Genomic DNA, 60948 nt, shown 5'->3' with positions numbered 1-60948 from the left:
TTCTGTACAATTTTAATTTTGTGTATGATTTCTTTCTAAAAAGATATTACAGTTTCTAATAAATTATTGCTTGAGTATAGAAACACTGTTGAATTCTGTATTTTATTGGGATGTTAAATTTTGTCCAGCAACCTGGCTGATCTCTCTGAATAACTCTTGAAAACATACCTATGGAATCTCTTGGGTTTTCTATATAAATAATCGTACCATCCGCCAAAAAAAAAAAAAAAAGTCAGAGACTTTGTTTCCTTTCTTTTTTTTGTCCAAGGTTTAGGGTGAAAATACGAAAGTACAGCAGCAAGAGTCAAAAGTTTCCATGTGGTGTTGTGAAATTCATCCCAACTGTGGGCTGAGTGGCCTGCAGTTTGAACAGATAGAAAAAACTGAAGAGCTTCAGCACTTCCGTAGTGTCAGAATGTACAGTACTTCAGTGATCTCTGGAGCCAGGGCCCCAGACCTCAGTCATGTAATTATCTCTCTCTCTCTCCTGCAGCCTGATGGAGATACCTTTCACGGGAAGTCGTTGCCCTGGCACTTCTATTACTTCTCAGTGATGACCTCAGCTACCTTCTTTATGGTTTTGGTGAGACTGGGGCCCATGTTGGCAAGTTCTTGGGAAGACAGTGAAATTCTGTTTATCTCCTAATCCTCTAGAAGAGATGGCTTCTAAACCTGACCTCTCCTAGCTCTCAGGCTGTGCTAGTGGGCTGACCCTGGGCAGCGATTGCCTTGCGCTGTCAGTTATAAATAAATAAAAGCCCCCTTACTTCCTCAAGAGTTTTACAGGTTATAAAGCACTTTCACTTCCATTATCTCATCAATCCTCTTGCCCCCACTTTACAGAAAGGAAGTGTCTGGGTAGGACTTGGCTCCAAGTCCAGAGATCCAGCGGTGCAATTACTGTGCTGTGGGACCTCAGACAGACCCTCTCATTCTGTATCTCCTCTGTAAGCTGAAATGTTTGGCCAGGGGTGGCCTCTGGCCTTCTCAGACTCAAGATTGATAGCTTTGGGCTGTCAGGAGGCTCAAGGGACCCCTTTGAAGACAATGTCACAGATAAAAGGCCGAGTGGGGGAGGCGTGTTATGGGTACACTTAGGTCCTCAGGCTGGTTCCCCCAAAAGTCGTGGGGGTGGGTAAAAATGGAGTTGTCCTTTTAAGTCCGAGGAATGAGAGATGATGGGGAAGGTAGGAAAGAGGGCATTGTGTCCAGTCCCCTGCCTCCCCGCGGGCCCTCCTCCCTGTCTTGGTGTTTTGGGAGAACATCCTCTGGACCCGGAAGGGGAGGACAGGAGGCTGTGGGTCCCCTCTAGCCGCCGCGCTCAGCAAGCGCCTCTGACGTGTATCCCTAGCCCGGGGCGGGGCGCTCTGTTGAGATTCCGACTGGCCACCCAGCTCCAGCCCAATATTGCGCAGGCGCAGGTCCGGGCTGGAACAGACGAATGCGCCCTCTCGTGGCAGAATGGGAGATCGCACCCTTTGTTTTGCTGGGGGCAGAGAAGAGGATGCGGGAGAAAAAGATGTGGGTGGAGTCTAGGAGGCGGATGCGACGGTGGGATCACAGTGACGATAATCCCTTTCCTTTGTCCCTCATGACATCTAAACCTCCGTTTTAGATGCAGATGAAGAAAATATGGCTCAGAGATCAAGAGACAGATTCATAGAGACGGAAGTGGAATGAGAGAATTGGGGAGATGATATTCAATTAATCATTTATTCAGCAAACATTGATGGAGATGGGGACAGACAGGGACAAAGGACCAAAGGGATTAAACTGAGACATGGAATGGCCGATATAGGGCGGAAAGCTGGGGAAACAGGTGCGGATGGCAAAGCTGCAAGGACAGAAAATCAACTAGCTGAAGTCAGTGTCCGCGCAGCAGGAGTAAAGCGGAAGCTTGGGAATCTGGACTGGGCTTTTGTAGACACGGCTGAGAGACTGAGAACTGACCTTCCCGTTTCCCGAGGTGGATGCTCCAGCTGAATAGGACAAATCACAAGCTCAAGATGGGCTCCTGTGATCACCTTTGAAATGGTTTGCCAGAGAAAGTGGAACCTACAGCTGATCAAGAATCTCAACCCAACTACAATTTGTGAGACATAACAACCTACAGGAAATACAATTTACAAGAAGTACAGTGGTCAGAGGAATATGTTAAAGAACACAGTAGAGGTGCAATCAGCAAAATCCAGACTACACAACAAATGACCTGGTTACCCCAAGGGAAACCAGAGAGAGAGAGAGAATGGTAGTTGAAGGGGGAACCCATAGATAGATTAAGAGATTTCGGAGAAGCTTATCAGTGTATATATATACATGCAATGTATACATCTTATTTGGATCCTGATTCAAACAAATACTTTGTAAAAAGAAAAGACATGTGTGAAAAATTAGAAATTTGAACTCTATAGATCTGATATTAAGGAATTAACCTTACATAAAATGTGTGATTAGGTATATTCATTGCAGTTATTTTTAAAAATATACACATTTTATTAAAGTATAGTTGACTTACAGTTTCAGGTGCTCAGCAAGGTGACTCAGTTATACAATTTATATTATACAGTTATAAAATGTATATTATTTTTTAAATTATTTTCCATCACAGGTTATTATTAGATATTGACTATAATTCCCTGTGCTATACAGTAAATCTCTGTTTCTAGTTGCATATCTATTTTTTAATTAGAAATCTAGCATTCTATTCATATAAGTCAAACAAGTGGAATTGAAATGTCATAATATTTTTAGCTAGGCAAAAATTAATAAGTTTTCTAAAAAAAAAAAAAATATATATATATATATATAAGCTTTTCTACGACACTTGTGATGGCCCACACTGTCTCTGGAGTGTGCTTCTCTCTGTATCTGAAAAAATCCACTTCTTACCTGTCACTTTGTCTCTCACTGAATTCTTTCTGCGATGACTCATTAGGTCTTGAAACCAAGTATCCTGGGTTTTGGCTGGGTTTGGGTCCCAGCCACGGGGGTTCAAGTCCCAAGCAGGTTTTTGGCTGGGTTCTGCCTGCAATGCAGGAACTACGGGAGACACAGTTTCGATCCCTGGGTCAGGAAGATTCCCCTGGAGGTGGGCATGGCAACCCACTGCAGTATTCTTGCCTGGAAAATCCCATGGACAGAGAGCCTGTCCTGGGCTACAGGACAGGGGGGTCTCAAAGAGTCGGACACAACTGAGGACTTGGAAGTGCAGACATACACATGTTTTCATCCACCCAGCCAGTCTATGCCTTTTAATTGGTGTGTTTAATCTATTTATATTTAAGGTTACCGATGTGTATGATCCTATTACCATTTCTTACTAGTTTTGGGGTTATTTTCTGTAGGTCTTTTCCTACTCTTGTGTTTCCTGCCTAGAGAAGTTCCTTTAGCATTTGTTGTAAAGCTGATTTGGTGGTGCTGAATTCTCTTAACTTTTGCTTTTCTGGAAAGCTTTCGATTTCTCCATCAAATCTGAAGGAGAGTCTTGCTGGGTAGAGTATTCTTGCTTGTAGTTTCTTCCCTTTCATCACTTTAAATATGTCATGCCATTGCCTTCTGGCTTGTAGAGTTTCTGCTGAGAAATCAGCTGATAGCCTGATGGGAGTTCCCTTGTACGTTATTTGTCATTTTTCCTTTGTTGCTTTTAATATTTTATCTGTCTTTAATTTTTGTCAGTTTGATTACTGTGTGTCTCGGTGTGTTCCTCCTTGGGTTTATCCTTCTTGGGACTCTCTGTGCTTCCTGGATTTGGTTGACTACTTCCTTTCTCCTGCTTGGGAAGTTTTCAGCTATTATCTCTTCAAATATTTTCTCAAGTCCTTTCTTTTTCTCTTCTTTTTCTATGATCCCTATAATGTGAATGCATTTAATGTTGTCCCAGAGCTCTCTTAGGCTGTCTTCACTTCTTTTCATTCTTTTTTCTATATTCTGTCCTATGGCAGTGATTTCCACCATTCTGCCCTCCAGGTCATTTATTGTTCTTCTCTTTCAGTTATTCTGCTGTTGATTCCGTCTAGTGTATTATTCATCTCTGTTTGCTTGTTCTTTCATTCTTCTAGGTCTTTGGTAAACATTTCTTGCATCTTCTCAATCTTTGCTTTCATTTTTTTCCCAAGATCCTGAATCATCTTCTCTATCTCTAGTCTGAATTGTTTTTCTGGAAGGTTGCCTGTCTCCACTTCATTTAGTTGTTTTTCTGGGATTTTATCTTGTCCCTTCATCTAGGACATAACTTTCTGCTTTTTCATTGTGATGAACTTTCTGCAACATGGTTTGTTTTAGCTGTGGGGAGACTGTGCTTCTTGTTTCTTCTGTCTGCCCTCTGACGATGAGGCTGCTTGTGTAAGCTTCCCGATGGGAGGGGCTGGCAGTGGGAAAAACTGCTCTGGTGGGCAGGGTCTTGCCCAGTAAAGCTTTAATCCAATTATCCGCTGATGGGTGGGGTTGCACTCCCTGCCTGGTAGTTGTTTGGCCTGAGGTGACCTAGCTCTGGGGTCTGTGGGCTCTATGATCGGGTTAATGGCAAACCCAAGAGGGTTTACGCCAAGAGGGACCGTCCAGTGCCCCCGTCCCTGTGTGAGCCCCTGCCAACCCACGCCTCCACAGGAGGCCTTCCAACACTAGCAGGTAATTTTGGTTCAGGCTCCTGTGGGGTCACTGCTCCTCTTCTGTGGATCTCAGTGCATGCAAAATTTTGTTTGTGCCCTCCGAAACGAGTCTCTGTTTCCCTCAGTCCTCTGGAAGGCCTGTAATCCAATCCCACTGGCCCTCAAGGCCCAATTCCCTGGAGATTCCCAGTCCCTTTGTCGGATCCCCAGGCCGGGAAACCTAACATGGGGTCCAGAACCTTCACAGTAGCGCAAGAACTTCTTTCGTATTATTGTTCTCCAATCTGTGGGTCACCCACCTGGCGGGTATGGGATTTGCTTTGATCGTGACTGTGCCCTTCCTACCACCTTGCTGTGGCTTCTTCTTTGTCTTTGTGTGTGAGTTATCTTCTTTCGGGTTCCAGCGGCCTCCTGTCAATGGTTGTTCAACAGCTGGTTGCTCTTGCAGGAGGAGATGAGCGCACATCCTTCTACTCTGCCATCTTGAACTGGATGCACGGCTATGTTTTTAAAAAGTCATTATCTTTCAAAAATTCCTCTTGAAAAATCAACAGAAGAAATTCATTGGGAAGCATATACATGAAATGAGATCGGCTGTGCATTGATCATGGTTGAAGCTCGGTGATAGATATAAGGAGGTTCATTATATTATTCTGGATACTTTAGTTTTATTTAAAATTTTCCAAAATGGGTTTAAAGATCTTGTGATCGTCCTCACTACCTCTAGGCCTCAAAGGACAGAGGTGCTGAGAACTATAGCGGCAGATTGCAATCTAGACAGCCCTGAGGTGGGGAGGTCCTCTGTGGGCCAGTGGAGACTTTCAGGGCACTTTCACCTGACTCCTGGCCCAGTTCCTGGTTCCCCTGGTTTTGGGAAAAGAGAGAAGGATTAATAAGAAAGGCTAGCCTCAGTGAGCCTGGTGGCACTGGGTTCAGGCAATGCCACCTTAAGACAACTGAGGGTATGATTGGGTGGCTCTAAAAATAGTAGGAGAAGCTGCAGCCAGGAAGGGAGGGAATCACATGTTGCCACTGAGGGGCTGAGGCCTGGGCAACTAGCCAGGTTCTGGCACCTCTGCCTGCTCCCCCAGAGCTCTCTGACTTTCTCCTGCCTCTTTTCTTCCTCTTGCCCTTCACATTTGAGAAGGCAGAGGAGTACCAAAGTGGCTCTGAAACATACCCTGCCTGGTCTGACAGCCTGAGCGGACACTCATTTTGGAATCTGTGGCTATCCCGGGACAGGTGGGATGGTCACGTGGGAGAGGTGGAATGGACCAGGCTGGGTAAGCTGCCCATCGGTCACCTCGGTCTGCGGGCCAACACCCCCCCCTCAGGCTAATCCAGGGAAGATCCCAGATGTCCTTGCCTGGGGCATCTGCTTGGGGGTTCGGTGGCAACCCCCTCTGTCTCAGAAAGAAGCCTCACACAGGTCCAGGGATGCAAAGATCATAAGATCCCATTCTACCCTCAACGCTGTGTGGCTGGGTTGTACACAGGGACAAAGGGCACTCCGCTCAGCCTGGGGCAGGATGGAGGACAGAAAGGCCTCAGAGAGGAGAGGGTGCCTGTGCTGAGTCTTGAAAGGTGAGTGGAAGTTTGCTGGTAGGATGAGGGCAGAAAGGGAACTCAGGCAGAGGGAACAGCTTACACAGAGGGGTACAGACAGAGTGGGAGTGGGGCAGAAGCCTGTGGTGGTGTGTGTGTGTGTGTGTGTGTGTGTGTGTGGTGGGGGCAGTGAAGAGAGGCGGCGGTTCTAGAAAGCATGGCCAGGTACAGGCAGGGCCTGAAGGCCATCAGCAGCTGGGGAGCTCAGGGCAATGGGAGTCATTAGGGTTTTAAGAGGGAATCAAGGCAGTTAAGGTTGGTGATCTAGAAAATACACTCTGGGCCCTGGAAGGGGATGGTTGGAGGGATCTTGTCATGTGGAGACTGGGTCCACCCCAGATTTAGCGCCTGCTCTGGGTGGGGATGGGGAGGGCCCTGTTGGCTGAATCCGGGCCCAGCTGCTCTGGGACACCTGCCCGTGCCTCTCCCCGCCTCCTCCCCGCTCCTGTCTCTGCCACTCACAGGCAGGGCCAGGCCTGGGCAGCCATGGCAGCAGCGCTAATCTGGATCTCTCTCCTTGTGGGTAAGTTGGGGTCTTCTTCAGGGCAGAGGCCCAGGTTGAGGGGGTGAGAAGTTCCTTAGGGAAGGGGTTGGTCGTTGGGGTGAGGCAGGGGCCAGAAGGACTTTGGGGTATAAACTCTACAGCCAGTGGGGCTCTAGGAAACTGGGGCTGGGAGCTGAGGTGTGTGTGGAGGGTGCTGGGAACTCTGAGGGGTGGGGTGTCAGGCTGGGCCTTAACCACACAGTTCCAGAGCGCTGGGGCCCTTTAATGAACTGGCGGGGCTGGCTTCTTTCTGGGTCCAGGCTAAATTTGGCCCTGGGAAGGTGTAAGGGCTGCTGGGGCAGAGCTTCTCCCTGGGCCTCCAGGCTCAGGCTTCCCTTTGCTCAGCTCCTAGTGGACTCTGGTGTGGACCCTATTCCCCCTGCATTTTAGGAGAGGCCCTAGAGTGGCTACCTGCCTCCTCCAAGGGGTCCTTCCCTCTCCCTCCCTTCTTCCCTTCCTCTCTAGCCTTCCAGATAGTCAGCTTGGAATTCTTTTCCAAGTGCCCTGACACCCCCCCCACACACACACACCCCTCTCAGCCAGACATTAATCCTCGCCCATTGACTCTCACTGGGGGCCTAAAATGAGGAGTGAGGAGCTTCCATGAATCCAAACCAAACCAAGGTCTGGGTCTCATCACAGATGACAGTGTGTGGCACCGTCAGGGTCCCACCCGCCCTTCCCGGGAGCCAGCAGAGCTGTCCTCCTCTCACACATTTCTCTGGTCCCTCAGGGCCACCGAGGACTGGGTGGAAAGGGCACCTTATTCCCCGGCTGGGGCTGAGGCTGGGCCGCTGTGTTTGGGGTCGTGGTTCCCCACAGGTCTCCTGGAAGGGCTGGGGGGCACCGAGGCCCAGCAGACCACCCTGCACCCACTTGTGGGCCGCGTCTTTGTACACACCCTGGACCACGAAAGCTTCCTGCACCGTCCTGAGCACGTCTTCCGTGAGAGGGGCCTGAGGGGCACTGGGGTGGGCTGGGGGGGTGCCTGGCCCAGGGCTGGGGAAGGCTGCTGTCATGTTTCCAATCCCCTCTCCTCTCTTCTGCCAGCTGTCCCAGCCCCCGTCCCTATCACCTACCACGCCCACCTCCAGGGACACCCAGACCTGCCTCGGTGGCTCCGCTATACCCAGCGCAGCCCCTACCAGCCTGGCTTTCTCTATGGCACCGCCACCCCAGAAGATCGTGGACGCCAGATCATCGAGGTACCAGCAGGGGCCCCAGTTGGCTGCAATGCACGCGGCAGGGACCCAGTGTTCACGCATTTACCTGAATCACGAGCCTCTGATTTGGTGTGCTCCCTCAGTCTTCTCTCGCCAGGCCCAGCTGCACCACGTTCCTCTCCTAACCCAGCCTCTCAGCCCCCTACCCCACTCTCCAGGTCACGGCCTACAATCGGGACAGCTTCGACACCACACAGCAGACGCTGGTGCTGTTGATTGGGGACCCAGAAGGTATCACCAGCCCTGTCCCATCCCTACCCCACCATGCCAGTCTTGGGGGAATCTCCCCTGGAAGGGGTTGGAGAAGCAACTAGTGAGGGGCAGGGCACCCTGAAAACACTGGAGGTGTGTTCTCGGTTGCTCTGCTGACAGGCGAGTAGTTGAGGCTCTGGGTGCCGGGGAAGGGTGTTTGAGGCCTGTGATATATGAGGGATTAGGTAGAAGGAAGGGAGCTGGGGGGTTATGGGGAGGAAGGATCCATGCAGGGCTGGGAGCTGGGTACAGTCTGAGGTGCCCACCTGGCCCTCCCAGGTCCCCTGCTGCCATACCAGGCTGAGTTCCTGGTGTGCAGCCATGATGTGGAGGAAGTGCTGCCCTCGACACCTGCCAGCCGTTTCCTCACAGCCTTGGGGGGGCTCTGGGAGCCAGGGGAACTCCAGCTGCTCAACATCACCTCTGCCTTGGACCGCGGAGGCCGAGTCCCCCTTCCTATTGAGGGCCGCAAAGAAGGGTAGGTATGCAGCCCAGGAGGGCTTCCTGGAGGAGGGAGCAGCTTGCGTTTTGTCTAGGTGGTGGGCATAGAACATGGGTCTCCCTAACTTCCAAGTGGGGCTTTATCCATTGTCTTGCATGCTCACCATGCCCGTCTTTACCTCCCAGCATCATGTCACTGTCCAGTTCCTTCTGGTCATTCCATCTTCCTCTTGCCTTTCCAGGGTCCAAACCCTAGTTACCCTGAACTTTGCACTTCCTGGTGCCCATAAGGACACGGAAGATCTATCCATTAAAGGATATTGCCGGGAGGACAAGGTCCCCAGAAGACTGGGGTGCTCTGTATACTCTCACCATAATCCCAGATCTCAGGGTGGCCATAACCCCCAAATCTCCAGTGCTCAGTGACACCCTCAATTATCTAATAGTGGTTTCTATCTGGGCCCAGGGTATACATCAAGGTGGGCTCTGCTTCACCCTTCTCCACCTGCCTGAAGATGGTGGCATCCCCCGACAGCCACGCTCGCTGTGCCCAGGGCCAGCCTCCACTACTGTCCTGCTATGACACCTTGGCACCTCACTTCCGGGTTGACTGGTGCAATGTGTCGCTGGTGAGGAGGGCTCTGGGAGTGGGGGCGGGACAGGGCTCCCATCACGGTCTCCTCCATCCTCACCTTCCTATCCCATCTCTGTTACTCCAATTATCTCTACTCTCTCCCTCTGTCTCACACACACACACACCTGATGTCCTACACACACACACACACACACACACACACACCCTGATGTCCTACCTTCTCCCACAAGAGGGCAATAGAGTCCATAATCCAGACAAAGGGATCTCCAGCTCCTGGAGCCCCAGCTGTGCCCAACTCAACAGCTACAACAGTCACTCCCCCAGAGTGGTGCCAAACTTCTTTCTCCACCTAAGGTTTCTGTATGACAGCTCTGTTTGCTTTACTTTCCTCTAAGGTGTCACTTAGCAAATTACCTTGGAACATGGAATAGATAGCTCACCCCCATGTTATAAACCAAAGATGCTCACTTCTGCTCTTTGGGATATGGAGCTGAGGTGTCTAGGGTCCCTAGAGGTCCTGTTCCCAGGGCTAGGAACCCTTCCTGTGACTTGACCAATAGCACAGCCAGAAACTGGCAATCAATATTCTTGTGCACTTGCTGTGGGTAAGGCATTATGCAATCCATGTGTTTTATCCTCGCAATAGTGGTACCAGGAGACAGGTACCACTATTAGCATCCCAATTTTACAGATGAGGAAATCGAGGCACCTAGAGGTAAATCATCACAGCACAGAAGTTTCCTGAGACAGGATTCAAACCTGAGGACTGTACTCTAACCACTGTATGGTCCTGCCTCTCCTAGAATTTTGTTCCTGGTTTATAGACCAGTGCTTGTCCCGTTTGATCACATGAGCTGGGAGAGGCAAGGCGGGAGGAATCCCTGAAGTTTCATGGAGTAGAACTTCTGCTCTGTGCCCTGGGGGGGTCTCTGTGTCTAGCCATCCGCTCCTGGATCAACCCTTGGCTTCCTGAGCAGGTGGACAAGTCAGTGCCAGAGCCTGCAGACGAGGCATCTGCTCCAGGTGATGGGATCCTGGAGCACGACCCATTCTTCTGCCCACCCACCGAGGCCACTGCCCGAGACTTCCTGACCGACGCACTCGTCACCCTCCTGGTGCCCCTTCTGGTGGCCCTGCTGCTGACCCTGCTGCTGGCCTACATTATGTGCTGCCGGCGGGAGGGACGGTGAGTATGGGGGCAGAGGGCAGGGAGGGCACCAGGGCTGGTGCTCACACTGTAGACTCCTTGTGGCATTTGTGCTGCCTGGGGACCCAGATCCCTCTGAGAGTGGAATCCTCAGCCAGGAAAAGAGCAGGGGTCCCTTGCGTGGCCTGCACCAAGAGGAGGGTTGTGGACAGTAGCTAATCCCCTCCCTTGTTTTTCCACAGGCTGAAGAGAGACCTGGCCACCTCTGAGTGAGTAGGGGAAGTCTGGGGGCTGGGTGGGAGCCCCCCTGGACTATTAAGCTGGACCCTCCAACCTCCATGGGCAGCAGACAAATCCCAGATGTTGGGGCCACACTTAGTCTGTGCTCTCCAATCCTGGGTTGGCTGGGGGCTGGGTCCCACCTATCCTGACTTGGCTTTCTCATTTTCTGGTCTCCATGGAAGAGTCTAATGTGGGACAGGGGAGGGGATCTAGCCAGGCTTTAGGGATCTGCTGCCACCTTCAGGGAAAGGGTTTGAGAAGCAACTTACAAGGCTTCAGTGTGTGCACCAGTGCACACACACACACACACACACACACAACCACACTTCACTGTGAGTCAGACACTTAGGTTCCAGGCTCTGCTCTGCTGCATAATTACTGTGATGGGCTCAGTTTCTTCACCTACAAGATAATGCGGTTGGACTAGCTAATATCTGGATGCTTTCAATTTCTCCAGCTCTTCCCAAATTTTATCCTTATTTGACCAGGTTTCCCCCACCCCTGGCCTTACCTTTCCTGTGTGCCCCCAGACCTCTTCCTCTCCCACTCCGTTGAACCCCAAAGATTCTAGGAGGCAGGTGTGAAATAAGTTAGGCTCCTTTTATTCTCATGGCACTGAGCCTGTGGCAGGCCTGGCACCCCTGCCTGCTTGCCCAACCTTCCTGGTTAACTGTGGCGGCATTTGGCCGCCCTGCGAACCCCCCTGATAGGTCGCTTATGCCCTGGTTTGGAGCCCATGAGCAACCGGCGCTGCCCAGGCCGGCGCGACCCAGGCCGGCGTGGCCCAGACTGCTGTCGCCGCTGACGCAGTCTCTTGGCCTTGAGCTTAAACTTGGAGGCATGATTCTTGCCCATGAGGAAGGAGCCTCTGGCCCCCTTGCCTGTCACCTGCTTGAGCATGCCCTTGTCCACCAGCCCCTTGAGCACTCGCTTGAAGCGCCAGGCGTTGCGGGTCATGTCGTAGCCCCTGGTGGCAACAGCCTTCTTCAGGGAGGCCAGGGATACGCGGTTGCCTGCCCCCTTGTCTGCCACGAATCCCAGGATCACTTTGGATATGTTGGGCTTCCGGTGGGGATTGGGGCTGGTGCGGCGCCGAGTCTCACTTTTGCTTGGGAGTCCAGATGAGCTGGCCTGTTGGCCTGCACCCAGGGCAGTGTTGGAGGCCAAGGGCCCAGATGGGGGTGGCAGCGAAGTGTCTTTCTGCATCTCTTCCCGGGGTGGGTGAAGGGAACTGGGTGCAAGGACCTCCAGGATGGCGGCTGGCACTCTCTCCTGGGTTGCTCCTCAGTGGGGGAGATGCACCCCAGTTCCTGGTTCCCTCAGAGGCTTCCTGTAGGGCTCTGGCCCGAGCCTTGCCCTGGGTGGCCAGAAAGAGGACTGAGGATGATCACCTACGCTGGCCTTGGCAGACTTGTGCCTGAGATGCAGGGGGTGGTAAGGTTATCTCTGTAGTGACCTCATGGGGACATTGTGAGGCCACCAGAATCCTGTGAGGGTCACAGTGGGCCCATTGTCCCCCTAGGTGGGCCAGATGGGAGATACCCAGCATGTGGGCATCTGACATGCCAGGTAGCCTGGGAAGAAGGGCTATGGGTCTGAGTGAGTCAGGTGGATGGGCCCATGTGGTGTCTATATGCTCACCAGCTGACTTTAGGGTGCCCAAGACCCCAGTTTTAAACCCACCATTTTGACCCCACCATCTCAATTCATTGGGTTGAAGAACACAAAACTTTTTAGAATCAGTATTATACCTACATTTTTGAATTTTTATGGGGAATACATTTCCCAGCGTGAACAGAAATGTAATTCCTTGATCTATCTAACTCAATTTAATTCCTTGATCAACTTTTTTTTAACAAAGTAATAAAAAGGATTTCCTTCTTTTCTGTTTTCATGTTTATTTGGTAGAATTTTTTCCCTATTGGGAACAGTGATTTTCTATGTAAGTTTTGGATATTTCTCCTCAATTTTTTTTTTGGCCTGTGCCAAATTTGACCAATTTGATCTTCTGCCATTGAGAATATTCTCTTCTGACCAATATTCTCTTCTGACCAGTTACTTTCCACCATGTCCAGCTTTCCTGGGTCAGTTTTCAAGCTCTGCTGGTGTCAAGAAAATATGCTTCCTCCATCAATTTTGAGTCAATAACCAATTTTACCATGTGTGTGTGATATTAACCCTTGCTGGTGTGGATTTTGTGTTGATTTATTTCTACAAAGTCCAATTTTATTCATTTTTCTTTTTGCTTGTTCAAGGATATTGAAATTATCCAAAATAGTGAATCCGCTGCCTGTTTTTTTACCTGCATCCGATTTTATTGGTCAGAACATCCTCCAGCCCAACGACCCTCTCCTGTGAGCTGTGTGCCAAAGGCAGGGCTCAAGGGGCTGTGTGTATGTGTGTGTGTGTGTGTGTGTGTATGTGTGTGAATGCCGGCCTGTTCATTTTTTCTGCCCAAGTGCTGATGTGGAAAGATTGTGGGGGAGGGCACTGTGGCTCTGACTTCTGCTCCTGCTCTGGAAAACACATCCCTGGACCATTTTTCCACCTGTGTGTGTTGCCAGAGTAATGAGACCCAGGTGTGGGGCTAGGGGTAGAGGGGCCCATCAACCAAGGCCTCCCCACCATGATCATTACCTGCCTGGCTGCCTCCACTTCCATACTCTTCTTGCCCCCTTCTCGTCTCAGCCTCCCTTTGCCTGGGAATGGAAAATTGTGCTTTGGACCACTCTGGTTGCCAAATTCCAGACTCAATAGCTCATTTTGACCCTCCCCTTGCCTTAAGAGGGTGGCTCCACCTCCTTCCACTGGCCAGAAAGTGCTCGGTTCTCTCCTCCCTGGGGAGGAGAGTGGCCCGTTCAGCAGGAAACTAGAAAATCTTTCCTTTAGTCTTATCTCTCAGACTCCAGCCAGAGTCTGTGTCCACTACTTGAGATGGGGATATTGATGGGAAGCATTTCCCCCTCCCGGATTTGATCAGTAATCCAGCGGTAAGAAGGATGGCTTCCATCCTGCCTGGGGCCCCCACCCCTTTAAGAAAACCAGTTCTTATTGTCTGTCTGACCCAGCAACCAGGGAATCTGTGAAAAGCCCACGAGTGTGGATGGGTTCAGGCCAAAGGGCTTGGAAATGTCCTTCTACTGGAGGCCAAGTTCATCAGTGGACCTGCTATAATAATACCAGTGATAATAATAGCAACAGAAGACTCCCTATAATAATGGCTATCTTTGGCTGCATGCTGACCAGTAGATGTAAATGTTTTTCTTGCATTAATTCATACAACAGCTTTACTACAGTTGAGGAAATGGTGGCAGAGAGGTCAAATAACTCACACAGGGTAACACAACCGGTAAGCGGAGGAACTCACATTCAGGCCCAAAGCAAGTCCTCATGCTTAACCACTGTGCTACCCTATTTCTCAAAATGAATTAGAGTTGTTCCTGGACAGCAGAAAACAAGCCCATGAGAATGTCAGATGAGAAGGAGGCTCAGCCTTCCTAGAGGAAACTGGATCTAAAGCTCAGGAGGGACTTGCTAATGGGTGTGGCGGTCAATTCCTTCAGCTCCTCCTAGGGTTTCTAGCCCGGTGAGGGTGGAGTCTGGTTCCAGCCTCAAGGAGACGCGGTATGAAACGCAGACAGGAAGTAAGACTTAGCGTCTGAGCTAAGCAATGTTGGCGGCAGTGTGGGGCAGGGTGGGAGAGGGTCAAGGTGGAGGGTCCAAAACATAAGCAGTCAAAGTCCACCAGGAAAAGAGCTTGGGCAAAAGCTAGGAAAAGGTAGAGGAGGTAGGTTTGCCAGACTAAAATGAGGATGATGGGGAAGGGAGAGAGTGTTAGAAACGGCAACTGATTGCTGGAAGGGACCCTGGGGATCATCAGAATATAAAAACCATATGCTGCTGCATCACTTCAGTTGTGTCCGACTCTGTGCGACCCCACAGACGGCAGCCCACCAGGCTCCCCCGTCCCTGGGATTCTCCAGGCAAGAATACTGGAGTGGGTTGCCATTTCCTTCTCCAATGAATGAAAGTGAAAAGTGAAAGTGAAGCCACTCAGTCGTGTCCGACTCTTCACGACCCCATGGACTGCAGCCTACCAGGCTCCTCCGCCCATGAGAGGCAAGAGTCCTCTACTACTAGGCAAAACTGAGAACTTATCACTTTAGTCTTTTATAATTAGTGTAAATCAGTTCCCACCATGACATACTTACTATAGATAAAAATTAATCAAGTTTTAAAAATCTGAAGATACAAAAAAAGAATATCAGCACTTTTAGCCAAATATGAGAGTATAGGCAACAGAGGACTCCTTTTCAGGGACAAAGAAAACCTTTGTTTCAAATGGTAATTCAAAAAAGCAACTCATCATCCCCAAATAGTATGGAATAAAAACATATAAAGTTCAAGAATTTCATGAAAGCATCACCCTAGGAAAACCATACCTACTTATCAGAGAGGAGGGAATGGAGGAGGAATCTTGTGAAACTGATTCTACTAAACCACAAGAGAATTGCTATAGTTGCTATGGTCAAAAAGATAGAAAATATCAAATGTTGTGGTGGATATAGAAAAACAAGAACCCTCATACATTGCTGGTGGGAAAACAAGATGGTGCAGCTATTTTGAAAAATAGTTTGAGCCTAGCAAACAGTGGCCTCTGAAAATACACGCCACTATGTGTGTCTATTCATGTCTTAGTATCTCAGGAACTCACCATGTGCCAGGCACTTTTCTGAACACCCAACCTGTATTTTCTCACTTAAACTCCATAGCAATCCTAGGAAGTAGGTGCTTTAATTATCCTCATTTTACAGTTGAGGAAACTGAAGCAGAGTGGTTAAGCAACTTGCAAAGGATACACAGGTTTGAACCCAGGACGTCTGCACCCAGAGCCTATGCCTCAGTCACTGGATACTGAGCTGGCACTGAAGAGCTTCCTGTGTGTCCTCCTCCACCCATTGTGTATGTGTCTCCCTCCTGCGCCCCTAGCATCCAGATGGTCCACCACTGCACCATCCGTGGGAACACGGAGGAGCTGCGACAGATGGCATCTAGCCGAGAGGTGCCCAGGCCACTCTCGACCCTGCCTATGTTCAACGTGCACACAGGCGAGCGGGTGCCCCCGCAAGTGGACAGCGCTCAGGTGCCCCTCATACTGGACCAGCACTGAGGGCCGGCCCAGGTGGGTCCAGTTGGGCAGTGCCAGCCTCTTTCTGGGAATAACGTGGCTTCCATCTCAAGGCTGTCGTGGGGGGTAGGGGGATGGGAAGGGGCACACAGACCTGTCTGCCCCCCAGGGTAGCGGTGGGAAGGTGTTCAGCAGAGCCAGGGATGTCGCCCCCAGTGCCAAGCACTCGAGTCCGGCGGTCAGGGTGGGGAAAGCGGGAGAACTGGGGCCTGGTTCTCACAGACTCCCACCCTCTCTTCTCTTTGCTGCTCCCGTTCCAGCCTGGCTTTGTTCTCCCTTCTCTCCCCACTCACAGAGCAGCCATGACTATGACCACACCCTTCTTCCTGACTCCAGTTCTCGGCCCTCTGGACCCCAAGCTTGAAGGATGGCGTGGTGTGAGGGTGTCTGGGATCAGGACCCCCAGAATAAACACCTGCTGCTCTGCTCATCGGTTGCTGTGCTTTTGTCTCTGAAGCCTCCTTCCCAGCCCTCACCGCTTCTGCTTCCCTTTCTGCCTTGTGGACGCCCTCAGAGGTAGCCTGGGGCTGCTGCCTGACCTTGGGACTTTTGGCATTTTTACATTTCTCAAATTCTCTGTAAGCAAGAGGGAAGGACCTGCATATGCAGCCTTAATATTGATCCTCACATGAACCCAATAGTGAGGGACAATTGGATCATTATCCCCATTTAACAGATCAGGAGAGAGAGAGAGTGACTTACCCAAGGTCACAGAGCAGGCAAGTGGCGGAGCTTGGATTCAGATCTGTTGTGTCCACCTCTACCCTGCCTTTTGGAGGGCTGAGAGGTTCTGGAAGCAGGAGATCTGGGCTCTCACCCATTCAGATCCCCTGGGGGGAGGCCCCTTTGTAAGTCATAACCTAGATATGGAGAGGGGGTTAGGGTGCAGGACTCTTAATGCCCTGGATCAGTGACCCCTCTCGGTGGGCTCCTCAGGGACAGGGTCGAGGTCCACAGGACACTGCACAGCTTGGAGCCCTTGTTGAGCTTGATGTCACCGCTTAGCTTGGTCCCCATGTGAGCCCTGGAGAGCATGGCTGACCAGGAAGCAGCCACAGCTTGTTCTTCCCAGGTGGCTGTAACCAAAGCAGGCCAGGTCCTCTCCTGCCCTGCCACCAGAGCCATACCCAGTCTCCCCTTGGGAGAGCAGGTCAGAGATAGCCCCAGAGGGGACCCAGTTAAAGAGGGGAGGGAGGAGCAGGGACTTCTGGCTCAGGCCCCTGACCAAAGGGGCAGCTCCGAGACAATCCAGACAAGGGGAGGCTCTGCCACTCTGAGGCCTCTATACCCCTTTCTGAGCTCCTCACACTAGGCCTGGGCCCCATCTACTATCCTGGAGCTGATGCTCAATCAGCCCTTCGGTGTGTGTGTGTATGTGTATATGTATGTATGTGTGTATGTATGTTATATGTGTGCATGTGTGTGTGTGTGTGTGTGTGGAGAGGGCAGGTGGGGGGGAACGCACGGGATTTTTCTCTTACCTGGAGGCGAGAGCCCAGCCTGGGGCTGAGGGGAAGCTGAACCAGCTGAGGCAGCTCCCAATCCAATAGTGGTGCCCCCAGGGCCACTGAGGAGGGCTGTTTCTGAACACTGCATCCCACTTTTCAGAAATGTATAGGCAAAGGGGTCATGGGGGCCCCAAGTTGCTCCTAGACTCCCCTCTCCTTCCTCTCACTTCCCAGAATCCCCACCTCGAAAAAATATCCTGAATTCATTCACTTCTCACAGCTTCCACGATGCCTTTCCCAGGCCAGCTCCAGGATCTGGCTCCTGGACCCCCACAGCAGCCTTCTCCCTGCCTCCTCCCTGCCCCTTTTGTCTTACCTCCAGTACCAGTCAGGCCGGTTCTTTAAAAGGAAAAATCAAGGAGGCTCGCCCCTCTGCTGTCAACTCTTCATTGCCTTCCCGTGACAGCAAGTGGGAAACCCAACGTCTTGGCCAGGCCATGTATGCCTCTGACCCCATCATCCTAGCTCCCCATGCTTGACTGCTCCAGCCACAAGGCCTCCTAACACACCCCTGTTTCAGTGCCCTAGCCCCTGCTCTTCCCTCTGCTGGGACCCCCAGTCTCCCATGTCCACAAAACTTTCCCTTGGTGCACTCATTTTGGCCTCTGCGCAAATGGCAGGTCTCTAGAGAGGCATTTCCCCTGCTCAGAGAGCGCTCTCCACCCCTGGCTCCAGGCCCATAGGATGTGCCCTGTATGAGCACCTTGTTGGGGTCAGCTTTGGCCCTGGGGTAAGCTCCAGGAGGGCAAGATTCTGTGCTCCCCCAGGCGCAGTGCCGGCACACAGCAGGCGCTGGGAAAGTCGTGGGAAAGAATGTGTGAAGGGAAGCCATCAGGTCCTGGCCGCTCAGAGTTCTTGAGTAGGTTGCTCCTCCTCTCTGGGCAAAGAGGGCGAGATGAGCAAGGCCACTGCTAGAGCTTTTATCATTATCTTGTGGGTGCCCCCCTTCCCTGCTGGCCACCCCACACCCGTTGGTTAGTTAATCCCAGAAGCATCCATGGAGGCAGGAAGAGGCCCTAAGCCTCTTGAATATATGTGCTCAGTAAACTCAAGGGCTCTTTAGGTAACAACCCCCAATCACGTGGACTCTGGCTTTTCATTAGCAATTTCCTCCTTTCCCTGGGGCCCCTCATCTGGCTGAAACCCGGAGCTGCACAGAATCTGCTCAGATTGGAGGCTCTGCGCAGTCAGCCTGCGGTCTGGGATGGTTCCTCCTTGCTCCCTGTCAGCTCTCCACCCCCAAGAGGAGGAGGCTGCCCTCTCACCCTGGACCCATGCGCTTTTCCTGTTCCGCCCGGATGGAGAGTCTGAGACCAGCCCCATACTTCCCTCTGCCTTGGGACCTTGGCAGTGCCTCCCTCTCAGCTCAGCTACCAGGAGCACATGGGAGCCTGGCTGCTGGCCGAGGAGGAAGTGGCCCAGACACGACTGGGGGGATAGCGTGACTGCGGAGGACAGCGAGCTGTGCCTGGACGCAGATGTACGCAAGCCCCACTGCCCTGGCACTCAGCACCCCTTTACACATGCTCAGAGGGCAAGATTCCACCTGGCAGTCACACCTCAGCCCCTCACCACCAAGGACAAATAGCTGCTCCTCCCTGAGATTCCATCTCACTCCCTCCCTCATCTCCTCCAGCGCCACACCCACACTGCCCGCAGGACCCCATGTCTCCACCTTCACCCCAAACACAGCTCTCACGCATGACCTGACTCTAGGCGGTTCCTCACCACTTCTCAAGCTGGTAAGAGGACCTTCTGCCAGCCGTGAGGACCCAGGAACCCCTAAGCTGACCTCAGCCCCTGCACGCACACTTCCTCCTTATTCTAGAGACATGTTCATACGCACACATGCATGCTCACATGGATATGCCCGTTTTACAGTGACTCCCTTGGTGTATCTGCTGGGATTTGGAGCCAGAGTGAGCAGGGTTCCCATCACAGCTCAGTTTACTCACAGACATTAACCATAACTGACCTGGGGGCTTTTGTGAGAGTTTGGGAGAACTCGGCAAGTGCCTGGCATCTGGCAGCTCCCAAGAATGAAAACTTTACTACATACAAGTACTCACATGATCACCCCAGAACCAGGGGTCTGTGAGGTCTCCTTGTCCCCTAAGACCCGAAATGGTTCCATTTCCATTCTATGAAGAGTTCAAGCAGTGAATCGGGGAGGAGCCTGAAATTTGCCTGCTCCCAGGCTCTGCCCTGCTGTCCGTCCAATCCCGCTCTGTCTGCTAAGGCAGCTGCTGGCCACCTGTGGCCACTGAGCACTTGAAATGTGGCTTCCAAACTGAAATATGCTGCAGATGGACTCATGAAATGATAATATCTGGGGATATACTGGGTTAAATAAAATATCTTATTAAAATTAACATTCCCTGTTTCTTTTTATATGTTTAATAACAGCTGCTAGAAAATGAAAATTACATGAAAATTACATGGCTCACGTTTTACGGTCTTACCTGTCTCTCAAGTCCAGATTGACCCAAACCTAAACTGGAACTCAGCCACTTTCCAGAACACCTGCTCCCTCCAGGCCTCTGTGTGAATCAGTTTTCGGAAGCCTCGAGGAGAGGGAGCGGTTTGCCTCAAACCGGTGAAGTCACTTAGCATTGAATATGTGGTGGTGTTCTCGTTCTAAAATGTGCTCTGGTTTCCACCCTACCCCATCTTCCTTTCCTCCACTGCTGTCTTATGCAGAGAAAATCCCAGTCTTTCCATCACCCACAGGCACCCCCTGTGGACTCACCTCCCTCCAGGCCTTGCCATGCACATCCTCTGCAAAGCACTGGATTCTCCGTGAGTGTAAGGGCCTGATCATCCTCCAAGACAAAAGCCTTCCTTCTTCCAGGGTTTTGCCTCCTGGTCCACAGACATCTCCCAGACCTCACACCTGGGAGGGGATGCAGAGACACAGCCGCTGACCCGCACTAAAGCCTCAGCAGCCCTGGACTTCAGGATGGTGGCCTCTCTGCCCCCAGCTTCTCCTCATCCCTGCCACACTCCTCCCGGCTCTATCATCTCCCTTTCATCCTCATCACATGGACAAACTCTCCTATGCCCTCAATCATGTCTATGCACACATGCCCCATGTATGCAGACCCCCCCTGCTGTCCCTCACACACCCACACTGGTGCAGGATCCCTTTGAACATTGAAGCATTTGGTCCTAGGTGAGTGCATGCTTTCTCATTCACCCAGAGATGACTGCAGGAACCCACCTCACTCCCTCTCCTCCTGTGGGTCTTGCTTTCAGAGCCCCATGCTTGCTCCAGCAGCACCACAATCAGCTCCTCGTGGCCCTGTGGGCGCCTGGCCTGAGGCTCCCATGCTCAGCCGGGAAGCCCCTCTCGACATCACCCAGCTCTGTCTTAGCAGCACCTGGGGAGCTGAGTGAAAGAGCCAGAAAGAAAGAGAGGGAAAATCCTCCACGTTTCAGTTATAGAAAGTCCTGCCAGGAGATGGGTTCGAGCCACAAAAAGGCCCCAGGATTCTGAGAGAAAGCAAAAAAGTGAAAAATCCAAAGGTAGCCTCCCCTCTTTCTAGAATCTTTGGTCTAGATTTGATTGAAAAATCAGTTACAGGAACACGACCCATTCCCTCACCGAAAAGCAAAAGTGAGTCCATGGAGCAGCAGGCAGAAAGGGCCGCGGTGCCTCCACGCATGCGAGCAGCGGGTCTCGGGGAGCAGCTCTGAACAGCTGTATTTAGGCAGCTGTGATGTCAGCAGAGAGGAGGGCCTGAATTTGGAATGCAATACAATGGCCCCTTTGTCCCCCTCCCCTCCTGTCCGGCATACACACTGGAACCACAGTCTGGCTCTAATGCACGTGACACAGCCGGGACTGCACAGCGGGGCTCTGTCACCACCACAGCCCCGACCAGGGGCAGGTGTCACCCCGCATGCCCTCACGCCTGCGTATGCACACTGCAAGCACACACGTACCCACGCGTAGATCTGCACACATGTAGTGAGAGGCATCGTCCCCCGCTTTGCGTGGAACTGCGCTGCTCAGCTCAGTAGCCACAAGCCACACGTAGCTATTAAGGTTAATTACAATCAAATGAAAAATGGAGTCCTTCGGTGGCACGTCCTCTTGTCAAGGGCTCACAGCCACAGTGGCTAGCGGCTACCGTATTGGTAGACAGAGAACGTGTTTCTCATGGCAGCAAGCCCAGGCCTACAACCTCTCACTGCTACTTGCTTGCACGTGACGTGCACTTCCTCTCACACTTGCTCACTCTTATCGGCAGTGATGCTCACACGCCACACGCTCTCCCGAAAGGGCTGCCTCATGAACTCACCTTCTCTTTCTTTAGTCTCCCGGCATCTATGCCCAGATCTGCGCCCAGCATTGCGGTACCTAGCCTCCAGCCTGCCTCAGCCAGCTCCACTTGACCTGGAGAGAATGACAGGGTGAGAACAGTACGACAGTGGCAACCAGTTTGGTCTAAGGCTGAGCTGAATTCTGCAGACATGGAGAGCTGTGGAAACTCAAGCCATACTCAGCTTGAGTTGGGTAGGAGAATGAGGGGACAACGAGACCTTTGAAATACAAGAAAGGTCTGGAAGTTAAGAGGTGTGGTGCGGCTGCTGGTGTGCCAAGTGTGAGCAGGGGAGGAGGCAGTGAGAATGAACAGGTGCGTAGTGATCAGGTAAAGCCTTGAATGCCAGGCTTGGGTTGATTCTGGATCCCCTGTGGGGGCAGATGGAGATGGGACCAAGATGCCCAAGGGCGCCAAGGAGCAGGAGGTCCAGGTGGATGGGTTGCTGAGGCTGGTGTCAGGCCTACATCACCAGTCATTCACTGGATTGATCAGAGGATCATCAGGTAACTTGAAATAACTTGCATATTGAATAAACTTTTGTTCAAAGCCACAATCTTTTGTCCTCTTTAAGCTAATTCTAGTACTCCACTATCCTGAAGGTGAGAGAAGTGCTAATGATGAATTATTGAAGGCCATAGTTAACCACCATGACTATTTAATGACAGCCAAGGCAAATGAGGGACTCTGAGGGCTTGCCCACCGCTCTGTGGATGTGAAGGAGGGATTTGGGCCTTTCCTGCCCAAAGGTTTATGCCCTAAGATCTTGCAGGGGGCAGGGGCAGGGGGTTTGTGGGATAGGGTAGCTGTCAACTTCTCCCCACCTCTAGGTCTCTGGGCACCTGGTCTGCTTCAGAGTTCAGACTCCCTGGATATGCTATGTCCCCACAGACTGCACACTGCTGTCCCTCTTCCCTGAGATTGGGGATCTGGCCAGTCACCTTCCCTGTGGGGCCTCAGGCTTTCAAGCCAGCAGGAGGGGCAGGCAGAGGGTGAGGGAAAGGGGAAGAAGGGGAGAAAAAGGACGAAGAGGAAGCAAGAATTTTTAAAAATGAGAAAGAACGGGCAGAAGGCAGGGGCTGGTCAAAATGAACTCCCCAGGCCAGGGGCCAAGTTCTAGGGACTTAGAAGGCTGAGAGATCTAGGACACGCCCTGCTGGTCAGGAAGGCCTATTGCCTTCTGGTAGCACCGGGAAAGGACCTGGACTGCAGCTCTCCAAGGCCCAAGGTTCTCCCTTTTCCTTCCGGGGAGCCCAGAAGAAGGAGCAGGAGGCACTCCTTCCTTGAGGTCTCCTCTGGTCTCTCCCTTCTCATTCAGTACTGCTGGATCCTCCCTTGGAGGAGCTCAGAGAGAGCAAGGAGGGAAAAGAGGCCAGATGACTCTCTGTGTTTGCCCAGGAAGACTCCCAGTTTCTCCTCCCTGCCCGCCCCCCACAACCATGGGCCACCCAGTGCCCACCCCCCTGCTGAGGAAGTGCTACCAAAGCCCCCAGCCCTGCAGGATGCCCCCAGCAATGGAAGGGGACAGAAAGAGTTGATGACACTGATGAGCATGGGCATGGGCCTGAGGTTGGGTCAGAGCAGGGCTGCACGGAGGTGTGTGTGTGTAGTGTGTGTGGCTGCACAAAAGGGTTGCCTGTCTGGCAGTGTAAGGGACAAAAGGGTCTGGGAGACACACAAGGAAGACGGCAGGAGAAAACAGAAAGGGTATAGGCCTAGGAAAGGCAAGAGGGAGGGACAGGGGCCGTCTAGGGTGCTAGAGGAGGCGGGACAGGGAAGGGGCAGACCCCGAAGGAGAAGAGCCCACCCACCTCCCTCCCCAGCTCTCCCCTCCCCCAGCTCCTAGGAAGGAAATTAGGAGGCCACTGCAGATAGGTTTGGGTCATTTCCACATGCTTTATTCCAGCAATCAAAATAATTAAAAACATCTCAAATTATTATACACATACAAAATAGGTACAGAGTCTCTTGCTTCCTCCCACCCCTAGGGGGAAAAACTGCTTTGTGCTTTGGGAAACTGTGCTCTGAAACCCAGTGAGAGAGGATGCAGGGCAGACTGAGAGAAAGGCCGGGGAAATGGGATGCAGCTCAGGAGGGGGAGAGGGTTTCAGAGGAGGGAGAGGAGGGGAGAGAGAGGCAAGAGGCCTGAGGAGGTGAGAGGCGCCCAGGGGGATGAAGAGAGGGTGGACAGTGAGTGACACTGGAGGCGGCACTCTCTCCCACATTAAATAGCACCTTTAGAAAATTCACATGAGTCCCCGTCCACAAGGAAAAAAAACAAAGAATAAAAAAAGACTTTGAACAAAAAGGAACATTTGCTGGCCTGGGGGGGGGTGTGTTCCCACTTCCATAGCACCAGTGATCCCCGCCCCACCCCACCCCATCACATAGCACCTTTGATATAAAATGAGGACCCCTTTCCACCCCGCCCCCATCCCGCCCCCACGCAGTTGCCTCGGTGACACACGAAGACAAGAACGAGGTAGTCTTTCAGCAATACAATTACACAAGGAACAGAGCAGTCTCTCCCACCCAGCCAGGTTGCACGGGGGGATGTCACGTTTCCCAAATCCGATGTTTCTGCTCTGTCTTGGCCCCTCCTGACTTTCCTCCAAACCCGGTGTTGAAGGGCCAGTGGTCCCCCTGGCATGCTCCCCTCAAAAAACAAAGAGGGAATGTTGCCAGGGCCACAGGGATGCCAGATGGTAAAGCTTCTTTGGCAGTCTGAGGACTCCAGGTCCCCCAGGGTTTGGGGGTTCTGGGTGAAGGGAGTGGGCTAGGAGTGTGGGGGCCACTTGGGTGTTTCAGCATTGCCTTTGGTTGCTGGGCAGACAATGCATTGTTTCCTGTGTCTTTTGGGGAGACTTAGATTTGCGGAGCAGTGGAGGGGAGGCCCTAAGAAGGCATGGAGAAAGGAGCAGAAAGGGCAGTGCTGGGGTGTCATAAGCCCAACGGGCAGAAAAGGACTTACCCTCACGTGGGTCTTCAAGCAAGTGGACCAAGCTTCCTTTTTTTAAAAAGTTATTTATTTATTCTTTTTTTTTTTTGGTAAGGTTGAATGCACTTTTGGTTTTTGGTCATGTTCAGTTGGTCAAAGATAAAAACTAAGTTTGAGAGATGAATGCAAAGGAAAAAAATATTATCCAAAGTCCATGTGAAATTGTCTCCCATTTTTTGGCTTTTTGGGGGTTTCAGTTTGGGTTGTTTGTCTGTTTCCAGAGTCAGGGGCAAGTGGGTTGGGTGGGAGGGAGCCGGCTGGGGTGGAAGGAGTTTACAGGAAGCAGACAGGGCCAATGTCGATGCCGAATTCCTGGTCGGGGGCGCCAACATCCAAGGGGGCCACATCGATGATGGGCAAGCGGGAGGTCTTGCTGGTTTTGTATTCAATAACCGTCTTGCCCCAGGCTCCGGTGTGACTCTGGGGGGCAGGGGAGACAATGGGAGAGGGGCATCACCAAGTGGCAGGAGTGAGTGGGGGGCTGGGCCTGCCGGGAAAGCCGAAGCCCAGCACCGGGGCCCTGCTGGACTCACCGTGCAGCCGTCGTAGGTGACGCTGTAGGTGAAGCGGCTGTTGCCCTCGGCCCGGATCTCGATCTCGTTGGAGCCCTGGAGGAGCAGGGCCTTCTTGAGGTTGCCCGTCTGCTGGTCCATGTAGGCCACACTATTCTTGCAGTGGTAGGTGATGTTCTGGGAGGCCTCAGTGGCCATCAGGCGCAGGAAGGTCAGCTGGATGGCCACATCAGCAGGGTCGGAGCCCTGGCCGCCGTACTCGAACTGTGGGGGTGGCAATGTGAGCAGTGAATGGCTGTGTCTGAGCCCCCAGTCCTGGCCGCCCTCTCTGGACTCCTCTGAGGGCATCGCAGAGAACCCCACTTCCAGAGGTGGCATCCCCTGCCCCCCAGGCACCCTATGTCTAAGCCAGTATCAAGGTCCCCAGTCTCCTGTCTCCCAGCCCATCACACTTAGCAGAGGTCTGGTCCACCCAGGACCTCCCCTCAGGCCCTTCTGAGCCCTGGGCTCACGCACCTGGAATCCGCCAGTCATGCTCTCGCCGTACCAGACGTGCCTCTTGTCCTTGGGGTTCTTGCTGATGTACCAGTTCTTCTGGGCCACACTGGGCTGAGTGGGGTACACACAGGTCTCACCGGTCTCCATGTTGCAGAAGACCTTAATGGCATCCAGGTTGCAGCCTTGGTTGGGGTCAATCCAGTATTCGCCTGGGGTGGGGCAAGGTAACACGGCATCAGAGGATGTATGGGATGATGGCCCCTCGGGGCTCAGCCCCATCGCGGCAGGAGGGGGAGGCACAGCCGGGCCGGCCCTCACCGCTCTTCCAGTCGGAGTGGCACATTTTGAGGTCACGGCAGGTGCGGGCGGGGTTCTTGCGGCTGCCTTCAGGGCTCCGGATGTTCTCGATCTGCTGGCTCAGGCTCTTGAGGGTGGTGTCTACCTCGAGGTCACGGTCACGAACCACATTGGCATCATCAGCCCGGTAGTAGCGGCCACCGTCGTGAGCCTTCTCTTGAGGTGGCTGGGGCAGGAAGCTCAAGTCGTAGCCGCCGCTGGGAGGACCAGGGGGACCAGGGGGTCCAGGAGGGCCGGGAGGACCCTGTGCAGAGAGGGAGGAGAGTGGTCATTACTGGGGCTCGGTGCTTTCAGGGCCAGGGGCCAGGGGCAGGAAGGGAGGAGAGTGGGGATTACTGGGGCTCGGTGCTTTCAGGGCCAGGGGCCATGGGCAGGAAGGGAGGAGAGTGGGGATTACTGGGGCTCGGTGCTTTCAGGGCCGGGGGCCATGGGCAGGAAGGGAGGAGAGTGGGGATTACTGGGGCTCGGTGCTTTCAGGGCTGGGGGCTATGGGCAGGAAGGGAGGAGTGTGGGGATTACTGGGGCTCGGGGCTTTCAGGGCTGGGGGCCATGGGCAGACAGGAAGGAGAGCAGGGATTACTGGGGCTCGGTGCTTTCAGGGCCGGGGGCCATGGGCAGGAAGGGAGGAGAGTGGGGATTACTGGGGCTCGGTGCTTTCAGGGCCGGGGGCCATGGGCAGGAAGGGAGGAGAGTGGGGATTACTGGGGCTCGGGGCTTTCAGGGCTGGGGGGCCATGGGCAGACAGGGTTGGGGGACTTACAGCAGGACCAGCATCACCAGTGCGACCTCGAGGCCCAGGGGGACCAATGGGGCCTGGGAGGCCATTGAGTCCATCTTTGCCAGGAGTACCAGCGGAGCCAGGGGGACCCTGCAGGGAGGAAGCTGGTTGGAGAAAGCCTTCCGGAAAGCAGGGGCCCCCGCCCAGCTCTGGCAGAGAAGCCCATCTCCCACTTTGTTTGGCTCAGACTCCCCAGCCTTATTAAGGCTGATTCCCATGGAAACTTGGTGGGAGGAAGGAGAGGGGAGGGAGAGGCCAAAGGCCGCATAAGGTCCAGAGACCCCATTCCTTTCTTTCATCCCCTGCTCCAGACCCTTCTCCAGAGAGGTGAGGGACCCAGGAAGAGAAAACGGAAGATGACTCACGCGGGGACCAGCAGGACCAGAGGCTCCGGAAGGACCTTGTTCACCAGGAGAGCCCTGCAGGAGAGACGGGAAGACAGTTCAGGCCAAGTGTAGGTTAGACACAGCCAGCAACACCCCCTTGCCACCAACCGCGTCACTCTGGAAGTCTAGCCCCAGGTGTCCATAAGCTGAGACCCCTCCCAAGATCCCTCTTTGTACACTCTCCACCCTCTTAGAAGCTACTTGGAAATGCCCACTGGTCTTCAGACCCCAGTTCCCACTAGCGAGAAGGACTGTCCAAAAAGGGAAACTAAGGTAAAGTGTCCTCCCCATCACACAGCAGGGCTTGGGGAGATGACGAAAGAAGACACAATGTCGGCTAGAGGCTGGGGAGGGGCTGGGCATACTCACGGGAGGGCCAGGGGGACCCTGGAGACCAGAGAAGCCACGGTGACCCTTAATGCCTCTGTCGCCCTGTTCGCCTGTCTCACCCTTGTCACCACGGGGGCCTTGGGGTCCCTAGAAGAGAGATGAGGACAGGCCGCCAGGTGAAAGTTCTGTTAGCACTGAAGGGGGTACAGTCCCCACCCGGACAAGGGTTCTGAGGATGATGTAAGGGCCAGAGCAGGGTACTTACAGCGGGGCCACGGGCACCAACAGGGCCAATGGGACCAGCAGGACCAGCAGGACCCTAGGGAGAGCAGAGAGAGCATTAGATCCCGGGTCGGAGGAGCCTGGCTCAGGGCTGGAACAGCCTGAGCTGCAGATGAGACTTCCCCTTGGCCAAACCCCTTCACATCTGTTCCTACCATATCCATACCTCCCGACCCCAGATGAATCTTCAAGCAGACTTAGGCTTTGTATAAGCTGGGGTAAGCACCTGGGAACAAACCCCCTTCCTTGGGGGAAACGGGGTACTGGCTGGGGAGGGGCCTTGAGGCTGAGCTGTGGCTCAATTTTTTTTTTTTTTCTAATAAACATTCCAAACTGACTTTGGAGCAGAGAAAAGTTTATGGTAGGGCCAAGCAAACAGAATGGTGGCGGTGGATGGGGGGTGGGGGTGGGTTCAGGTTCAAAAAACCCAAACTCCTATGGCTCAGTTTTTTCAGGGAGGCCAAGGGCCAAATGTCTTGCAAGTCCTCCTCTCTTCCCTTGCCTAGGTGAAGTCAAGTGTCCACCTGCAGATCCCCTGGCAGGTCTGGAGGGTCCCTGGCCCGAGTAGAAGCAGCAAGCCAGGCCCAGCGACTTACGGTCTCACCACGATCACCGCTCTTGCCAGCAGGTCCGACAGGGCCGGGGGCACCGGGAGCGCCAGGAGCACCAGGAGGTCCAGCAGGGCCAGTCTCACCACGGTCACCCTGGGAGGAGAACGGGAAATCCGGTGAGCCCCGGCTGAAGAGGCCTGGTGGGAGCGGCTGTGGGGCTGTGGTCCTGGGCGCAGCCGTCTCACCTTGGCACCAGGAGAACCATCTCGTCCAGGGGATCCTTCAGCACCAGGTGCTCCCTGCAGGGGGCGGAGAGGTGAACATCAGCCAAGGAAAGGGAGCTTCAGGCCAAGGCCCAAACGGCCACAGTGAGGGCACTGGCGTGGGGCTGGCAGCCACGTACCTCACGTCCAGATTCGCCAGGGGGTCCGGCCAATCCAGGGGGGCCCATGGGACCAGGGGGGCCACGTTCACCACTTGCTCCAGAAGGGCCTTGTTTGCCAGGCTCACCCTGAGGGATAAGAAAGAGTCAGGCCAGAGATGGGGTGGGACAGGGCCCGATGGTCCCCCACCTCTGCCCTTGCTGACCCTCCCACCCCCATCCTGCACCCTCCAAGTCCTGCAATGGTCCTGCTCCAAGGTGAGGGGCACTCACAGAGGGGCCAGGAAGACCAGGGAAGCCTCTTTCTCCTCTCTGACCGGGCAGGCCGACTACACCACGCTGTCCAGCAATACCCTGAGGTCCAGGAGTGCCAGGAGCGCCCTGTGATGGGGGGGCAGACAGGGATGAGATGACTCCCAATGGCCAGGGACGACGCCCTACCCACTCTGGACCCCTCTGGAGGGGGCACTTACAGCAGGTCCGTCAGCACCAGGGGCTCCTTTCTCACCAGCGGGGCCAGGGGGACCAGGGGGACCAACTTCACCGGGACGCCCAGCGGGGCCAGTCTCACCACGGGGGCCTTTGCTGCCTTCTTTGCCAGCAGGGCCAGGAGGGCCAGGGGGTCCAGCATTTCCCTGGACGGGGAGAAGTGGGACTGTCAGAGTCCAGCAGATTCTGGAGCATTCCTGAGGCCTTAGTCAGGCCCACCACACTCTTGACAGCCTGTGTCCCACACCTTCCCAGACCGGTGGCGTCTCCACCACAGACACTTACAGAGGGGCCGGGGGGACCGACTCGGCCAGCAGCACCCGGGAAACCAGTAGCACCCTGGAGAAGAGGACAAAGAAGTGATCATAGGGAGAACAGCCCCTCACCTGGCCTGGCTGCCCCACCTCCAAACACTGCCGGGGGGAAGCTTCAGCGGAGAGGCAGAGTGGGTACTCACAGGGGGACCAGCGCTGCCACGAGCACCTTTGGGTCCGGGAGCACCAACGTTACCCTGGAGGAGAACACAGAGGCATCAAGGCTGGGCTGATCCTGGGTCCAGCCTGCTGGCAGCTTGGGCCTAAACAGTGAGATACTCACAATGGGGCCAGGGGGTCCAGCAGGTCCAGCAGGGCCGGGGGGACCGGCGTCACCTTTAGCACCAGCATCACCAGGTTCGCCTTTAGCACCAGGTTGACCATCAGCACCCTGGGGGAGGAGGGAGCGTGGTGAGTGGGGGAGAGGTCTGTGCTCACCCAGGAAGTCAGCCTAGGGGGCACCGGAACTCCAGGCCGGAAGACGCTTTCAATGGGAGACAATCTCCCCTCCACCCGCCTCTAAACTCGGCCAACGCCTCTGTCCACATCCAGTCACCCAAGGCCCCAGGTCCTAGTCGGGGATGGAAGATAAAAAGGATCTTGGTACTCACAGGGGGGCCAGCGAAGCCAGCAGGGCCGGGGGGACCAGGCTCACCACGGTCACCCTAGAAGAAAAGGAGGCAAATGGAGAGAGGCCCTGATATGGGGGAAGGCAGGTGGGGATGGACAGGAGGGTGGGGAGGAGGGCCTGAGGAGCACTGCCCAGGGACCAGAGCAAGTGGGGGCTAAGGTGGAGAAGGGACAGAAAGAGGGCTGGGGGCAGCATGGAGAGAAGGGCCAAGTACAGGGCCTTAACCAGGTCTTCTATACTTACGGGGGCACCACGAGCTCCAGTGGGACCGGCTGGGCCACTAGGACCAGTTTCACCCTGAAAGGAAGGGATCAGGGTGTCACGCTGAACACTCCTGCCAGATGACCCCAGGAGAGTCCTCTTCCCTCCTGGTCACCCCACCGTTGGGTCGCCAGGTTGGAGTGGCAGGAGCTGCCTCCCCAGCAGAGCCGTGCCCAGGCTCTCAAGGGAAGCTCTGTGTTAGAGAAGAAGGTGAGAAGGGGGCCATCTCACCTTGTCACCAGGGGCGCCAGCGGGGCCAGGAGGACCGATGGGACCAGTCAGACCACGGACGCCATCTTTGCCAGGAGCACCATCAGCACCTTTGGGACCAGCATCCCCCTAAAGACACAGGAAAGCCTGAGACTTCTGGCGTGGGGCAAGGAGGTGACCTTCAGCAAGGAGGTGACCTTCAGCATCCTGCTTGTGTCTGGGACCCCTCCCCAGCTTATGTTTGCCCTGCCCCAACATGTGCAAAGAACACAAGATCTTTCAGGGGAAAGACGACTGTGTGGGGATTCCCGGGAAAGACCTGGGTTCCATCCCTGAGTCAGAATGATCCCCTGGAGAAGGAAACAGCAACCCACTCCGGTATTCTTGCCTGGGAAATCCCATGGATAGAGGAGCCTGGTGGGCTACAGTCCAGGGGTTGGAAAGACTTGGACACAACTGACGACTAACACTTTAGGCTAAGAAGCTCCCAAAGAAGGGATCCCTCGTCTAGAAGGCACTCACTACTGCTTGTCGCCATGGTAACACATGGGAAGGGAAGGGCCTGAACTATAGGTATATGAGAATTAAGAGGCCAGAGAAGAAGGAGGATTAAGAAGAAGAGGAAAACACCCCAGTGGGCAGAAAGAAAGATGCTGAGGGATTCAAAGCAGAGAGAGATGGAACTACACAAGGCTCGAGGGAGGGGGAGTTCAACTTACTCTGTCACCCTTAGGGCCTGGAAGACCAGCTGCACCTCGTTCACCAGGCATTCCTTGAAGGCCAGGGGCACCCTGGCTACCGGGGGCTCCAGGGGCACCAGCATCACCCTATGTGACAACCAGTGAGACTGGAGTGAGACTTGGGATCTCAGAACTAGGCCTAGGTCACAACTTTGAGCCTCCTCTTAATTCCTTCCAGGCTTGGTCCTGAGGCCAAAGACAGGCACCAGCTAAGAGAAAACGCTCACAGCCCAGAACTTCAGGCTGCACGTGGACCCTACCCTAGTCCTGTCCCTCCACCCCTCCCCAACACCTAGCTGGCTTTGGTCCCAGCCAGGCGGCCCCCACCACTGGAGGGTGAGACCTGGTCCCCGTGCCGCCCTCACCTTAGCACCATCGTTGCCAGGGGCACCGTTGGCCCCCCGGGGACCTGCAGGACCAGGCGGCCCTTGCACACCACGCTCGCCGGGGAAACCTCTCTCGCCCTGGAAGGGAAGGACAGGGTGTGTGATGGCGGCTCCAGAAACAGGCCCCGGTGCAGGGCATCTCCATGATGCAGGAAGAAGCTATACTTACTCTTGCTCCAGAGGGGCCGGGGGCACCAAGGTCTCCAGGAACACCCTGAGGGGGAGGGACGGACAGACAGTGAGCAAAACCCACCTTGGCCCTCCCCACTAGAAAACATTCTTGCCCGCCTGGGAGCTAGCCCTTAGAGTCTGTGATTAGAGACCAACCCCTTCTGAGCACTGAACTGGGATTATCCTTCCTCGGGATGTGTCACCTTTCCTGAACTTGAGGTTGAGGGAAAGCCAGAGTATTCCAGCAGCTCAAAAAAAGAAGTCATCCAGACCCGCAGCCATGCAGCTCCCTCCCGACGCTAGCAAGCAGGGGTGCAGCTCTGTGCTCCCCTCTGTGTGGCGCCCTTCACAATGGGACGCCCTTCCTCAAGTCTAACCTTGATCCCTCTAGCTGATGGCTGTGTGCTTAGCTGGGAGGGCTGGACTTGCCCTCTGTACTGCCCGCACTCCCCCTCTCTTCAGCCAGCTGTTATACCTTACCTGTTCACCAGGTTTGCCTGCTTCACCAGGAGGACCAGCAGGGCCGGGGAGACCCTGTAGGTGGGAAATGGAAGAGGGAAGAATGGGCTTAGAATCTGGAAGTGTTCCTCACACCCCTCTCCCAATACCCTGACGGCATGAGACCTCACCTGGAATCCAGGGGAGCCAGCGGGGCCTTGTTCACCTCTCTCACCAGCGGGGCCCTGCATGGAGGGAATGCTGTGGTCATGGGAAGGCCCAGGAGAAGCGGGCAGGGGGCTGTCTCCCCTTTCCTGCCCCACAGCACCCCCCTCCCTAGGCCTCCCTGTCAGGGACACTCACAGCAGGTCCTGGGGGTCCCTGAGCTCCAGCTTCTCCGTCTTTGCCAGCAGGACCCTGGGGAGAGAGTAAAAAAGGGGTTAGAGTGGTGAGGTGGGTGGGCAGCTGAGAAAGACAGCACAGGTAAGGGGCCTGGAGCTGGGGTTCCTGATGCCCTAGAGATGGGCTGGAGTCTCTGTATCCCTTCTGCAGGATATAGGGATGGGACATGGGCAGGAAAGGGACAGGGACCAAAAGGAGATACTCACAACAGCGCCAGGGGGTCCAGGAACACCTCGCTCTCCAGCTTTTCCAGGCTCACCCTGAGGTAAGAGAGGTAGGGTTGAGGGAGTTGAAGGGGCAACCAGGCCTCCTGGGTCCCTCCTGTTTACTTTGAGTGGAATTTTTAAGGAGCTTTTTCATCTATCAGCTCTGGCCCCTGAGGAAGGCCTCTGTTGGCTTGGACTGCTCCATCTTTTGACCTCTCCCTGAGCCCTCTCCTTCCAGACGACCTGCCCCTTAGGCTCCTCTCTCACCCACTTCCCTTTCTTCTCCCCATCGTATGCCTTCGGACACCTGAGCTCTGATGGGCTTTCATTCCTTTGAATTCTCCTTTTGAGCCTCAAAGAACCAAGATTTGGGGATGACTATCATGTAAAAGGCCCATCCTATCCCCAAGTGTGTGTGAGGTGGGGAGGGGGCAACAATACTTATTTCCAGGGATAGAGCAATGGTAGTGAAGCCAAGGAGAGGTCTCTCATTTTATGGAATAGGGAAACTGAGGCCCAGAGCAGGGCAGTAAGTGGGCCGAGGCCACATAGCAAGTCTGGCAGAGCTGGGCCCAGACCCTGGACTCTTCCCCCCACGCCTACGCCTCAAGTGTGTATGTCCTTGAGACACACCTCCCTGAATACTTACAGCAGCACCTTTAGGTCCAGGGAAACCCATCACGCCAGCCTGACCACGGGCACCGGGAGGGCCTGGGGGTCCGGGGCGGCCATCTTGACCGGCGGGACCCTGAGGATGGAAGGTGCACAGGCAGAGGTGAAACAGAGGGTGAGAGGCCAGGAGGCTGACAGGGGCCTGGAGGAGTGATACTTACAGGGGGGCCGGTTTTGCCATCAGGACCAGGGCTGCCAGGGCTTCCAGTCAGACCCTAAGGGGGAGGCAGAGAGGTGTGAGTGGAGTGGAGGATACATGTGGTGGGAGAGGGGAGGGAGGAAGGTGTAGGCCGGGAGGAGGACACTCCAGAAGGCGGATCTGTGGTCCTGCTCGAGCCCACACAGGATGGGCAGGGTCCTGGGCCAAGCTGGGCAGAGTGCTGGAGTCTCACCTTGGCACCGGGCAGACCAGCTTCACCGGGGCGACCAGCTTCACCAGGAGAACCTTTGGGGCCAGCAGGGCCAGGAGAACCGCGTTCACCAGCAGGACCCTGGTTGGGAGAGTCACAGCAACAATTAGAGTCTCAAGTCTGGGCCACTTCATCACGGGCTGGCATCTTCCTCCTCCTGGGCCATGGGGGTGGGTGCTGTGAGGGGCACTGGTGGTGGTGGGAAGGTCAAGGTGAGCTGAGTGTGATGAGGTCGGCAGCCCCAGCGTGGGCACTAATGGACTGGGCGGTGGGGGCGGGAGGGGGCTGACTACATCCGGGAGAGGAAGGTCATGTCCAGGGAGCATCGGGGTCAGCCTCCCAGTCATGATGAGAGGTTACCTTGGGACCAGCAACACCATCGGCACCAGGGAAACCGCGGCTACCGGGTCCACCCTGTGGGAGGAGAGGAGGTCAGTGAGCTCAGACACGTGGGCACCAGGTCGGCACTGGGGTGGAGAAGGGCGCACTTACACGCTCGCCGGGGGGTCCAGGCAGGCCAGCAGGTCCGGGTTCACCTCGGGCTCCTCGCTTTCCTTCTTCCCCAGCGGGGCCAGGGGGGCCCTGAACACCAGTGGGACCCTGGAGAGGGCAGACAGGAGGGGGCAGCCTGCAGTGAGGGGCTGTCCTGGTGCCAGTCTCAGAGTTGGCTTGAGGCTGGGTCTCCAGCACCTGGGGTTCCGTTTCCTCCCTGGACCACCCCCAGGGGCTTGTGGAAGGACTTACGGGTTCTCCCTTGGCGCCAGTGTCTCCTTTGTTGCCAGGGGCGCCAGGTTCACCCTGAGTAGGGGGGAGAAGAAGAGTGGAGAATGGGTGCAGTGCTCACTTGGCCTGCACCCATCATGCTTCCCAGACAAGGGCCTCAGATCCAACGTGGGAGGTGGCACAGAAGACAGACAGTGGTACTTACGCTGTTACCCTTGGGACCAGGGGGGCCGCTGGGGCCCTGGGGTCCAGAGGGGCCTCGGGCACCAGGGAAGCCAGGAGCGCCAGCAATACCAGGAGCGCCCTGAAGGAGGCAGAACAGGTTGAGCCCAGGAGTGGAGGGCACAGGGCGGGTGGAAGGTGGGTACCAGGGGTGGCTCTGAAACCTGCAGGATACTTACATTGGCACCTTTAGCACCAGGCTGTCCATCAGCACCAGGGTTGCCCTGTGACACAGAGAGAGGTGGGTGAGTGAAAAGCAAGGACTCCGAGTTAGGGAGAAGCATGGGAGCACTGAGGAACTGATACTTACAGCAGGGCCAGCAGCACCAGCAGGGCCAGGGGGGCCAGGCTCACCACGTACACCCTGGGGACCTTCAGAACCTCGGGCTCCTTGGGGACCAGCTTCACCCTGGATTGGAAGAAAGGATATGCCAGAAGTCACCCTGGGAACTCAACCTCACCTCCAGATGGCAAGGGGTGAAGGGCCAGGACAGGAGACCAAGAGTCATGACTCTAAGATCAGAGAAGAGACCCCCCCCAAGACAAAGATGCTAGGGACTAGGCTTCTCTCCTGATTCTGGGTCCTTCAGGTTTCGGAAGCAAAGAGATGCCCACCCCTTGGCCCATGGGAGCTCTGCTCATTGGAGGGCGGGGTTCTCACCTTAGCACCCACAGCACCAGGGAAACCAGGAGGACCAGCGGGGCCAGTGGGACCCTGTGAATAAAAGGGCAATGTTAGCAAGAATGAAGATGGCAGCTGCAAGTCACACCCTGGGACAGAAGAGGTCCTGGGGTTGAGACCTGGCCCTGATGTCAGCCACAAGAGCTGACACTGAGACCCCTCCTCAGTCCCAGGCACTGAAGTCCAGAGGCTGTACTCACAGGGGGCCCAGCAGCACCAGTAGCACCATCATTGCCTCGAGCACCCTGCGGAAGAGCACAAGTCCCGGTTACATTCACTGAGCACTGGTCAGTCCCTTTAGCTCCTAAGGAACGCTTTCCAGAGCTCTGGGTTCCCCAAAGGGCCAGAGGTACTTACAGCAGGGCCAGGGGCTCCAGGGCGACCTCTCTCACCAGGCAGACCACGGGGGCCCTGATAACAAAATCAAGAGAAGCCAAGTGAGATGGAAGTAAGCCCATGTCCCCAAGCCCCCCTCTTGCTCCTATACCCTGCTCCCTCCCTTCCTTCTAGAACTGGACACACTCACCATCTGACCAGGAGCTCCATTTTCACCAGGGCTACCAGGCTCACCCTACAGAGCAGAGAATGGAGTGAGGAATCTGTTCTTGGTGGGACTGTGGAGGAGGTGAATGCCCATGACCATCACACAGCATCTTACCTTGGGGCCAGCAGGACCAGCATCTCCCTTGGCACCATCCAAACCACTGAAACCCTAAGATAGGAGGGAGGGCCAAAGTGAGACCCTGTGGAGACCATGGACCACCATGACACCTGCCCAGCCCAGAGAAGGAGCCTCAGGAGGTCATCACGTCTATCCCCCTGTGTTCAAGCTAGACTAAACCCCAACTGACCCAAGATCCCCCTTCCTCCCTTTATTGGGAAAGAAATCCCAATAAAGGGAGGTTCTCTTGGATATTTACTCTCTGTCCCTTGGAATTTCTTATGTAGCTACCACCCACCATGATGCATGCCAGGATCCTTTGGGGAAAGGACTAGAATATGACACTGGGACTTTGGGAACTTAGATGATGTAAAGGGGACTCACTCTGTGTCCCTTCATTCCAGGGAGGCCAGCTGTTCCAGGCAATCCCCGAGCACCCTGGAGAGAAAAGAAAAAGACAAAGGCAGGGCCATTAGAAGACTCCACGTGGACATAGCTCCCAGATGAAGCCCCAGTGCAGCAAAGCCTGGAGGCAGCCACACCATCCTGCTCACCTGAGGTCCGGGAGGCCCGCGCTCACCAGGACGACCAGGCTTTCCAGCTTCACCCTGAGAGAAAAAGAAAAGGCCATCATGCCCATGCCCCCAGAGTTGGAAAAGTATGGAAGGCTTGGGTCTTCTTGGGATTGTTGAGGGTCAGGCTTCGGGACCCAAAATCTTATCTCAGTTTAAATGTACTGTGAAACACTCGCTTGGTGAATTTTGCCTCCCTCCAAAGAATTTCTGTTTATTTCTGTCACCAGCATCTTAATCTCACCACATGGAGTGAAAACCTGAGGTTACACCTAGGAAAGCCATTCATGTCAAGGATAGAGTTGGGGACTGCTTCAGGTGACTGAGGTGAGGGGAGGGACAGCCACGTCTGTTAGGAAGATGGGGAAACATCCCAGAGAGCTCCCTATTCAAGGGCAGTCCCATACGTCAGGGAGAACATGTCCTTCTTTCTCTGGGTGTCATCCCAAAGGTGGTGGAGGCACTAGGGGAGAGACTGCAGGAGCCTACCCGTGGAGAGGTGGTGGGAGTCAGATGCTACCTCCTCACCAGGGCTACTTACATCATCTCCGTTCTTGCCAGGGGGGCCAGGGGGACCGCGGGGACCCATGGGACCCTAGAGGTGACAGGAAGAGAGGATGTTAGAATGACCAGGATAAGGAGAAAAGAAGGGGAAGGCTAGGATTGGAAGAAGGAGGTAACAAAGACTCCAGATGGTGGTCCTTCAATAGGAGAATCCATATATTTGTAGAGGGGGTGTATATTTGCATAGAGAATGCAAATCAGGGACCACTTACTGAGGCTCCAGGCTCGCCAGGCTCACCAGGGGGGCCTTGGAAACCTTGGGGACCCTAGAGGACAAGGAGAGAGGGGTAGGGTTAGAAGGGCAGGTCCTTGCCAACATGTCCCCCATCTCACCAGGAGATCTCTGAGTACTTTCCTTGCCCTCATGCCAATCCTCCCTCTAAAGCCCAAAGCCCAAAGGGGTGTAACATCCTGGATACTCACGGGTGCGCCAGGGGGGCCAGGGAGACCACGAGGACCAGAAGGACCCTATGGAAGGAAAAGAAAGAGGCCATAGTGAAGCCTCGGTAGTAAAGTTTATCTCCCATGGTTCCTGTTCAGATCACCCAGCTGCCTCATGTTCTGTCTGGATTCTGAGGTCCCAAAGGTCACCTTGGCCTCCCAAGTTATCTGTGCCACCCTATGCGCCTTCACTGGCCCGTCTGCCCTTTTTCTGTCCTCTACATAGTCTGCTGATGACTCACCATGGGACCAGGCACGGAAATTCCTGTTGATTTCTCATCATAGCCATAAGACAACTGGGGAGCAAAGTTCTAGAAGAGAGAATGCATGAGAAAACAGAGTCAGGGCAGTGAGTTGAAAGGAAGAAGATATCACCAGTAATGGGACACGATGATATCACATTCTCTATGCAGGACAACAACATGACCTGTGGCATAGTCTTGCCCAAAACGTATCACTGGAATCTAATCAGGAAAACACGTCCAACAAACCCAATTTAAGAGATAATCTAGAAAACAACTGGCTTTTGCAGAACAGTTCGGTGTCATGAAAGACAAGGAAAGTCTGAGGAACGTTTCAGGTGAAAGGAAACTAAAGATACGTGATAATTAAATGCAATTCATAACCTTGGATTGGATCTTGAGTCAGGGGGAAAAAATGGTGTAAAGGACATTATGGAGAACACTGGTGAGGTTTGAATATGGACTGCATATTAGATAATAGTACCACATCAACGTTAAATTTCTAAAATGTAATCATGAGGTAATGCTCATGTAAGAGAATGTTCTAGCTCTTAGAAAATACACACTAAAGTATTGAGGAGCAAAGGGACACAATACCAGCAAATTACTCTCAGATGGTTCAGAGAAAAACCCCCGATAATTTTACGTATACATAGACACTGATAAAGCAAATGTGACAAATTGTGAATGATATATGAAAGTTCCTTGCATTATTCTTGCAACTGTTTTCCCTTTTTTCCCCTATAAGTCTGAAATTATTTCAAAATATAAAGTATGCCGTCCGCCAAAACAAAACCCAGCAAACAAAAACACCGGCGGGAGCGGGGTGGAGGGGGGCGGGGCGGGGCAGGGCTGGCTCCTAAGGCCTTCCACAGAAGCCTCGACTCTCCACTTACTCCTCCGAGGCCAGGGGGTCCGGGAGGTCCGGGGGGTCCAGGGGGTCCGGGAAGTCCAGGTTGTCCAGGGATGCCATCTCGGCCAGGGGGCCCGGCGGGTCCCTGCAGCGGGAAAGGGCAGGCCTGGTGAGCGCAGGCCGGGAGCCACGCCCACTTCCCGCCCCCGACAGCCGCGAGGGGGCGCCGCTTACCCTTGGTCCTCGGGGGCCAGTGTCTCCCTTGGGTCCCTATGGGGTTGCAGGAGAAGAAACAAAAGGAACCGGGTTAGAGAAGAACCGTGAAGAGTCCTGGGGGACGGGGTGTGGAGAGAGGCGACGGCAAAGGGGCAGAGGATTACCTCGACTCCCGTGGTTTCTTGGTCCGTAGGTGATTCTGGGGGTGGGGCGGGGAGAGACGTGACTTAGAGGCGAGGTTTGCTCCAGATGCTCCCAGAGACAGAGGCCTCCCCTGACAGGGGCTAAGCAGCGTCCCCCCTTACATCTCGCAGCCCCCGCCCGGGCCCTGCCCGCCCCAGCCCAGGCCCCGAGCTATACCCTGGCCTTCGGGGCAGACGGGGCAGCACTCGTCCGTGGGGACCTGGGCGTTGGGACAGTCCTTCAGTTCGTCGCAGATCACGTCATCGCACAGCACGTTGCCGTTGTCGCAGACACAGATCTGGCAGGGCACGGGTTTCCACACGTCTCGGTCATGGTACCTGAGGCCGTTCTGTACGCAGGTGACTGGTGGGACTGGGGCAAGACGGGGAGATGGGGGCTGTCAGCAGCGCGCGAGTCCCCCCACCTCGGGGCTCCAGGTACCCCAACCCCACCGTCCCTTCCCTTCGGTCTTAGAGGCACATTTAGATTTTCCATTTCCCGCCTTTCCATTTTTTGTCCTTTTGTTTTTCCTTTCCCCAAATCCTTAAACGCTCATCTGCTCCTCATCAGAGCCAGTGACAGCGCTGAGGCGCCTGGCCAGGGCAGCTATAACTCTTTCCAGTTCTCAGGAATTTAAACAAAGCTTTAGGCTGGGGTCGCTTCCAACTGTAACCTCAGCCCATTGGCGCTGAAGCCAAGTGAAATAAAAAGCCATTGGGTGGGGGTGGGGGGTGGGGGGATGGAGGAGTGGGAAGAGAGGCGCCCCATCCCGAGGGCGAGCTTGTGGGGCCTGACCTTGGTTGGAGACCTCAGAGGAAAATGGGAGGAGAGATGGGAGGTTCAACCCAGATTCCGCCCCATTCCGGGGCAGGTGGGATGGCATGGGCGGGGCTAAGAGGATGGGGTGGGGCTGATTGGCGTGGGATCCCGCCCAGAGATCTGAAATGTAGGGTAAAAATAGGGTACGCCCTAGCCTCCGGCGCCCAGACATCTCAAAAGGCCTCGCTCAGGGACAACCCCCGTTTCCCAATGCCAGCCAGTGCTCCGGGTCACTTCTTAGTCAAAGAACCAGAAAGTCCGCAACAGTAAGTGGTTGGTTAGTTAACCACGCCCACCGCAGATCGTCTACCCAGACGGCCACTAGGTGGCGGGGCAACACTAAGCAATTTCCCCAGACTAGCTATTTCTTTTAGAGACAGGGGCTATCCCATCTCCAGCTTTATTTTCCAGATCTAGAGGTGGGGTCCACACCCAGCAACAATCCCGGTCTTCCCGCTCCAGCTCCTGCGCGGGGAAGCGCTGGATAAGGACGCGCAGTGCCCAGTGTAGATCAGCAGAGGGCGCAAAGACCCTGCGTGGCCAAGTCCGCGCCAAAGTTTCTCATCATTCAACCCGCCTACTCTCTGCGCCCCCTCCCCCCTCAGTCCAAGACCTCCGGGCCCCAGGAACACTGCTAGCCCGCAGAGAGGGCAAACAGTCTTTCCTGATGAATCATCCCATAGCCTTCCTGATCACTGTTATATTTGGGCTCCAAATTCCCGACTCGGCGCCTCCATCCCATCTTCGACGTACTTTCCCCCAAACCGGTGCCGAGACCCTATTCCTCCCGCAGTACTTCACAGTGCGCGCTCAGAACTCCTCCTGCGCCAATTCGTGCCGTGCAGCATCCTCCCCTCTTACTCCTGGGGGGCCTTCATCAACACCCCGTCGCAGAGAAGGCACCGAGGAAGAGCCCTCACCGTCTTCCTTCCATCCCTGAGCCTCCAGAGCATCCCGAGTCTCAGTTTTAAGTCGCAGACCCCCGGGACCGAGCGCAGGGCAGGATAGCAAGCAGCCCGAGACTCCCAAAAGTTTGGGACTTACTGTCTTCTTCTTGGCCTTCTTCTTGGCCCTCCTCTTGGCCGTGCGTCAGGAGGGCGGTGGCCGCTAAGAGGAGCAGGAGCCGGAGGTCCACAAAGCTGAACATGTCTAGACCCTAGACATGTAGACTCTTTGCGGCTGGGGTGGGGGTTAGCGTCCGCTCATGCGTGGCCTCACTCCGCGTGCCTCCTGCTCCGACCCCGAGGAGAAACTCCCGTCTGCTCCGACCACCGGCCCGGGCCCCTTTTATACCATGCTGATGGAGAGCGGGGAGGAACCCTGCCCCCGGGAGAGGGGGAGCCGGCTGCCCGTCCCCCAGCCAATCAGAGTTGCCTGGCCCGGCCCCCAATTTGGGAGTCGGAACCGAGAGGGGGAGGAGGAGGGAAGGCAAAGGAGTCCACCGCACATCTCCCCCCTTCGCAGCTCTGCCTCCCCAGCCCCCCGGTTCAGTGTGGGCCAGAGGTGCTGCCGCTGGGGTGCGGCTGGGTCCTCAACATACTGTCGGCTAAATAGTGGGTAGGGGCGCCTCTTCGGCTTTCTTTCTAGGACCCCCAGTCTCAGGGAGGGGACTAGAATTGGGGAGCTGGTTAGGGAGGCTTTCAAAGATGGAAGGACTCGGGGTGATTGGGAGAGGGTCCTGCTTGCCATGCCTTGTTCACCCTCCTGACATCCAGAGCAAGAGCTCAGGGATGGGTATGGAGAAGCAGCTGGGGACCACTTTAAAGCACTGTGCCTGTCTAGGGGTGTCTTCTGGTGTGGCTGGGGTATGGAAGGTAGGAATATTTGGGGAACGAGATAGATTCATTTATAGACGTTAAGTATCAGCTCCTTAGGGTGGGTTTTTGTTTTGAGGATGTCAATTCTGCCATGCCTGAGGCTCCAGGATAGACTCAAATGCTCTCCCCTAAACCCTAGCTTGATTGAAAGAGATGGGGTGAGTGGGGCTGCTGAGGCGCCGAGTGAAAAATTTGAGTACGCGGTCTCTCCAGAAGGAAGCTTTGGTGTTGAGTGATGGGGCAGCAGGGTGGTGGTGGGAAATTGCTAGGATTTTTCCACCCCAGGGGCAGTAAGTTTACACGAGAGGGCCGTGGTCACTGGTAACTTAGAAAAGGGTCTTGTGTTAGGGCCTGTCGCAGCCATGGTCATGGCCTGTTTAGACGCCCTTCTACCCAGCACAGGCAAACTGGAGAGAACTGTATTGGAGAGCACTTGATAAGACAGAGGGTGCTCCTTCTGGAGGCCGCATAAAGCTCTGTCTCTGTGCCTGGATTCAGGGTTGGGGAAATATGGGAGAATTGGGGTGTCTGGGGGAAGGCTTGCCTTGGAGGTCTGAGGTGGAATTATAGGTGAGTGACATTATTTTAGAGGACGTTTCTCTCTGCCTCACCTCTTTCCTGGAAACTCAGGGCATCACTCTTTGTCCCTGGAACCAGGAGAGAATCATCTACACTCTGCAAAGTGATGGAGACCCCAAGAACAACAGGCTATATTAAGAGATGAGTCTAGAAGCCAACGTCCTGCCTTCTCTATGTCCCAACCTCCCACCAGTACTCTACCCCAACCCCAATCTATCCAGGTTCCTGACCCTGCCAAAATCTGTGGGCCCAAGAGAAATCAAAGAGGGTCGCTTTGCAGTGCCCCGTCAACTCCAATCCCTCCTGTGCAGCTCCCCACCCCCACCACTCCAGAGCTGCAAACGTGGAAGCGGGGAGTCCCGCCTCCCCTAAACCATCCAAGATTCCATTGCCTCCCCCCTCCCCGCCCCTCTCCACGCCCTCCCCCAGCTGGTTTTGTGCAACGAAGGCAAAGGAAAAAAAGACCAAGAGAACAGAAGGGGAGGGAGCCACGTCGGCTGGCCGGCTGGCCGTGGGCAGCCAGGATGAGCGGTGCGGGTGGGGCAGCAGAGGGAGACTGCAGGGGCTATAATTAAAGGGAAAATATAGAGTTTCCAGAGAGGCAGGGCTGGAGACAGCAATGGAGGGATGGGCCTTCATCAATTATCCCCACCATGTGGCAGCAACTTGTGGCCCAGGTTCTGCCCCCATCATGCCAGCTACTGCAGGGCAGGACTAGGGACTGAGGTGCTGAGATGGCAGTTCCTGCCCCCTCCAGCGTGGCTCAGGGACAAGGAGCACCCCCTCCCTAACAAGAGAAACGAGGAGTCCTGCCCCTCAGAGTATTCACCCCTCTGGAGTGGTTTTTGGGGCGGAGAGTTACAGGCTAGAAGTGAGAGTTGTTGTGACCTTCCACCTCCCTGCTTGCTGAGTTTTTGCAACCAGAAGGACTCCTACCTACAGTTCCCTCCCCACTTGGTCCCTGTTCAGGCTGGCCCTCGACCACCTTACAGGAGAGATTAAGACTCAGAGATGTGGGTTGGGAGTTGCTACATCACAAGCCTGGGGTTCTGAAGAATATTTAGGGAAACTTGGGATTAGGGGGTGGGTTTTGTGAGTATGATGTGTGACAGCCACTGCTCCAATGTCCGGTTTCAGACCTCCATCCCAGGGGCTGCAGGCAGAAGTTTCCCAAGCATCCTTTACACGTGGCAGAGAGCTGAGACCCGGGGCCTCCTCTGCCACTTTTCAACTTGAAACGCTTGGCGGGCGCCCAGCCTGAAGATGTGTCTCTAATTTCTGCAGCATGACAATGAGAGGAAGAATGTGCTTGGGGTCTCCTCCCAGCCTGCCTGGGCCTCCTTGGCCAGAACTGAGGGCTTGAGACTTGGAGGGAGGGGGAGGAAAGAGGGAGGGAGCTGAGGCCAGAGAGGGGAGGAGACGCCACCTCATCTTTAGGAAACTCTGAAGCTCTGGCTTCTTGTGGAATGTAAGACTTTGTCTGGCATTTGGAGTGGGGGGAGCAAAAGCCAAAATCTCCTCCCCCCACCCCGACCCCTTAGAAATGGTAAAGTCATCAGCAGTCAGGAAAAAAATCCCTCAAGAAGAAAAACAGAAGGAAGAAAGTGCTGAGCTCTGAGTTCGCTCCCTTTCCAAATTTCCTCAAGTGCCCTTCCTGAGTGCGCTTGTGCTCCCCAGCTCCCCCTCCTCCCGAGGAGCCCCTCAAGCCCTGGTCTGGTCCGCTGGTGTGCGGTAAAAGAGCACAGGCAGCCCAGGTGCTGGTGCACCTGGTGGGCAGGTTGGTCAGCCCTTTCCAGCTACCTGGTGCCCTGCTGAGGTTTTGTTGCCCTCCTTCCCTGATCTGACCTTCCAGAATGCTCTTCTGCCCCAGACTGGTGATGAAGACAGGGTCCCTGGCAAAGGGGTTGAGGATAGAGGAAGGGAAGAGGTCTAAGAGTGAGGCTGCCGTGAAGACCTCGGGCTCCGTGTGTTCCCGTCATGGGTGCCCATCATGTTCCCAACAGGGTTCCTGTTGAGGATCCCTGCAGTCAGAGTCTGGGAACAGATCCCAAGAGTGGAGGAGTCTCTCTTCTTCCCTTTCTTCAGCATCATACTGTCTGGGTCCTTTGGTCCTCAGCAACCAGGCACAGCTCCGCTCTTTCCATGCCTCAGCCTCAACCAAAGTCCCTTGGTCTGTGATTTCCTTTCATCTCTTCATCTTTTCCAGGTTTAGAGGGAAGATGATGGATTAAGTTTGCCCATGTTGAGTGTTAGGTACCTATGAGACATTCAGTCAGCTGCATGGAGGGAAGCCTTCAGTATCTGAGTCTGGAGTCCAGAGGAGAGACAAATGTGGGACTCCCGCCTCCACTGGGTGTTGATGTGGAAGGAGTTGTTTCCAGAGAAAGTATGGAAGGAGGAGAGATGAAGGGCTCGGATGGAACCTTGATTCTCTGGGTTAAGGGTCGGGAAGGGGAGGAGGGGCCTGCACGGGAGACCCAACAGGAGTGGGAGAAGTCAGAGGGCAAGAAGGAAGATCAAGGGTGTCATGTGTGCAGGGGGAAGATTGTTCTGGGAGAGTTACATGTTGCAGAGAGAATTAGTGTGATAGGGAGTAAAATGGTCACTGGATTAAGCAGCACAGCAGTGATTGGTGCCCAAAGTGTGAGCTGTTTGGGTGGAGTGATGGGTGAGGAAGCCAGACTGGAGTGGGCTGAGGAGTGAGGGGGAGGCCAGGAAATGGGGTCAGAGTGCAGACAACTCAGAGGAGGAGTTTAGCTCTTAAGGGGAGGAGAGCATGTAGACGCTGCATCCTCCCACCTACCCTCCTTCCTTCTCTTTTTCTTACATCCCCACCCCACTCCTGTCTATCTTTCTGTCCCCAGCCTTCCTCTTCTTTCCTGTGGAACTCTGCTTCTTTCTCTATCCTTCTTTCTCTGGAGCTCTTTTTCAGGGTGACTTTTTCGATCTTCCTCTTCTCAGATATCCACATCCAGTTCTGGCCTTCATTTCACTTTCTTCGAGAGCGAGCCCTTGGTCCACACTCTTAAAGAGAAGGCTTGATTTCTAGTCCTGCAGATCCTGTCACATTCTCTGGGAACCCCCCACCCCCGTCCAAGACGGGGACTTTGGGGCAGGAACCAGGGAAGAAGCTGGGACAAGCTGGGAGAGAAGGACTGGGGCATGGTCCTTTAGATGACTTTAGGACTCCCCAGGCCCACTGCAGCCCTACCAGGTTGTAGCCTGGTCACAATTGAGAATAATGTCCTAGATGAGGATGTTGTCAGGATTTGGGGCCACAGTCCTAGTGTCCGCTCTGTTTCTTACAAATGAGGGGCCAAAGCTCACCTTTCCTCCTAAAGTGTAAACTCCCCAGGCAGGGGCCTGTCAAGGTCATCATCAGATCACTGGCCCCATTCACAGCATCTGAAGGCAGAGTAAATTCTTGCTAAGGGCTGAGCAAGTCAATCAAGTGAATTGCTAGTTCCCCCTTCCTGGTCTGGTTCAATTCTGCCCTTGTTTTATCCCATCCCTACTTCTTTTCCATTTTCTATTCTTTTATCTCCCCCTACCCTTACCCTTTTCCCTTTTCATGTATTTTTTCCTTTTCTTCGTTCTTTTCTTTCCTTTTCTTTCTCTCCTCTGCCTCCATCCCTCTGGCCCACCCCTCCATCCACACATTCCTCCTCTCTCTCTTTTTCTTTCTATTCTCTTCCAGCATCTCTGCTGCTCCACCCCTTCCTGAGGGGTGGTGGCTCTCTCCCACGTGCATGCACTCCACCAAAAGAGAGAGTTTCAGCAGTCTAGGAGAGAGGGGATCAAGGGAGGTTAGGGCTTGCATCACAACCAGATGTCTGGTTGAAGTGTTCAGAGGCTGGATGCAAAGGTTTCTTTGAAGCTGGGATTTGTGGGAGGAGTGGGAGGAAGAGTGAAGGGGCAGCCTGTGTGAGCCAAGGGCACCTGTCCAGATCCTGATTTCTTTCTGTCACCCCTACTCTCATCTTCCCACAAGAAATCCTCAGCCACAGACAACTGGTGTCTTTCTTTGTGACATCAACCACCAGTTCTTCTTCCTGGCACACTTGTAATTCTGGAGTTCCCTCCGTGGCAAAGTGAGCAGGAGGTGAATTCTGGAGGTCCAGTGAGCTCTGCTCGACTGTGTCATCACTGGGCATAGCACCCCTTTGTTAGAATCTGGTTTGGACACAGGAAGGATCTAGAATCATTCATTCAGCATCCTTATATGCCAGGCACGTTGCTGGGCACTGGGCACTCGTGCCTGTCCTCATGGAGCTTACATCTGGTAGAGACAGACATGAATGAAGTCACATAAATCAGCTTGTAGTTACAACTGTAAACATTAGGAAGGAAACAAACACAGAGCTCTGAGTGTCAGGAATCCCAGGCAGGAGGGAGCATGGCAAGTTCTAGATGCTAACAGAATCCAGTGAAGGGCACTGTGTCTGGAGCACAGGAAACAAAGGCAGGCCAAAGAAGCCACATCAGCAGTTTCAGTCTTGTCCTTACAGCTTTGGACCCCAGTAGAGGATCTGAAACAAGAAGGGTCACAATTAGGTCTACATTTGTCAAAGATCACCATGGTTACTCAAGGGAACATGAAAGATGATTGTGGTAGAAAGTGGCTGCTGGAGGTGCCTAAGTGACAGCTGATGAGAGTCTGGATCAGGTGGAAGTGGATGGAGACAGAGAAGGGAATGGATTCAAGAGGACTTTGGGAGGCAGAATTTAGAGAAATTGGGATTGGATTGGATGAGGGAGTGTGGTGGTGAAGAATGGGGATGACCAGAGAGACCAAATGGTAAGGTACCCTGGAAGAGAGGAGGCTGGGTGGGGACCAAGTTTAGGGACGAAGATCCTGAGATCAGTGCTTACTGCAGACACTGTAGTCAATTCCATTCAGTGGATGGTTACTGCAGACCTCCTGGGGCCAGCCTTGCATTGGGCTGAGAAAGAGTTGGAGAGAGAGAGTTCTGGGGGCAATGACTTCTGCCTTCAGAGAGTGCAGGGTCAGGAAGGGGAACAAAATAAACCCCCAAAATGTCTCTTACCCAAGGCAGCATTGGCTGTGTGATTTTGAATAAGTTACCTCATCTCTCGAAACCTCATTTCTCCAATCTGTGAAATGGGGTTGTAAGAAGACCACTTTATCCAGTAAGGTAAATGGAAGCCTCCGGAGAGATGCAAAGGATTATGAGGATGCCAATGGGAGACAAGGGAGGTTTCATGGAGAAGTGTGTGCTTTAGAACTGGACCTGGGAGGGTTGGAATGGGAGGAAAGGCATCGCTAAACCTGGGAAACCTGACACACACACATACAGAGAGGGAAAGAGTGCCTTGGGCAGAGGAAATGTGAACAAAAAGGCTGAAAGATGGGCTGGGGCCAACTTCTAGCGCCTTGGAATTCAAGGAGAGAGATTCACAGTCAATTTGGTGTCCACAGAGAGCCAGTGACTGCTCTTGATTAAGGTATGTTGATGAGCCTTCTGCCAAAGACTTGTCCAGAGAACCTACACCTTGACAGTAGGAGAACTCAGGTTAGAAGACTGGGGCCCTTGAAAGGAGGAAGAGGTACAAGGTAAGTTGGTGGAATTTGTGGATCTCAGGTCAACAGGAAAATATGGCTTGGGGGCAGGCAAAGAGATAGACCAGATGACCCCTCCAAAGTTGGTGTTCAACTTCTACTAGATTCAGAACCTTGTTTCAACGTGGAAATTCCACAGAACAATAGACGTTCAGCTGGAAGATAACTTCTGCTCTGTCCTCCTTTTTTGCACAGAGGAGAAAACCAAGGACTAGAGAAGCGAAGTGATCTGCTTAAAGTCACTCATCTGAGATTCAGGGATTAGAGGAAGGCTCTCTGTTGTACTTCAAGATCCTTGGTAGGGGTGGAGGGGTGCTAAGGAGCTGGAGCGGCCAGAGAAGCAACTGGGGTTGAGGGAGGGTCAACACGGTACAAGTCTCCTGCATAATACCTGCCCAGCTCTGGGGGTGCAGGGTATGAGAGTTGCTCCCCATCTCTCCGCTGAGTCGTGTGGCCAGAGGGGGAAGGGAGCCTGGTGGGCAGGGTGGAACTGCCACATGGAAGACGGTTGATGTGAACCATCTGGCCCCAGCGGAGTGTGGGCTGTAGAGAGGGGAGGAGCAGGAGACGGGAAAGAGGCCGTGGTGGGCGGGTAGATGGCGGGTTGGGCTGGGAGTGGCCCGGCCCAGAGGCCCCTACCTTCCAGACTGCTGCAGCCCAGATGCCTTCACAGCTCCGGCCTGGCCCATCCAACCCGCTGACCTCATTCCCAGCTCCCCCGCCTTGCAGGCCCCCCTCTGCCTGCCACGTAGACTGAAGGCTTTAGCTGCATCTTCTTCTGGGGAGAGAAAAAGCAGGACACAGCAGAAGGGAGAGGAAAAGCCTGGAACTCTGCCAGGTCAGGCAGAGTTGGGGGAGCTGTTGTGTTCCCTGTGCCCCAGACCGCTCTGGGCCTCAGTTTCCCCTCCCCAAACATGCGGCCAGTAAATGGAGGGGAGCATGACAGGGAAGCGAGTTGGAGTGGGCAAGAACCAAGGGAGGTCACTGAAGCCATCCCCGGGCTTCCTTAGGACAGGAGGTGTCATACTCAGATCCCAGGACAGGACAGAGTAGGACGTCTCCCTCTTCTCAAGAAAGGGGAGTCTCCTGAAGGCCGGGGGTGTTGGGCATTGTCTTCTGTTCTATGCAGCCTTCCTCGCTCCTGCTTGTGGGCAATGTGATAGCACATTGTCTCCCCTCCCTCAGGCCCCTCTCAGTGACCTTTCCTTCGATCCTGGCTCCAGGCTGCAGCCTCCTTTGGGTTCTACCTTTTTTTGTTGTTAAGTTTCTCCTTTTTAAATAAGTTGTTTTTGTTTGTTTTTTAATACTTTCGCCTTGCCACATAGCATGTGGGATCTTAGTTCCCTGACCAGAGATCGAACCCATCCCCTTGCATTCGAAGTGCGGAGTCTTAACCACTGGACCACCAGGAAAGTCCCTGGGCTCTGCCTCTTGACCTTCTGTCTTCCCCTGGCCTCCCTGCCCTCCCGGGTCCTGGGTCCTCTCTGGCTGCCCCAGCTGAACAGGAGCCTGTCCCACTACTGCCGCCTCTCCTCAAGGCGTTCCGGGCCTGTGAGTCATCATCGGGAATGTCTGCCCTGGCTGCAGTTTCCTCCCGGCTGTGGACCCTCTTTCCCGTCCTCCCCCAAATGAAGGGCAGAGAGAGCCCCTCCCAGGCAGGGGGCTCTGGAGGAGGGGGAGGGAGGCCCTGTGCTAGACTGCAAGTGAGGCCCTGCACCCCCAGTGCTGAGAGAAGGGGCTTAAATGACCCCCAGACTCCACCTCACACATAACAGATAGAACGTCTTTGTCCTTTCTCTCATTTCCCAGGTGGGGACACTGAGGAGGGGCAGGTAGGGGAAGAACTGCACTTCGCTGGGCTTAGGCTGGGCTTAGGTTGCTCCCCTCCTCCGTTTCTGGGCTCAGCTTTGCCAAGCTGGGAACCCGCCCACGCCTCTTTCAGAAGGGCCCTCCCCGCATTCGAGGCTGGGTTTGGCCAGAGAGCTGGAGAGAGAGACCGCTGCTCCAAGGATGACACGTCTCAAATGAGCTGGGGAGTCCACGTCTGCAGGAAAGGAGGAGGCTGATGCCTGGACCCCTCCCACAGGGCCCCTGCACCCTGAGAGGCTGCCTCTGGCCCCTCCTCTTCTCCTTCTGCGCAGCCCTGTCCTGCCACCTCTTCCTCCCCAGCCTGGGAATGGAGAGGAGCTGGGGGTGAGGGTGGGGGTGGGGGGAGGGCTGGAGTTAGATAAGTTGCAGTTCCCTCCTCTCCAACCACTCTGTTGCCCCCACCTTCCCTCATCCTACTCTCAGGAGACCAGGGTCTAGGGCCTGACTTGCCTAGTGACTCAGGGCCTTTTTCTCCCCCTCCCGGCTTTCCACTGCTGAGCCTCAGTTTCCTAATTTGTAAAATAGGAGTCTGGACCAAAAACATCCCTGCTGGTGAAGCTGGTCTCTGCTTCTGTCTCTTCCCAGTCAGACGCTCAGGCACTGATACACGCACTCACCTGTACCCCTGACTCACGAGCTCTCTCTCACATACACCCACTCACAACTCGGGCATTCTCCCTTTTGCACACGCCTGGTCCCCTGTTCACTTGGGTGCTGCAGACCCCTGCATCTTCCCGGACAGCTGCTTTCTTCCCTCACCCCCATCACGCTGCCCCCGCCTTCCCACCCCTTTACTTTCTCTGCTCCTGAGGTCACTGGCAGGGCAAGGGCAAGAAGGAGCAGTGGGATGTGAGAGTTGAACCTCAGACTTCGGACCCTGCCAAAGAGCACTCCCACCCTCTCAGGTCCCTCGGCTGTTCTGAGTGCCCTGAGGTTCTGTGGGAAGGAGGATGGGGGGAGAGGAGGAGCGAAGCAGAGAGTGTCTCCTTCCCCTCCCCACCCCAACCCTGTCCCCAGCTGAGCTTTATTAACATTCACTTTCAAAAGTGTCTGTCCGTCCTGGAGCGTCCCTGGAAGTGTGATTATTTTTGCAGCTTGCACTGGCCGGGTTGCCCCAGGCTGCACCCTTCTAGGAACTCCTGCCTGAGGGAGACTGGTCAGAGCTCAGAAAGGACTGTTCCAGGGGATGAGCTATCTCTTGGCCAGAAAAGGCGTGGGAATTGTGAGGCAGAGCACACCCCTCAGACCCAGCCCTACTCCGTACCAGGCCATGCCATCAGTACACATTTGAACCCGCATTCTCCTCATAGAACCCTCCCAGGTGGGTGCAGTTATTGTCTCCAATTTCAGAAGAAGAAAGAGATGCACGGAGAGGCAGAGTCAGTTGCCTGAAGTCACAAAGCTTGAAAGTGGCTGAGCTGGGATTCAGACTCAGGCAGCCTGGCTCCAGAGCTCACAAACTTAACCACTCTTCTCCACAGGTCCAAGAGACCCAGAGTGGATGCCAAGGGGTGCTCTCCCCAGTGTGAAGAGTGGTTTGTTTGGTTTTTTTGCACAAACACACACACCCCATCTGTGTACATGTAGACTAAAGATCATAGCATCCCATGGCTGGAAGTGGACCACTGGACTGTCACAGCTGGAGTGTACCCTATCAGTGCCATCTCCCTCCCTCTGCCAGAGAGCTGTTGAGAGGTGACCGCACTGCAGGGGTCATCCGATCTAATACTCAAGGCAGCTCTGGGAGGTTAGTCTTAATATCTCTGTTTCACAGATGGGAGAGCTGAGACCCAGAAGGATCAAGGCATCGCCCCAAATCCCCTCCTAGAGCTGAGAGGGAACCCACGTGCTCCAACAGCCGAATCAGGCTTTCTTTTTTATCACCCCCCCGCCTGCCCCTGCCCAGTACTGTGTGATGGGGGCTATGAACCTCTCACTCTCCTTTCTTCCCAAAGAGCACCCTCCCCAGTGAGCTAGGACATGTGGATCTTGGCTCTGGTTTGCATCTGACATCTTGTGAGGGAAAATATGGAGGTGGTGCCAAAGCCTGGATGGGAGCTCAAAGGTACGGAGGCGCCAATGGAGTAGGCCAGAAGGGGTGTGGGGGGAGAGGCTGGGTTGAGCGCAGGGACAGGGCTGAGGGTCGGGCCATCGCTCTGTTTCTGCTCCATTTTGGTCTTCTGCTTCCATCTACTCTGTGCGCTGTAGCTCGGATCTTCTCCTGGCATCTCTGCCTGATTTTCTCCACATCTGTCCCTCTGTAGCCTCCTGTCTCCTGTCTTTCCCTGGCCCTTCACTGCTCATCAGCTTCTATCAGGCACCGTGGAGACAATGGGTGGGGGACTTGGGCACCCACCATCAGAGTGGACATCCTGGTCTGAGCTGGGCCCACTTCTGGGGGACACATCAGTTCTGTCCCAGGATTCTTCCTACTGGCCTTCTCTCTGAAAAACGCCACAGTAGTCTTCTCCTCAAGCCTTCCTCCCAGGCTCTTCCTGTCCAAAGACCAGTCTTGATATCGTATCTGCATGTCAGAGAGGCGACCTGCCTCCCCCTTCATCCTGGGGCAGCAAGCTGTCCCTCCCATCAGAGTGTATCTGATGTATATCTCCTTGTTCAGACTTATGGTTCCCTGACGACAGGGACCATGTTTCTCCCTCACAATTGGGGTTCCTTGAGGATATAACCTGGCTTTCCTTTATCAGTTGTTCATAGGTGTTGGAGGTTCCCAAGGAAGAAAGGATGGAATTATTTTACTCATAAATTTGAAATGCAAAATTGATTAAGATTTTTCACTGCAATCCCATTATGTTCTTAACTGTCACATTCTGCAGCATTGTGCATGATATAAGGTTTGAATTTGGTTGATCAATCTTGGCAGTTTGTCTCAGGTGATATATTTTTAGGATCATTTATGGGTTTTTGGTTATGAATTTGTGATGTATAGTGTCCTCAACTCAAATAAGAAGTCAATGGTTCAGTGGAACTACAGTGAACTTTGTTCTCTATTTTCCAAGTCTCCTAAAAATGTGTTCATATTTTCATAGTTTAAAAAATAAAAAGGAAAGGGGATAAAAAGAGAAAATAAAAAGAAAAGAAAAAGAGAAGTCAATGATTCAAAAGTGGTTTATTAAAGCTGAAGAGCAGTGATGAAAATAATAACCCGAATACTACAGCTGAGAACAGTGTTATAAAAGTAAATAGTGAACCAGATTCTGGTTCTAAAAAAATGTAAATCTGTAAGAACTTGGACATGTATGATGATTTCACACAAGCAGCTAAGAAAGAAAAGTGTAAATAGTGAGTATGATATTGAATACTGACACTGGACTTCACTGGATTGGCTATCTGTCCCATCCTAATCCCCAGCGTGCTGTGTGTTATGAAACTTTGTCAAATAGTGGCATAAAGCCATCAAGCCTTTCACATCATTTTCAAACAAAGCACCGTGACCTTTCTGGTAAACCATTAGAGCCATTTTCTTCTTCTTTTTTTTCTAGAACAAGTGTAAAACAAGCTTTCCAGGACAAAATTGATAGCTTTTTTTTTCCCCACTAAAGGCAGGAAGAAAAACAAAACTACGTAGGCAGCATTTAAAATTGCATTCCTCTTAGTAAAACACAGATACAAGTAACACTATCAAGAAGCTTGTAAAACAGCAGTGTTATTACGACACATTTTTCTCAGACAGCACTTCAGAACCAGCTTTTGACAAACTTCCTCCAACAAATAGCAGTGTTGGGCATCACACAGTATCAATGGTATGCATTATGAGAAAATAGTTTGGTTTTAATAAACCCTGCTATGTTATGCTGCTGCTGCTAAGTCACTCCAGTCGTGTCCGACTCTGTGCGACCCCACAGACAGAAGCCCACCAGGGTCCCCCGTCCCTGGGATTCTCCAGGCAAGAACACTGGAGTGGGTTGCCATTTCCTTCTCCAATGTGTGAAAGTGAAAAGTGAAAGTGAAGTCGCTCAGTCGTGTCCGACCCTTAGCGACCCCACGGACTGCAGCCTACCAGGCTCCTCCATCCATGGGATTTTCTAGGCAAGAGTACTGGAGTGGCTTGCCATTGCCTTCTCCGTGCTATGTTATACCCTTCATTAAAATTGTTAATTTTTGCTCTTTTAAGTTTAGGTTTGGACTATCACAGGTAGTGAACATTTTGGCATCTGAGCAAGCTGCTTGAGATCTCAGAACTGGTCTCAAGTGGCGTAATCAATGACTTGAAGAAACTGTTATATCTCATCTCTCTTTTCAAAAGAGCTGTGACTAGTGTGTGAAGTTAGTAAAAGTCGATGATGTGCAGAGTCCAAGCACATTTAGCATATGTGTAGTTCATATTGATGTATCAGAGGAAAGCATTTGATAACTTTTAATTTTATCACTTAAAACATCAGGAAAAAAGATTCCTTGCTGAAGTGACTGTCCTGTGAATCACAATAAACACTGACAGCTCTGCTTGGCAACTACTCCTGAGGGAGCACCAGGAGGGGCACTCCTCCAAGGATGAAAGAACTTGTGCCTGAAAGCCAAGTCCTATCTATTTTCTGAACTCTCGCCAGGATTTTTGCAATGCCAGCTATTGCCCCCCAGTATCGCTTCCCCCTTCTCTCTCATAGTAATTGTATTCCCAAATTTTAGCTGGCTCCATAACCATGCATTATAAAAACTATATTTCCCATCCTACCTTTCAGCCAGATGTGGTCATTTCACAATGTTCTAGCCAAAAGGGTATGAGCTGAAGTATGACTTTCAGGTGCTTATAGGGACTTGCCTTTCCACCCACTTTCCTCCAACTACTGTCTGGAATCTCACGTCATGGTGAGCCAGCTTCGAGCATGTGAATGAGGGCAAGACTTAAGTGTGGCAGAATGGCAAGACAGAAAGAGCCTGGGTTTCTGGACGAGCAAATGCAGAAGAACCACCTTCCTAGCACTGGACCACTTGTCTCTGGACTTTTAGATGGAAAAGAAATAAATTGCTGTCTTGTTGAAGTTACTCTTATTCTGGGTCTCTGTTCTACCCAATATAGAATTGAGGGAAATACTGAAAATTGTGGCTATGATCCAGTCTCATTCACTGTGAATACTTCTCAGCACCCTATGCAAACACAAGGATGGCAAGTTCAAGAGCCCACTTTTCTACCACCCTGATATAGTCTAGCTGTGGAAGGAAAAAGTTCCCAGGAGGAGTTTTGAAAAGAATGAGATAAAACCATTTTTTATATCACTAATAATGCCACTCAAGACCACTTCTACGATCTTAAGTATTCTGCTCAGATGGCACTATGTTCAACCTCTGTACTGCCCAGACATCACCAAATTATTATATTTACTGATGAGTATCAAGTTAACAATTTTTTAAAGCCAAACTGCAGTGTGCCTGCTCCATTATGACAGTTTAATTCTTTCTGAACATGGTGATTTTTGCTTCTGAGCAGGAGAAAATAATTGGTGACATATTATTAAAGTTATTTAAAAACCACATCTAAATATTACATCAGAACTTAAAGAATTCCTTCCAGAGTCAAATCCAACCAAAGAGAGGATCGTGGCTCCATTTGTCAATCTCTTTTTCAAGGTGAAACAGTCAGTCTTCTAATGTTTGGAAGCTTGACCTGGTTTCTTCTTCAGAAAGAAACAGCTCTGTGATTTCTGGATTTTTGTTTGGTCTGAATCCACAACCATCTGACATCCACCAAACATTTGCTGCCATTTCTAATGACCTATAATTGTGGTTTAGGATTTTCTAATTTAGTGCAAATAAGGAGTAAGAAAAGAAATTGACAGGATGTGAAAACTCATGGCTCCTTATTGTCACACAGAGCATAGAGACACTGGTGGAAGTTTTCAGACAGTATCATGTCTCACTGATATGAAACATCTGTCCTTCACATTACTTTTGCAAAGCTACATTTTTTATTATTTCAGAAATACAGTGTACTTTTAAAATTTGCTTAAACTTGGTGGTTGGTGTATGAGCTCAACACCCATTAAGGGTTCGCTGATACTAAGTGTGTGAGAAACATTTTCCCCTACTGCCTAACATGGCTGCATTCCACAGCAGATAAAGAAATCCCTAAAGGGAATCCATGGTGGGGGGCGGGAGGCTAAAATCTGGCAGCCCTGCCTGTCCAGTGCAGGCCCGTGTGCCAGCTGGCCTGACCCTCCAGCACAGCCTCTCCCAGTGGGTCACAAGCTCCTGCTCACGCTCTGTTCCGTCGGCTCCACCCTAAGTCCGGTGTGGGAGGTATTCCTGTTCCCAGTGTAGGGACAGGACCTAGAAGCCCAGGGAATTTCTCTCCAAAGCCGCCGGCTTGTGAGGGAGGGGCTGGGACCAGAACCCAAGTCTTTTTATGTCCCCAGAAAGGCTCTTTCCTGAACAATTAAATGTCTGCCAAATAACCTAAACTACAGAATAATAAGGGTTACAGTTTACTTGGGACTTAGTGAATACCAGGCCCTTACCCTCACATTGCCTCAGCCTTCACAGGGGCCAGGTGAAACACACCATATGACACGTATTAGCTGCACTGTACAGACGAGAAAATTGAGCTTGGAAGAGCTGCTGTAATTTGCCCTCTGATGCATTGCTAGGAAGTGGCAACATCGGCTTCAAACTAAAATCCGACAGCCCCAGGAATTTTAACCCCCCATTGCATTGGGCTCGGAGTTCACCCCGCTCTAAAACCTCTCTGGCCACAGCCCGCATCGGAGCTGCTGAGCTTCGCCTGCCTCGCCAGCTCTGCAGAGCCTCCCTCTCTAGTCTTCTCCCTGCCACGTCCAGCTGCTTCCCCTAGAGGCCAGAGTGGCCTTCCACACCGTGCCGGCTCCTTCCACCTGGCTCTGCCCCCGGCGCAGTACCCCCTCGCCTGGGCAGGACCCGAGCGCCCCGGCCGCCTTCCTGGGACCCCGGCCGGTGGGTCGGGCTCCGCTCGAATCCAGCCCAGCCAGCCCCGCCCCAGCTCCCGCCCCCGCCCCCAACCCTTCCAGAGTGTGACCGTCCTGCGTGGATGTCTCCGGCCGCTCAGACACACACCCCTCTGCCACTTGCGCCCCTCCTGGCCGATCACTGTCCTCTGTCACTTCCACAGACTTATTTTCCTCGGAACCTCTATAATCCGGGACTTTCCCTGCCGGACCCCGGGCCCCCTTTCTCTCGAGCACATTTCTGAAACCCGTGCCCGCCGCCCTCCGAGTCGCCCCCCTCCCCGACCCCTACTGGAGCCGCGGGCACCCTGCTGCCATTACAGGGCTTTGGGGGCGCCGAGGCACTTGGAGGTCTTGCTGCCAGCGCCCCTCTTCCGTCTGGAGCGTCCTCCTCCCCACCGTTTCCGTCTAATCCCTCTTTTGTGTCAGGATTCCTCATCTTGACAAGACTCCCCTTGGGAGGCTCGGGTGCCCCCATCAGGGTTCCCCCAGAGGACCCACACTTCCCTGACCAGAGCCCAAGCCCAGCCTGGCTGGTCGCCCTCTCCCATCCCACCTTGCAAGGGTGCCCTGTCCTGTCATCTTCGCCCTGGCCCCCAGCACAGGGCCTGGCCCAGAGTGAGTGCTCAGTGAACATGCTGAGAGGAAGAGGAGCTCTGGGCTCAGCCTTGCAGTTCAAACCCTAACTGCTCCTTTTCCCAGCCGTGTGACTCTGGGCAACTCACTTTCCTTCTGCGTGCTTCAGTTTCCTCAGTTCTAAAATGGGGCTGATGACAGATTTTTTTGTGTGAGACTTTGAAGCTGTATCTGGATAAGGAATATTAGGTATTCATGTGATTACTATTAACTGTATTCATGTTAGTTTACTGTTTTCTATGTAAGGCTCTTCCACTCAACAGTAAACTCCTTACGTGTGGGAGGAGCCCTCTATTCCTGAGTCCCCAGAGCCCTATCCAAAGCATGACATCAGGCTGTCCTTGGATCTTCCCTGGGGATTGAACATCCTCTGTGAAGCTCCCCTACCCTGTCCAAACCAGCATCCTGACCCCTGACAGACTTCCCATCCCACTCTCCTCTCCTGAGCACTCATGAACCCCTGAAAGCCTGACCACCTCTTCATTCACTCAAAGGCAGTCCCAAAATCCAAAGGGAGAGGTTCTGTCTTCCACCACACCCTCCAATCCCTCAGGCCCTTCTCAGAAATTTCAGAGCTCAGAGAGCTCTGGACTTGGAGAGAGGGACCCTGTCCCCTAGTGGATCTGCCACTGAACAGTGTGACTTTGGGAGGGTTGCTTTCCCTTTCTGAGCCTTACTTTCCATATCGGTGAAATGGGAATAATCTCAGTCCTGCCTATGTCATAGAATAGTCCTGATGCTCAGTTGCACAAACTGGAGGCAGGGTGCTTTATAAACAGAGGCAGTGTGAAGAAATGCAAAGCACAGTGACCATGGCATCGGAAGTTGGGATACAGGCGTTTCGGGGCCTACAGATGTTTCTGGTTAGGGCTGTGCCAAGGGTGTGACTACTGGGCTCTGAGTGGGGAGCAAGCTTTTATGAGGTGGTGTTGACTGGGGATAAGCCTAGTGACTACTGCTTGGTCATTGTGTCCATGCCCCCTGCTCTCACCACTTTTCCAAAAGTATCTTCAAGTTTCCTTGAGGGCACCAAGATTTCTTCTGAATCCTGACACCCAGAGGCCCTGCCATGTCTGACTGTCAGCTCCAACTCTCTTCCCCTCTCCCACCCACAAACTCCCATCCAGCTGAATTAGGAATTTCCTAACATTAGTCATGAATCTTTCAGTTGCAAGTGCCAACAACCTAACTCAAAGTGGCTTATGCAGAATATTAAATATATTTGGGTTATTTAACCAAAAAGCCAAAGTACAGCTGGATCTGGGGGCTCAAATGTTATTAAAAAGACTCAGTTTCTCTGTCTCTTACTTTTGCTTTTCTTTGAAATGGATTTTCCCCCCTCTGGACAGTCTGGCTCCATGTAGTAGAGTCTCAGGCAGTTCCAGGTTTATTTTCTAAAAGCTAGGCAACCCTAAGAGAAAAACAGAACGTCTTTCACAATCGTTTCAGAAAAAAAAAAATCACAGTGTTGACCCATATTAAACTAACTTGAGTCTTTCCCTAAAGTAACGACTGTGGCCAAGAAGATGAAATGTGCTTGTTGACCTGGGCACATGCCCACACCAGTGACACATAAACCAAGAGTTGGGAAGGGGCAGTTCCCGAAAATAAAATCTGGATGCTGTTTCTGGAAGGAGGAGAAATGAATGCTAGGGAAGGCAGAAACAATGGATGTCCAAAAATTCCACCCCTTAGCTGGTAGCACATAGACCCACACGTACTCTTTCCATACACATAATATCGATAAGTTTTTTTGTCACCATTTTTTCTTCTTACTTGGAAATCATTTCAAATTTACAGAAAAGTTCCAAGAATAGTGCAAAGAACTTTTCTATTCCCGAAGCATTTGAGGGTAAGTTGCTGACACGATGTGCCCACCATCCATGAAAACTTTAGTTTAAATCCTACAATGACATTCTCCTAAATCATCACAAAGGAACCATAAAAACTGCAGATGTATTACTATAATTCATTCATGTTTCACCATTTCTTCTAATATAGTTAGTTGTAGCAAAAAAACCTGGCTTAGTGTCAAGTGTTGCCGTGCCTCTTTCAGTTCAGTTCAGTTCAGTCGCTCAGTCGTGTCCGACTCTCCGCGACCCCATGAATCACAGCACGCCAGGCCTCCCTGTCCATCACCAACTCACGGAGTTCACTCAAACTCATGTCCATCGAGTCGGTGATGCCATCCAGTCATCTCATTCTCTGTCGTCCCCTTCTCCTCCCACCCCCAATCCCTCCCAGCATCAGACTCTTTTCCAGTGAGTCAACTCGTCACATGAGGTGGCCAAAGTATTAGAGTTTCAGCTTTAGCATCAGTCCTTCCAATGAACACCCAGGACTGATCTCCTTTAGAATGGACTGGTTGGATCTCCTTGCAGTCCAAGGGACTCTCAAGAGTCTTCTCCAGCACCACAGTTCAAAAGCATCAATTCTTCAACGATCAACTTTCTTCACAGTCCAACTCTCACATCCATAAATGACCACGGGAAAAACCATAAGCCTTGACTAGACGGACCTTGGTTGGCAAAGTAATGTCTCTGCTTTTTAATATGCTATCTAACTTTCCTTCCAAGGAGTAAGCGTCTTTTAATTTCCTGGCTGCAGTCAGCATCTGCAGTTATTTTGGAGCCCAAAAAAAGTAAAGTCTGGCACTATTTCCATTGTTTCCCCATCTATTTGCCATGAAGTGATGGGACCGGATGCCATGATCTTCGTTTTCTGAATGTTGAGCTTCAGGCCAAACTTTTCACTCTCCTCTTTCACTTTCATCAAGAGGCTTTTGAGTTCCTCTTCACTTTCTGCCTCATTAGTCTCTTTCAATTTGGAAGGAGACCATGTTGAAAATAGTCCTTCATTGGCGATCTTGACTTTGTAAATTTTGAAGTGTATGGGCCAGTGATTTTGTAGAGTATCTCTCAGTTTGGGTTTGTCTGATGTTTTCTCATGATTAAATTCAAGGTATGCATTTTGGGCAGGAAAATTACAGAAGAGATGCTATATTCTCGCTGTATCATATCAGGTGATGCACAATTTCTATTTGTCCCATTACCGATTTTGTTAATTTTGATCTTTTAATGAAGATAGTGTCTACCACATTTATCTACTGTAAAGGTACTTGTTTTCCCATTGTAATTAATGTTTTTGATGGAAGGTACTTTGTAAAGTACTGTGTAAAGTCCTATCCTTCTTGCAACTTGGGCCTACTAATTTTAGCATCCATCGATATTGCTTA

At 53.2% G+C, this 60948-nt stretch overlaps 3 protein-coding genes across 5 annotated transcripts; 1 reads left to right on the top strand and 2 right to left on the bottom strand.

Moving 5' to 3' along the window:
• The first annotated feature begins 5877 nt into the window (after window positions 1-5877).
• Window positions 5878-16314, top strand: SGCA (sarcoglycan alpha). 3 transcript variants are annotated; one of them, XM_055407586.2, is made up of 11 exons: window positions 5878-6191; window positions 6677-6735; window positions 7579-7701; window positions 7807-7961; window positions 8138-8210; window positions 8511-8709; window positions 9139-9301; window positions 10245-10453; window positions 10657-10683; window positions 15686-15878; window positions 16145-16297. In XM_055407586.2, exons 2-10 carry the CDS (start codon window positions 6699-6701, stop codon window positions 15864-15866), a joined length of 1167 nt encoding a protein of 388 aa, XP_055263561.2. In that variant the 5' UTR covers window positions 5878-6191; window positions 6677-6698; the 3' UTR covers window positions 15867-15878; window positions 16145-16297. The 3 variants fall into 3 exon arrangements, with proteins under 3 accessions (XP_055263561.2, XP_088685106.1, XP_088685105.1); XM_088828980.1 differs by lacking the exon at window positions 5878-6191 and having other exon boundaries at window positions 6283-6735; window positions 16180-16314; XM_088828979.1 differs by lacking the exon at window positions 5878-6191 and having other exon boundaries at window positions 6283-6735; window positions 16145-16299.
• Window positions 11297-12650, bottom strand: LOC129544268 (histone H1.9-like). Its single transcript, XM_055407588.2, has one exon. The coding sequence runs from the start codon at window positions 11900-11902 to the stop codon at window positions 11363-11365; it is 540 nt and encodes a 179-aa protein (XP_055263563.2). The 5' UTR covers window positions 11903-12650; the 3' UTR covers window positions 11297-11362.
• Window positions 16315-23599: 7285 nt separating the features above from the next.
• On the bottom strand, window positions 23600-41578 carry COL1A1 (collagen type I alpha 1 chain). Its single transcript, XM_055407585.2, has 51 exons — window positions 41344-41578; window positions 39658-39852; window positions 39462-39496; window positions 39316-39351; window positions 39125-39226; window positions 38229-38297; window positions 37969-38013; window positions 37758-37811; window positions 37523-37576; window positions 36964-37017; window positions 36794-36847; window positions 36407-36460; window positions 36275-36319; window positions 36106-36159; window positions 35949-35993; window positions 35728-35781; window positions 35377-35475; window positions 35246-35290; window positions 35050-35148; window positions 34866-34919; window positions 34614-34721; window positions 34482-34535; window positions 34104-34202; window positions 33873-33926; window positions 33689-33787; window positions 33040-33093; window positions 32795-32848; window positions 32623-32676; window positions 32474-32527; window positions 31992-32036; window positions 31802-31900; window positions 31416-31523; window positions 30718-30825; window positions 30469-30522; window positions 30206-30259; window positions 29878-29985; window positions 29738-29791; window positions 29566-29619; window positions 29265-29426; window positions 29065-29172; window positions 28813-28920; window positions 28655-28708; window positions 28455-28562; window positions 27842-27895; window positions 27616-27723; window positions 27226-27279; window positions 26843-26950; window positions 26044-26326; window positions 25744-25934; window positions 25249-25491; window positions 23600-25135 (listed from the first exon to the last, which is right to left on the bottom strand). The coding sequence occupies exons 1-51, from the start codon at window positions 41444-41446 to the stop codon at window positions 24989-24991; spliced, it is 4392 nt and encodes a 1463-aa protein (XP_055263560.1). The 5' UTR covers window positions 41447-41578; the 3' UTR covers window positions 23600-24988.
• Between the last annotated feature and the right edge of the window lie 19370 nt (window positions 41579-60948).

This window comes from Moschus berezovskii, chromosome 20 (assembly GCF_049115385.1).
Source record: "Moschus berezovskii isolate FMDL1 chromosome 20, NW_MosBer_1.0, whole genome shotgun sequence".
Taxonomy (NCBI): Eukaryota; Metazoa; Chordata; class Mammalia; order Artiodactyla; family Moschidae; genus Moschus; species Moschus berezovskii.
This window is presented reverse-complemented; position numbering and strand designations above follow the sequence as displayed.

Bases quoted from the DNA above. Each gene is read 5' to 3' on its own strand.
- COL1A1 (XM_055407585.2), bottom strand. From the start codon at position 41,446: ATGTTCAGCTTTGTGGACCTCCGGCTCCTGCTCCTCTTAGCGGCCACC. The intron at 39,227-39,315 runs GTAAGCGGCGCC...TTCCCGCTGCAG, and splicing joins CTGGCCCCCGAGGACCAAGG to GGACCCGCCGGGCCCCCTGG. The intron at 29,986-30,205 runs GTGAGTACCAAG...CTCCTCCCCCAG, and splicing joins CTGGCTTCGCTGGCCCCCCT to GGTGCTGATGGTCAACCTGG.
- SGCA (XM_088828980.1), top strand. From the start codon at position 6,576: ATGGGGAGGGCCCTGTTGGCTGAATCCGGGCCCAGCTGCTCTGGGACA. The intron at 7,702-7,806 runs GTGAGAGGGGCC...CTCTTCTGCCAG, and splicing joins CCGTCCTGAGCACGTCTTCC to CTGTCCCAGCCCCCGTCCCT. The intron at 10,454-10,656 runs GTGAGTATGGGG...GTTTTTCCACAG, and splicing joins TGCTGCCGGCGGGAGGGACG to GCTGAAGAGAGACCTGGCCA.
- LOC129544268 (XM_055407588.2), bottom strand. From the start codon at position 11,902: ATGCAGAAAGACACTTCGCTGCCACCCCCATCTGGGCCCTTGGCCTCC.